The sequence below is a fragment of the Eucalyptus grandis genome, chromosome 8 (assembly GCF_016545825.1).
Source record: "Eucalyptus grandis isolate ANBG69807.140 chromosome 8, ASM1654582v1, whole genome shotgun sequence".
Lineage (NCBI taxonomy): Eukaryota > Viridiplantae > Streptophyta > Magnoliopsida > Myrtales > Myrtaceae > Eucalyptus > Eucalyptus grandis.
The window spans coordinates 17,686,141-17,758,229 of NC_052619.1; the positions used below are offsets into that span (position 1 = coordinate 17,686,141).

Here is a 72,089-nt window from a genome sequence, read left to right on the forward strand (position 1 = left end):
TTGGAAAGTCGGGACCGAACCTAAATAGTCTGTGTCGTTTTTGTGGAAGACAGCATGGTGTGGATCAATGCCCGTGAAGGACAAGTGTTTGTTATGAGTGTGGAGAGCAAGGTCACATGGCCAGAGATTGTCCTAGAAGATCGAGAGGACAATCACAGTTGCCACCGCCGCCGCCTATGGGTCAGATCAGGGGTTATGCCCCTCAGAATGTCCCACAGGGAGGACAACTAAGGCCTCCAGTTCAGAGCACAGTTTATGCTATTAGACAGGGTCAGGCAAAAAGCTACGCCTGATGTGATCACAGGTATGGTTTCGCTGAACAACCAACCTGCTTATGCTTTATTCGACTCAGAAGAAACTCATTCCTTTATTGCCGAACAATATGTTAAGTTGTTAGGATTAAGTCCTATATTGCTAGAGTCAGCAGTTTGCATATCTACACCATTGAAGGATAAAATGATTGCTGATTTGGGTTGCTTTGGTTGTAAGTTAGTGATTGGTGAGTAAGTGGGGAAAATAGACTTGTTAGTCCTAGCCATGTATGACTTTGATTTAATAATTGGGATGGACTGGCTCACCAAGCAACGAGCTATAATGACTCCTATTGCAAAGCAATTCAGTTTGACTTGTTAGAGGGTAAGAGCTTCGAGTTTGTCGAGAATCGAGGAGGACCCTCAATTGTCCTGATCTCATCACAAAAGATAACTCGTATGTTGGACAAGGGTTGCCAAAGTTACCTGGCAACTGTCATGGATAGGACAATTGTGGAGCTGAAGATGGAAGACAGCTGTGGTACAAGAATTTCCAGACGTCTTTCCAAAAGAATTGCCAGGTTTGCCACTAGAGAGAGAAATAGAATTTGTTATTGAGCTAGCACCCGGGACAGAACCAATCTCTAAAGCTCCTTACCAGATAGCATTATCTAAGGTGAAGGAACTGAAGGTGCAGATGCAAGAGTTACTGGATAAAGGATTTATTCGTCTCAGTGCATCGCCTTGTGGAGTACCAATTCTATTTGTAAAGAAGAAAGATGGTTCGTTGCGCCTATGCATCGACTATCGACAACTCAATCAGGTAACGATCAAGAACAAGTATCCATTGCCAAGGATTGATGACTTGTTTGATCAGCTTCAAGGAGCGTCAATTTTCTCGAAGATCAACTTGAGGACAGGATATCATCAGCTGAGGATTAAGAAGGAGGATATTCTTAAGTCAGCATTTCGTACTCGGTATGGTCACTATGAATTTACAGTGATGCCATTCGGGTTGACAAATGCTCCTTATGCCTTTATGGATTTGATGAATAGAATATTCAAGGAATACCTAGATCAGTTTGTGATCGTATTCATCGATGATATTTTGGTTTACTCTAGAAGTGACGAAGAGCATGAGAATCATCTAAGATTAGAGCTACAGAAGCTGAGAGTCTATCAGTTGTACGCTAAGTTTAGCAGGTGCGAGTTTTGGTTAACTCGTGTTGCTTTCTTAGGACATGTGATCTCAAGTGAAGGAATTTCAGTGGACCTGAGCAAGATTGAAGCCGTGATCAACTGGCCAAGACCGACTACAATGACAGAGATCATAAGTTTTTTGGGTTTAGCAGGATATTACAGACGGTTTGTAGAAGGGTTCTCATCGTTAGCGTCGCCTATGACAAAACTCCTGAAGAAGGAAGAGAAGTTCGTGTGGACAGACAAGTGTGAGGTTAATTTCCAAGAGTTTAAGGAAAAGCTGACTACCACACCTATGCTAACCATTCCATTTGGTTTTGGAGGATTCGAGATCTATAGTGATGCGTCACTCAGAGGATTGGGTTATGCGCTGATGCAACATGGCAGAGTTGTTGCATACGCCTCCCGTCAATTGAGACCTCATGAGTTAAACTATCCGACACATAACCTAGAACTTGCAGCCATCATATTTATGTTGAAGATTTGGAGGCACTATTTGTGCAGGGAAAAGTTTCAGATCTTCACAGACCATCAGAGTCTCAAATATCTATTCTCTCAGAAGGAGTTGAACATGAGACAGCGTCAATGGATGGAATTGCTAAAGGACTACGACTGTCATATTCTATATCACCCAGGAAAGGCGAACAAGGTCGCTGATCTTTAAGTCGAAAGTCTTCAGTTGCGCACATACTGATTAAGGAGTGAAACTTAATCGAGAGAGCTCGAGATTCGGTATTCAAGTTTGAGGTAGGCCACCTTTCAAGTCTTATGGCCACCCTTAGAATTGATTTAGATGTCCACGTCGAATCAAGCTACTCTAACCGACGATCCGGATGTACTAAAGATCCTTCAGAGGATAATGAGAAAAAAAAAAAAAAAAAGGCGGACTTTCGGGTTTCTAATGATGGAATACTAAGGTTCCGAGGACGTTTGGTTGTACCTGATGATGTAGAGCTTAGAGAGGACATTTTGTCTAAAGCACATCGTAGCAATTACAACATTCATCCTGGAAGTACCAAGATGTATCGGAATCTGCGTCAACACTATTGGTGGTCAGGTATGAAGGCGGACATTGCCAAGTATGTTGCCAAGTGTTTAACGTGTCAGCAAGTGAAAGCTCAGGATTGCAAGCCGGGAGGACTGCTGCAAGCTCTAAATCCTAGAATGGAAATGGGAACATATCACGATGGACTTCATGACTGGACTATCGAGGAGTCAAAGAGGAAATTATTCGATTTGGATAGTAGTCGACGGTGACAAAGTTGGCTCACTTCATTATAGTTCGAAAAGACCTGAGTTTGGATAGACATGCATATTTGTATGTGCGTCAGATGGTTCGTATGCATTGAGTGCTGGTTACGATAACCTCGGATAGAGACTCAAGGTTCACTGTAGCTTTTTGGAAGAGCTTGTAGAGTGCTTTAGGTACAACGCTTCAGTACAGTATGGCATATCATCCTCAGATGGATGGTCAATCTGAGAGGATGATTCGGATCCTCGAGGATATGCTAAGAGCTTGTGTGATAGACTTCAAAGAAAGTGGGAAAGATCAGCTACACCTGGTAGAGTTTGCCTACAACAACAGTTATCAACAAAGCATCAAGATGGCTCCATTTGAAGCATTGTATGGCAGAGTGTGCAAAACGCCAGTGTGTTGGGATGAAGTTGGGGAAAGAAAGATTACAAGCCTAGAGTTAGTCCAGCAGTCAGTGGAAGCTGTGGTAGTGATCAGAGGTAGATTAAAGACTGCTCAAAGCAGACAGAAGAGCTACGCAGATAAGTGTCAAACGTCTTTAGAATTCCAAGTTGGTGATCACGTTTTTCTAATGGTGTCACCAATGAGGGGAACTTCGCGTTTTGGAAAGAAAGGAAAACTGAGTCCGAGGTATGTAGATCCATTTGAGATTCTTGAGAGAATCGGAAACCTAGCCTATCGTCTTGCATTACCGCCGAGATTGGTACAAGTGCACAACGTCTTTCACGTGTCAATGTTGAGGAAGTATAAGCCTGACCCAGCCTACATGCTCAATTTCGAGGAATTGGACGTGGATGACCGTGTGTCATACGTCGAAAGTTCGGTTCAGATTGTGGACCAAAAAGAGCAAGTTCTACGTTCAAAGACCATTCCGTTGGTCAAAGTGGTCTGGCAACACCACGGTACTGAAGGAGCAACATGGGAGACTAAAGAGTTGATGAAAGAATTGTACTCCCACCTTTTTGATCAAGTTCTGTAATGGTTTAAATTTCGAGGACGAAATTTTTATAAGAGGGGAATCATTGTGACATCTCAGATTTTCGATTCTGTTTTTTACTGAATAAATTAGGCATTTCATTGATGCACCTATAAGGATGTTCTTAGAGCTGATCACTCTCGAGATAACTAGACTATTCAGGGAAGCTATTAAAAAGTTTTGAGGCAATATACTTGAGAATTCGACCAGGAATCGGCTTCTCGATCGTGCTTATCTTTAGAGGCCATTACATCATATTTAAAAATTGATTTGAGATCAGAGATAGGTCTATTCGACTGAGATGTGTGGCCGATCATGGGTAACTCCACTAAATTAAGAAATTTTCATCAACCGACACTAATCTGATTTTGTCATCATTTTGGTACCTGTGCCCGTAATTGAATCCTCGAAATTTTCACGATAATCGAGAGTCACCAATGTGTCAAGTGGGTTCATTGTGGCTCGAAGAAAATCGACTACGGGTCATTTGTTCTAAAAAGTTATGAAAATTACTTAGTAGTTTAGGTCACGCTAAAAACACACCAAATGGAAATTAACCGCCAATTCAAGTCCAATTTCAGAAATTGAAGATTCTTTCATGTCACAATAAATTCTAGGACCCACGACTCAGTCTCAGAAGATTTTGTTTACAACCGAGACATTTTGGGAAAAAAAGTCAGTTTAGGACCGTTTTGTGCGGAAAAGGCCGAGGAGGGTTTTTGATTTCAAATTTGAGATGCAAAATGGATATATGGGTGAGGAAAAGTGCCGAGGTGGTCGATGGATGACCAATTGAATTTATTGAAGCCAATTGAGATTTAATCAAGTGAGATTTTGTGTCCAATTTGAGGAGAACTCAAGCAATTTCGTAGCTCCTCCTCTCCCTAGCACTTTGGACCATTTCACATGTTGTAAAAGAGAGTTTTGGTGGCTTAATTGCAGCCAAGGGTTGCTGGCTTCTTGGACAAGGCTTGGAAGACAACTTGGTGGAAAAGCTTGGCCAAGGGGCCCTCCACCTTATCTCTCCCTCTCTCTTCTCCCTCATCCAGTTGTGTAGCTCCTTCCTCTCTCCCTCCATTCTGTGCAACGCCAGCAAACCAGAGAAGAAGACTAAAGACCAGCCAAGCAGCCTTGCTGTCACATCGGAGCCGGGATTGCCTCACGCATCCAGCCACCGTTCAGCAACTCTTCAGCTCGTGTTGGAGCTCTTCGGCCGTTTGAGACCGCTGTTTGGGCCACCGGACTTCCACCAATCCATTCACCGGTCCACCGTCGCCAAGCCTGCTCCAAACCAGCTCACTTCCTCCTGTTTTTGCAGCTTAGAAAGTGGGTTTTGCAGCACTTTTAATGCTCAATTTGAGGTGTTTCCAGGCCCTGAACCCGAGGCCCGCTTTGGAGAAAAACGTCCCCCGCGACATTCTCGACGTTTCAATCCAAGCGAATTGTTAAACGGGTGAGTTTAGCTCACTAATCCTTGCTTAGTTTGCTAATTATGCTTAAGGGTTGATTAGTGTTAATTAGGCATGATTAGGTGGTTAGATTAGTTTAGAGTAATTTAATTAGTGACTTGACGATGCATGTTAGGCGTTTGGTTCGTGTAATTAGCAAGTAGAGACATACTCATAATTATTGAATGCATCTCGGGATTTTTCTCAATCCGTTTTGGGGTCCAATTAGGCATTACAGGCCTAAATTGGATTTATTGTATTTATTTATTAATTTTTTAAATTATTTATTTATTTTTCAGAAATTAGGCAAGGATGGCCGACGACCGGAATTTTATCCTGAATGTCGTGGTGCAGATCGTTTATTAATTGAGCTTTATTTTGTGCTAAAATGAATTATTTGTGATTATAGGATTATTTTCCGGAATTAATTAATTTGAATAATTAATTGGAAAATAACCGGATGTCGGTTGACAGCACCAAAAATATTTTGGTGGACTACAAATAAGGGTGGGATTGTGGAAAGGAAATTATAATATTTTGGCTAAGGCCGACCGTGTGTCCACACACATGTTCTTTTGTCATAAATGAATAAAAGAACAAATTGGTTGTACGTTTGAAGTATCATGTTATACAATATTGGCTCGGTGACACTATATGTCATTTTGAAGAATGGACTATATGCAATACCGGCTCGGTGACCCTATAGGTCATTTTGTAGAATGGACAGTATTTAATGTCGGCTCGGTGACCCTATAGGTCATTTTGTAGAATGGACGACATGCCATAACGGCTCGATGACTCAATATGTCATTTTGCAGAATGTATGTTATGATGAATATACTCGGTGACTTATAATGCCATTTCAGAGATTGAATCGTTTAAAATACTGGCTTGGTAACCCGATGGGTTATTTTATAGAATGGACAATATTGATTGAAGTGACCAAGAATGGTTCATTTGATATGTAATCGACTAGATCGATTGATCAATGTTTCAATCTGTTGTGATTGTTTGAGTGTCTATTGAATTGTAATGACTTGTAGATGGAATTTGAGGCCAAGGTAAATCCTCTTACCTATGCGTGCATAGGCAACCCGTATGGCATATTGGTTTACTAATCGGGTCTTAGAGGGTAGAACTTACTAAGATGTTGTCTCACTGGTTATTGAATATGGCATTGGTGAGGGACTGGAGACCCGAAGTGTGGAAGGGGAAGCCTGAAGAATTGACGATCCTATTGGACTAGATAGTCATAGGGCAATTCTCTTTTGATATAAGTCGATTCCATTTTGCAAACTCTATTTTAGAAACTCGTGGTTTAAATATGCATTAACAATTCGACTTATATATATTTGCACTATGATTGGCAATGTATATAACTGTGGATGCTTTTAAAAATGGAAATTTGGAATCCTACTTTCCTATCCCATTGTTTTATTGTTTGGGGATTTTATACACTTCCGCATGCGTATATTAAGTGAAAGGGTCGGTGATACGTCCTGAGACATTGCTGTTAATTGACCGAGGTAAGGGATGGGCACGCGTTCGAGGATCGGGGCGTGACAAAGCCGATAGGAATAGCAGGTAGCTTGTCAGATTCAGCTCTACTCATCATCATCTTAAACCACAAACGCAAACACAGTTTGCATCACAACTCGAAGTTGAAACTACGTTGTTCAACTAGAATGCACACCACGATTATCATGTTGACATTGGCAGTGTGTTCTACCAATGGTAGCAATCGTGATCATCTAAACATACAATTACTATCAAAAGAATATTCATGTCCTCTGAAACAAGACTTGACGAGGCAAATAAAGTTTTGCCACGCCTCGTGCTGTAAGCCGACAAAGGTACCCGCGCTATCAAACGATGCATGTATTTAAAGTAGTGCAGATGACAGAATTCACCAAGTAAAATAGTGTGCACAAGCAGGTAATTTATATTAAGAATCTTATCAAGTTGGTAAGTAGCTTTCAGATTGAGATGAATAGTTAAGCTCATAGCCAGAGTAGGTAATATGTTCGACGCGATGGAGAAAAAGTAAACGATATGACACAGAAACATCTCAAGAATCGAGTTTCTTGATGAGAAACTAAAGGTTCCCGCAGTTCGTCACGCTCACTGGAGAATCATCCTGATGATAAAGACCATTCGTTGTGACAGGAGGCTGTGAAGCTGTCTCTTCCTGCTCCTTTGACATTTGTTGCTCGGCTGCACCATGAATGGAAGGCAAGAACAGTCGAAACCTCGCATAACGAAGTGTTCAAAGTACGACAACTAGACTCGTCTGATGGACGGCAAAATTCATAGGCTGAACATCAATGTCTCCATAAACCGACTTCCAGAAGCAAACAATAATAAACAGATGGCCTCACTTAGAAGAGCCCCCAGTAAGTGGCTCGAGGAGCAGGAAGAATTTCATGGAAAAACGTCCCCAAGTGAAAGGTAAGCAGAGGACAATTCGGGCGTAATTGTGTATCAATTCTGCTTGTGGAGGAACTGATTATTGACAGTCCCATGCACTTAAGTTGAGCTCATGTGGCACGGATTGCTCCCGGCCATCTTGGACCTCATGCAGGTACAAACTCTATGCAAGATCCCTTCGCTTTGCTCCACATTGAGCAAGCTTACAGTGCTGGATACGAAGAATCTCGGCTTATTCTTTAATTCTGCAACATTTTCACATCTGCTCCGAGGACAAAAACCAGCTCTCGGTGGATTTTTCACGGTCATGCCATGTCTAGAGCTTTGGGATTCTCTTATTGTTCCTTGTGTTTTCTTACACAGTCCTGTAGCAATTCGAGTAGAGAGAATGTTAAATTGATGTTGATTCGACATTTTCCACGGTTAGTGTACTAATAGGCGAAGAACTATGCGAGTGCTTTTTACTGTCGTTGCTCATCCTGACCGCTTACTCGTGACCATTACAATTTTTCATTTTGCCAGTGAGCCGAGATGAAAACTTTTCTCTACAAGGGCCACTTGAGAATTTATTGAAAGATGATGGAAGGACATGCTTGGCCAAATAAAAAATAAAGGTTACAAACCAACCTTCTCGGTGGTTTGTTTATGATATCATGTTTAGCATATAGAAAGACCAGCTGAAACATGTCTCCAAACAATCTACTGTAGCAATGCTACGTGACCGAATGCAAATCGTAGAGTGTGAAGTCCATACTAGATATTGAGTTTCATCCCTTTTGGAGATTAAGTTTTTTCAATAAGTTTCGGACTTTGCCCTATTCAAACTATCATTAGAATCAGGAAGGAAGAGAGATGCTAGTTATTTATAGGGAAAATTATCAAAAAGATCCTAAACTTATCACATTTTTATTAATTCAGTCATTAACTTTTCATTTATGCCAATTGAATCTTAAACTTTTTCACAATGCCAGTTGAGTCAATCTAGCCAATTTTGTTAAAAAAATTGCTAAAATGAACACCTCTTATTTTACATGGCATAGCCGGCACAAACGTGGAAAATTTTTAATAATATTTTAATGCTTTTTGAATTTCTTATTAACTTTTTTTTTCCTTTTCATTTTTCATTTTTTCATTTTTTCTCTTTTCCTCCTTTACCTTTTTTTTTTTTTTTTTTTTTTTAATGTGGCCGGCGAGGTCACTAGATCTTTGCTAGCAGCCACTAGGACCCGACGACTCTCACCAACTATGATAAAATAAAAAATAAAATTAAAAATCCATTTTTAAACAAATAATTAAAATTTATCAACATCAGCACCAACCATCGTACGTAAGATGATTAGCATTCATGTCCATAATTTTTTATTAAAATAGACTGAATAAACTCAGTTGACAAAATGTGAAAAGGTTTGGGATTTAATTGGTATAATTAAAAGATTTATGACGTAATTGGCAAAAGTGCTATAGATTTAGGACTTTTTGGAAAATTTTCCATTATTCATGATATCTACACGCAATACCTCTGATTTAACACAATTCCGGCAATTTAGAGACTAATTCTTTTTAAGTGTTCACTTAAGAAGGCATGATCGATGATGGTTACTCCTGGTCATTGCTGATTTTGAAGTCGATTTTCATCTTTGGTGGTCACGCATTGGCTCTGGAAAAGGACAAATACCATCCCGTTACAAAAGGACACTTATGAGTTATGAAATTGGTAACAAAGAGAGAGCCAATCTTGCACTCTAAAATACGATAATATATGTCTAGATCTTCGGCGTACGCACTCGAGATAATCCAAGATGCTTTTCATCAAGAGATTTTTCTATTTAATGATTTGACCAATCATCACTTAATATTTTATTCATGATATAGAAAGCAATTAAAGGTATCAGCACATGCTGAATAGAACAATTATTTGAACAAAAAAAAATTTTGTTTATGTTCCTGATTTCTAGAAGGGGAAATTCGCAACAAAAAGCGAAAAGATACAACATTTTAATAAGTGACCATATTAGTATAGGAAAAGAAGACGAAGAACATGTGCAGTTAAAACGTCATTAAATGCCCGTGTGACGACTAGCATAGCCCTTAAACAAACGGTAGAAGTATCAAATATTAATGATTATTTATCTTTCTGACTCATTAAAAAAATCATTTATTTTTGTTTTTCATGTCATATATTAGTGAGGCCCCAAGTGGCAAACCTGCAAGATCACTAGCACCAGGGATTCTTACCGAGTCAACAATATTGACGCTATGTCTTAACTGTTTTTTTTTTTATTGCTCTTCTTGTTATTTGTGCTTTAGATCCCATGATTTTATAAATTGATCCCAGGCAAAATCGAAATAAATAATTCTATCGATATAGATATACATATGTATATATATATATATATATATATGTATATAGAGATTACATCAAGGAGGATTGAAGAGTATACGCCAACTAAGAGATACTCATGTCCTCTACTATGCCGATGCAAGGTGTGCAATTTGACAACCATTATGAGGGAAAAGCAGCTTTTTATTCATAAGCTAATTAGCATTATCCATCAGTCAACAATTATAAATATATATACATTACATCAAGTAGGATTGAAGAGCATACACTAACCGAGAGATACTCGTGTCCTCTACTATGCTGATTAATATGACAACCATTATAAGGGACAAGCAGTTTTTTACTCATAAGCTAATTAGCATTATACATATGTCAACAGTATTTATTATATAGAAAATCTATTTCTTTCTCTTTTAATTACACTTTTACTTATAATGCTCATTAGGGCTCCATTGGTTTTGCTGAAAAAGAATTTCGATGAAAATATTTTTTTTAAACACTTTTTGTTGTTAAAAATGCTAAAGTCAATTGTTAAATATCTTCGGTAGAAAAGTGCTCACCACTCGAAATGAAAAAAAAAAAACGATTTCTCATTTTGAATAAGAAAAAAAAAACATTTTCATTAGCTGTATCGCTCTATTCCATGTCATCGGGATATCAATGGACTTCAACCAAGCTTAGAGCTTCAATAAATCTCTCTCTCTCTCTCTCTCTCTCTCTCTCTCTCTCTCTCTCTCTCTCTCTCTCTCTCTCTCTCTCTCTCTCTCTCTCTCTCTCTCTCTCTCATAATTGATTTTCTCTATTTATCATCACTAGATCAATCAGTAATCCTCTATTTTATTATAAAATAATTACTTCCTATACTTGATTTCCCCCTTAAAACTATATTTTTCCATTGGAGAGCACAGAAGGTATTTTTAAAGATATCGAAGTAGATTGTACTTACCACTTCACTTATTTCAATACTAATTTCGAAACTGGGGGAAAAAGAATGAAGACATTGAATTCTTTCACGAATGTTTAGAATTCATAATCACCGAACTTTACAGCTTCTTCTTTTTTCATATTTGCTTTGTAATGGTATTTCATTTGAAATCTTTGGGTCTTTTATCAATCGCTGGATGTCCAACTTAACAAAAATCATTTCAATTTTAAAAAATTGCAATTTTATTCCAAGGACTTTTAGTTAAATCTAAGATACAACATCGCATTCTCTAATCTTAATGTGACATCATGATTTTCAGGTTCTGCTTTCGATTGAATAAGTTGGGCCTTTCGTCGACGTGTCTATAGTGTTTTTCTCTGAGTTGGCCACTCATGAGATAAGTGGCCTATCCGATGAAGCCATTAAGGAGTTTTAATTCAATAGACTTGAGACCTCAACCAGGAATCGACTACTCAACTGTGCTCATCTTTAGAGGTCATTACTGCATAATTAAAAATTGATTAGAGATCGAGATAAGTCGGTTCGGTATAGATGTGTGGCTAATTGTGGGTGACTCCACTAAATTAGAAAATTCTCGTCGATCGGCACTAGATTCATTTTTCTATCGTTTTAGTACCATGTGTCCGTATTTGAATCCTCGAGATTTTCATGACAACCGAGAGTTACCAATGTGTCGAGTGGGTCATTGTGGCTCGAAGAAAATCGACCATAGGTCATTTGCACTAAAAATTTCTAAAAGCTACTCGGTAGGCTATGTCACACTAAAACCGCGTCTGATTGAAATTAACTGCGAATTTGAATTCGATTTCAGAAATTGAAAGTTTTGTTGTGTCATGAGTCATTTTAGGAACCTCGACTCATCCTCCGAAGAATTTTCGAAGATTTTGAGATTTTTAGGGAAAATCGGTTCGGAAGTCGTGGAGAGATAATAGAAATTCGGATGGGCCAAATTAAATAGAATTTTGACTTTCAAGCCGATCTATTTGGCAATGGGCACCTGCAAAAATGGTATGGGCTTTTTCTTCGATGAAATTGGACATCAAATTTGGGGAATTTGTAAAGAAATTGAAGCTCCAAACCTAGGAAATTTGTATGCTTTTTTGGGGGCTGCATTTTTTGCTCTAATTTGCATAAATTGGTGGATTTATTTGGCAAGAAAGTAATAGAGACCAAGTGGGATAAGTTTGAATGCTTTAACGGGACCAAACATTCAATGTTTGGGCTAAGCCTTATAGACTACCCCTCATTTTTCTTTGGCTTCCCACACACGCCCCTCCCCCACCGTCTGCTTTGCTTTTGTTTCATTTTCCTCGAAGCCGCCTCATCTCTCCCTCTGTTCAATTCCCTCGCCCCATGCCTCTGCCCCACGTTTCCTTCCATTTCTGTCTTTGCTTTCATCTTTCTTCTTCATTGAAGCCTTGCCGCGCCACCTCCACCTACCCAATTCCCCGCTGCTACCACACGTCCACGATTTGCCCACTCTCGATCAACAAATCAGCCTTGTTGCCATCGAGGTTGACTTCTCCACTTTCGGCCATGATTCCCTGCAGCTCAACCCACCGAATTGATTCATCCAGCTCGGTCAACCAATGAAGCTAGTGTTGACCGTGAAGACTCCACTCGCCCAGCATCGTCGATCGAGTGCCAGCTGCCGCGCCTCCCTCAGCTTCAACGACTTCGTCCGCTTCCTCTTCACGCTCAGGCATCACCGGCCAGCTCGTGGACTTTGCTGCTTCGCACGTTCAACCCAATTGAAGTCCACGAGCCCAAGCGAATTTAGCTCAGTCCAACCGCTCCATTCAGCCCACGATCAGCCCAGCAAAGCCGTAGCCCATCTCGAAGCCCTGCAGTAGTTCAGGCCAGCAGTCTTCAGTTTCAAGAGCCTAGCTTCTTCGTGGATCAGCCCAAGAAGCCAACAATTCGGCCCAGCTTGCAATTGTTCAGCCCAAGTTTAAAGCCCGTCTTCAATTGCATTTCAGCAACCCAGTCTTGAAGCCCAAGCCTGCGAAGCCAAGCCCAATTCAGCGACTCCAAAGCCAAGAAGCAGGCCCAAGCCCAGCACTTGTTATGGGCTTGCAAGGCCTTTGGGCCCGGTCCGAGTGTACGTCAACACAGCTGAAAATTCGGATTTCGATCACCATTGCGTGGTGATCTGGTCTTCGCAAAACAAGTGAGTTTAACTCATTAATCCTCGCTTAATAGGTTAATCACGCTTAAGGGTTGATTAGATTAATTTAAGCATGTTTAGGTGGATAGATTAGATTAGATTAGATTAGTTAATTTAATTAATTATCGATGCATGTTAGGTGGTTAGTTAGTGCAATTAGGGCCTAGACGAACTCTAGTATTTATCTAGAGTGACTCAGAAATTTTCCAAATCCGTTTCGGCGTTCAATTAGGCATCACAGGCCTAAGTTGGATTTAATGGCATTTACTTATTTATTTCCGTAATTATTTATTTATTTATTTTCCGGAAATTAGACCGAAATAGTTAGTGACCGGAATTTTATGTTGATCATTGTGGTGTGGTTCGTTTATTTATTTGGGGTCTAATATGTGCTGAATTGATTTAATTGTTATTTTAGGATTTTATTCCTAAATTAATCAATTTTGGTAATTGATTGGAAAATAACCAAACATCGGTTTACAACACCAAAAATATTTTGGTGGACCATAGAAGATGGTGGGATTTATTGAAAGGAAATTATTATATTTTGGCTAAGGCCAACCGTGTACCCACACACGGCTATTTTATCGGGTATGATAAAAAGTGAGAAATTGTTAGAGAACGAATGCCGGCTCGATGACTTGGTATATCATCTCGGAGAAAGGCATATATCATGTCGGCTCGATGACTTGGAATGTCATATTGAAGAAAGACATTATATTATGTCGACTCGATGACTTGATATGTCATCTCGGAGAAAGAAGTTATATATTATGTCAGCTCGGTGACTTAGTATGTCATCTCAAAGAAATACATTATATTATACCGGCTCGATGACTTAATATGTCATCTTGAAGAATGAATAGTATATAATGTCAACTCGATGACTAAGTATGTCATCTCGAAGAAAGACATTATATTATATTGGACGTTATATTATGTTGGCTCGATGACTTAGTATGTCATTTCGGAGAAAGACATTATATTATACTAGCTCGGTGACTTGATATGTCATCTTGGATAATAGATAATATTGACTGGAATGACCGGTGAATGGTCTGATTGACATGTAATCGACTAGGTCGATTGATCGATGAGTCGATCTGAGTGAACGATCTCAATGAGCTTATGAATTGTGTTGAATTGCAGGGAGGAACTAAGGCTAAGGTAAGTCCTCTGGCTTGTTATTGTGCATAGGCAGCCCGTAGGGCATATTTGCTTTCTAATCGAGTCTTAGGGGGTTGAACTTGCTGCGGCATTGTCTCACTGGTTATTGTATAACCATTTTCAGGTCCTTAGATGATGTTGATGGAGGACTAGAAGCCCTGGAGTTTGGAAATGAGGATAAACTAGAATCGGTGAACGGGTCTGACTAGTAGGTCATAGGACTGCTCCTTTTGGAATGAGCCGACCTTTTGTAAATAGTTTGGTCTTGTAAATAAACCTGGTTGTTATAAAAGGTTTGTTTTGGTTTGAAAAATTGGTCATACTTTTCTATCCCATTGAATTGTTGTCTAGGGATTATATTATCGCTTCCGCATGCGCATTAAATTGAATAGGTCGACAACGCGTCCTAGGACGTCGCTATTAATTGATCAAGAAGGGATGGGCACGCGCTCGAAGGATCAGGGCATGACATCCCCATTTAAGTGGTATCAGAGCAGGTCGATGTTTGGAGTGATAAGGTGCAATGAGTCATGGGATAGTTAGTAGGAATGACCTTTATTTCATGCCGGTGCATGTCTGTGATAGTTGATTAGTAGCTTGTTTGGTGAGGATCACTCGAATTCTAATATGGTATTAGAATTAGAGAACAGGTGTCTATGGGAGCCTGTAGTATGAGTGATCAGGAGCTGAGGACTCATAGTAAGAGGACAATATCCTCTATGACTCAGGGTAGAATGTTGAGAAAGGTCAGTAACCGAGGTAGTTGAGATAAGCATAAGTTCAGACCAGCACTAGTGTAAGAGTACCACCATAGGTCGGTACTAGTGTAGCAGCACCGAGTGATCCTAGGTTTGACGGGATCGTTCAGGCGCTAGTGTTCCTTGGGAACTAGTTGAGCTAGCAAGCTTAGTATCAAGTCACTATTGTTGCCACCTTTGCTGAGGTCCAACCTGGAATTTTGATCAGAGGACAGACCACAGTATCTGAGTCAAAATTCAGTTCGGGCAGAAATGGAAATCAGTCAGGGAAAAGACCGATGTCGAGAGAAAAGTATTATATTCCGCCCAATAGGAAGGGTGGGGATAGATAAGTTAGTACTGGATCAAAATAGAGTATGTCGTGCCTGTAGGAGACGACATGGTTACACCCCGTTCCATTTTAGGACGGATGGTTATTTTAAGCGTGGCTAACAGGGTCACTAAGTCATAAACTGTTTCAGAAGGTCGATAGGACCACGGCAGCAGTTGTCATCACCGCTGATGGGATAGACCAGAATGAATGCGCCACAGAAAGTGCATAGGGGTATTTGGGATACACCTTGTTGCAAGTAAAAGTGCATGTTGTCACCCGATGTGAGACAGAGGGCTCACCAGAAGTGTGTTGAAGTTGTGGAAGGAAGCATGGGTCAATCCAGTATCCTAATATGGCTAGAACGTGCTATGATTGTGACCAACACGGCCATCAGGCGAGGGACTGTCAATAAAAGTACAAGGGAGCATAGATGTCGTTACCACAGTTAGGACACCACTAGAATGACGAAAGGGAATAGGAATGGAACCAACCCTACACCAATCAGAGGAAGAATGTTCTTGGGGAGATTTTATCAGAGTAGTGCAGCATAATTTTGGTTAAGTTCGGGGAACTTCAATGTGTTGAAATAAAGCAAAAAAAAAAAAAAAAAAAAAAAAAAGGGAAACCACTAGCTACGGTCGTGCTCGACTAGTTGCTAAGATATAACTTTGACGTTACAGATGAATAGAGTTGACTTAAGGAGCCCCTCGTAATGGTGGATTGTTGACGTGAAATAATCCAGTCTAATCCGTTAGCATGTGAAAGTGTCGAGTTTATTGGGAGTCGAAAAGAATCTTCGATTTCATTAATCTCGTCTGTTGAAGGCAACCCGTTTGTTAGATGGAGGTTGCCAAGGTTACTTGGTGATTGTCATAGATAAGATAGATTGAGGACGTCTTAGTAGTCCAAGACTTTTTAGATGTGTGTCACAAGAATTGTCAGGCTGTCATCAGAGAAAGAGATAGAATTTGCGATCGAGCTAGCACCTAGGATAGAGCCACTCTCTAAGGCTTCTTACCAGTTGTCGTTATCTGAATTGATAGAACCGAAGGTGCAAAAGTAAGGATTGTTGAATACGGAATTCATACATATTAGTGCATTACTTTGGGGAAACATCAGTTTTGTTTGTGAGAAAAAGAAAGACGGTTCGTTGCAATCATGCATCAACTGTCATCAACTCAATTAGGTGACGATCAAGAACAAGTGTTCATTGTCAAAGATCAACGAATTGTGTGACTAGTTATAAAGAGTGTCGATGTTTTCAAGGATCGACTTGAGGACAGGTTATCATCAGTTGAGAACCAGGAAAGATGTTATACCGAAGACAGCGTTTCGTACTCGATATGGCCTTTGTGAGATTACTGTAATACCACTGGGTTTAACAAATGTTCCAACCGTTGTCAGGGATTTGACAAACCGAGTGCTCGAAGAATATCTAGATCAATTGTGATCGTGTCTTTCAATGATATTCTGGTGTACTCGAGGAATGCTAAGGAGCACGAGAGACATCTGAGAATGGTGAAAGAACTTCTGTGGACTCGATCAAGATCGAAATAGTTATCAGTGGACGGAGACTGACAATAGTATTAGAGATCAGAAGCCGTTTGGGTTGGATAGGGTACTATAGAAGGTTCGCAGCAGGGTTTTTAGCGTTGACATCGCCATTGACTCAACTCTTGAAGAAGGGAGAGAAGTTCATATGGACAGACAAGTACGAGGGTAGTTCCAAGAGCTTGAGCAGCAACTGGCTACCGCACTTGTGTTGATCATTCCATATGACTCTGGAAGATGCGAGATCTATAATGATGCGTCGTTTAGAAGATTGGGGTTTGAGTTGATGCAACATGGCAGGATTGTTGCATATGCCTCCCGTCCGTTGAGACCTCATGAGCTAAATTACCGACGCATGACTTGGAACTCGCAGCAATAAATTTTCACTCTGAAGATTTGAAGACACTATGTGTGTGGAGGAAGAATCCAATTCTTCACTAACCATCAAAAGTCTCATGTATGTATTCTCTTAAAAAGAGTTGAATATGAGACGGCGTTGTGAGTTAGAATTTTGGAAAAATTGTGATTGTGATATCTTGTGTCACCCTGGAAAGACAAATTAAGTCGCAGGTGCACTGAGTCGAAAATCTTCAATTGCACAGATGGTGATCAAGGAGTGGAATTTACTCGAGAGAGCTCGAGATTCATTTTTCAAGTTTAAGGTACTCCACCTTTTGAATCTTATAACCACCCTCAAAATTGAATTGAAGGTCTAGTTTAGGATCAAAACGTTTTAGTTGACGGACCCAAATGTTCAGGAAATCCTACAAGAGGATACCAATAAGGGAAAAGTTAACTTCCAAATTTCGGAAAATGGAACGCCGAAATATCGTGGGTGATGGTAGGTGTCAGACAATACGAAACTTGAGGAGGAGATCTTGTAAGAAATTTACTGTGGTAGTTGCAGTTTTCGACCAGACAGTACAAGTAGGTCAAAATTGGCGTCAGCTCGATTGATAGATCGATATAAAGATAGATATCGCCGGGCAGGTTGTAAGTGTTAGCTGTGTTAGTAAGTGGGAGTTCAGTAATGCAAACCGAGAGGACCTTTGTAATCACTCGAGAGTCCTGAGTGGGAATGGAAGTATGTCATTATGGAACGTTATGACGGGCTTACCAAGGAGTCATCGGAATAATGATTCCATTTGGGGTTGTGGTCGATAGATTGACAAAGTCAGCTCACTTCTTGGTAGTACGAAAGGATCTGGACTTAGATAGACATGCAAAGTTGTATGGGAGTCAGATAGTTCGTCTGCATGGAGTACCAGTGATGAAACTATATCGAATCTAGATCAGATGGTTCCTATTGAAGCTTGCATGGTAGAGCATACATAATTTCGGTGGTGAGAAAGAAGTGAGATGAAGAAAGATCGCAGGCCTAGAGTCAGTTCAGCAGTCTATGATTGTAGTTGCCATGATCAGTGCCAAAGTAAAGACCACTCAGAACCGCCAAAAAAGTTGAATCGTTGAGCATTGAAGGCCCTTAGAGTTCTAAATTGGTGATTGCATCTTTTTGAAGGTGTCACCAAAGAGGAATACCTTGCACTTCGGCAAGGAGGCAAAACTGAAACTGAGGTACGTAGGTCCCTTTGAGATTCTAGAGAGAGAATCATGATTCTAACGTATCGTCTTGCATTATCGCCAAGGTTGGCGTAAGTGCATGACGTCTTTCACGTGTCGATGTTGATGACATATGAGCCTGACACGACCCACATGCTAAATCTTGAAGAATTAGACTTGGACGACAGAGTGTTGTACGTAGGAAGCCTAGTTCAGACGATGGTTCAGAAAGAACAAATTCTATGTACCAAGAAGGTCCCCTTGGTCAAGGTGGTCTAACAACACCACGGGACTGGAGAAGCAATGTGGGAAAGTGAAAACTGACGAGACGATAATACCCTCACCTTTCGTTCAAGAGTGGTAAAGGTTTAAATTTCGAGAACGAAATTTTTATAAGAGGGGAAGAGTTGTGACATCCCAATTTTCAAGTTCTGATTTCGATTGAATAAGTTGGGCCTTTCGTCGACGCGCCTATAGTGTTTTTCTCTGAGTTGGTCACTCATGAGATAATTGGCCTATCCGGTGAAGCCATTAAGGGATTTTAATGCAATAGACTTGAGAACTTGACCAGGAATCGACTACTCGACCGTGCTCATCTTTAGAGATCATTATGACACAGTTAAAAATTGATTAGAGATCAGAGATAGGTCGGTTCGACAGAGATATGTGGCTAATTGTGGGTGACTCCACTAAATTGAAAAATTCTCGTCGATCAGCACTAGATTGATTTTTTCTATCATTTTGGTACAATGTGTCCGTATTTGAATCCTTGAGACTTTCACGACAACCGAGAGTCGCCAATGTGTCGAGTGGGTTCATTGTGGCTTGAAGAAAATCGACCACAGATCATGTGCACTAAAATTTCTAAAAGCTACTCGGTAGGTTAAGTCACGCTAAAATCACATCTGATTGAAATTAACCATGAATTTGAATTCGATTTCAAAAATTGAAAGTTCTGTCGTGTCATGAGTCATTTTAGGAACCTCGACTCATCCTCCGAAGAATTTTCGGAGATTCCGAGATTTTTACGGAAAATCGATTCGAACATTGCGAAAAAATAACGGAAATTCGGATGGGCCAAATTGAATGGAATTTTGACTTTCAAGCCGATCTATTTGGCGATGGGCACTTATGGAAATGGTATGGGCTTTTTCTTCGATGAAATTGGACATCAAATTTGGGGAATTTGTAAAGAAATTGAAGCTCCAAACCTAGGAAATTCGTATGCTATTTTGGGAGCTGCATTTTTTGCTCTAATTTAGATAAATTGGTGGATTTATTTGGCAAGAAAGTAATAGAGACCAAGTGGGATAAGTTTGAACGCTTCAAGGGGACCAAGCATTCAATGTTTCGTCTAAGCCTTGTTGACTACCCCTCCTTTTTCTTTGGCTTCCCACGCACCCCCCTCCCCCACGGTTTGCTTTGCTTTTGTTTCATTTTCCTCGAAGCCACCTCATCTCTCTCTCTCTATTCAATTCCCTCGCCACACACCTCTACCCCACGTTTCCTTCCATTTCTATCTTTGCTTTCATCTTTCTTCTTCATTGAAGCCTTGCCGCGCCACCTCCACCCACCCAATTCCCCTCTGCTGCCACACGTCCGCAATTTGCCCACTCTCGGTCAACAAATCAGCCTTGTTGCCACCGATGTTGACTTCTCCACTTTCGGCCACGATTCCTACAGCTCAACCCACCAAATTTGTCACGCCCCGACCCTCAGGCACGCACACATCCCTTACTCTTGGTCGATTTTAAAATTGCGATATCCCAGGACTATGTATCGCCGACCCTTTCATTCTTTATAGCACATGCGGAAGCAGTTATAAATCCCCAGACAATAAAGCAATGGGATAGAAAAGCAGGCCATACATTTTTCTCACTGAAAATTCACAACGACAACTTTTTACAAGCAAACAAGGTCTGACAAGACAGGATAGGATTTCGGTCCTCATCCGGGTCGTACTCGATGTCATATTCGGGGTCCTCCTCCACGTACTCCTCTTCGGGTTCCTCAACAAGGATCTCCTCGTCGATTCATGCTCCTTAGGCTCCTCATCCAGTCCCGAAATGGTTATTCAATAACCACTGAGACCACGTCTCGCAAGTTCTACTTCCTAAGACCCGATTAGTAAACTAATACACCTTAGGGCTGCCTATGCACAACATAAGTCGAGGACTTACCTTGGCCTCGATTCCACCCGCATGTTAGCACGGATCATATAGGCACCCAAGAAATCATATTATAGATCGAAGCATCGATCTAATCGACTTAATCGATTACACGCCAACAAGACCACTCACGGTCATTTCCATTCAAACAACCAATTCGCAACATCAAATCAAGGCAATGATCAATCACATTGAATCACACTCAGATCGAATCATCGAACAATCGACCTAGTCGATTACAAGTCAATCCGACCATTCCCTGGTCACCTCCCTTATTCAGTCTCAAAATCTTACTCACTGCTTCACGAGCACAGACTACCAAATCTTGGCAACAAATTACAGTCCTGAAGGACACGACCTACCTTTAGGCAGCAAATTACGGCCCAATGGGCACGACCTTTAATAGGTGGCGGAGTACGGCCTTATCAGGCACAACCCGTATCGGGTGGCAAATTACGGCCTTAACAGGCGCGACCCTTGTCGGGTGGCAAATTACGGCCTTAACAGGCGCGACCCATATCGGGTGGCAGATTACGGCCTTATCAGGCGCGACCCTTATCGGGTGGCAAATTACGGCCCAGCGGGCGCGACCGACTCCAAATTCGGTGGCAAAACTCGGCCCCACTGGCATAGCCATATCTTGACGGCTTTCGAGGATCTACTATCAATACCGACAACCAATGCCCAACGATTTCTCAATCAAGTAATTAAATCAACTCAACAAAGCATTATAAATGCTGAATAACATACTTGGCCATTTACCAATCTACAATTCAATCTCAATCAATTCCAATCAATTTAGGGTAAATCTCTAAAATATCACAATTTATTCAATTCCATACAACGTGGAGCTCAAATAAATAAACGGACTGCGCCACGACGATCAGCACGAGATTTCGGTCGTCGGCCCTCAAAATCTTAATTTCCGAAAAATAATTAATTAATTAATTTCGAAAATTAAATAAATAAATACAATAAATTCAATTTAGCACAATATAAAACTCAATTAAATAAACGGACTGCGCCATGATCATCAGCATAAAATCCCGGTCACTTTGGCCATCCTGTTGAATTTCCGGGAAATAAATAATTAAATAATTAATTTCGAAAATTAATATTTAATTCCTAAAAATACCACCTAGGCCCGAATCGCTTAATAAACACCCGATAAGGGACGGGAAAAATCCCAAGAATGATCCAATAAATACTACAAGCAATTCTCTATCTAATTACACTAACCAAACAACTAACATACAATGTAATTAACTAATAATCACTAATCAATTCTAATCTAACAACCTAATTACACTTAATTAACACTAATCAACATTTAAGCATAATTAGCAAACTAAGAAGGCATTAGTGAGTAAAACTCACTCAAAACGACGGGCTCGACGCGAGGATCGACTTTCCCCAAAGCGGGCCGAGCATCCGGGCTCGGGAAGATGGCCAAAACGGGCCAAAACCCTCTGCGATACCCATTTTCTAACTTCTCTGATCGCTGCTGGAAGGGGCGGATCTGGGGCTGATTCGAGCTAGACAAGGCCGGTGGAGGGCGAGAGGACTCCGGTGAGGCCGGATGATGGCGGAGGAGGTCGGGCGGCGGCCGAGGTGGCCGAACGAGACCAACCGGAGGCGAAACAGGTGGGACAGAGGTGGCAGCTCGACGGGGCGAGGCGAACGGCGGAGCGGCGGCGTGCGGTCGAGCAAGCGGCGGTCCGACAGCTCGGCGTGATCTGCAGCTCCTTCAACCGACGATGGTTGCCGCTTCATTTCGCTTCCGTTTCGTTCGAACCCGAGGGAGGAGAGGGGCGAGATGCGCGGACGGCAGCACGGCGACGGGCTCGGGTTCGCGAGCAACTCCGGTGCTTGCGGGCGTGCGACGATGACGGCGGAAGGCAGCGACTGCAGCTCAGTCTTCGCTGGTCTTCGGCTCCCATGGAGTTTTGAAGAAAAAGAAGAAGAAGAAGATGGGGGGTTTGGTCGACGGAGGAGAGAGGGGAGGAAGAAAAACCCAATTTCCCTTTCTTTTCTCTCACTCTCTCTCTCTCTTAGGTCATCCGCACGTGGGCACCACCAGCTGCCCTCCACTCACAATTCCAAGACAACTTTGCCCCTTCTAGAACCATTTAGGTAAGCTAAAATATGGGGGTAAGTGTGGCATACGAATTTGCTAGGTTTTCTTTCCAATTGAGCCTTAATTCCTCTTGATTCAATTTACATTGACTCCCATAATTTCATTCAACACCTCATCATTCCAATTGGTATTTTTCCTTACCAATGTAGCCTACTTGCATCCCAATTTCAAAATACCTCGCTTCAATTGAACGAAAACGGCCCTATTTATCCAGTCGAAATTAGAACCCGAAAATCTGGATGTCACAAAATTGATTAATCCAACTCGGTCAACCAGTGAAGCTGGTGTTGACCGTGAAGCCTCCACTCGCCCAGCGTCGTCGATCGAGTGCCAGCTGCCGCGCCTCCCTCAGCTTCAACGACTTCGTCCGCTTCCTCTTCATGCTCGGGCATCGCTAGCCAGCTCGTGGACTTTGCTGCTTCGCACGTTCGACCCAATTGAAGTCCACAAGCCCGAGTGAATTCAGCTCAGTCCAACCGCTCCATTCAGCCCACGATCAGCCCAGCAAAGCCGCAGCCCATCTCGAAGCCCTGGAGTAGTTTGGCCCAGCAGTCTTCAGTTTCACGGGCCCAGCTTCTTCATGCATTAGCCCAAGAAGCCAGCAATTCGGCCCAGCTCGTAATTGTTCAGCCCAATTTTCAAGCCCGCCTTCAATTGCATTTAACAGCCCAATCTTGAAGCTCAAGCCTGCGAAGCCAAGCCCAATTCAGCGACTCCAAAGCCAAGAAGCAGGCCCAAGCCCAGCACTTGCTATGGCCTTGCAAAGCCTTTAGGCCCGGTCCGAGTGTACGTCGACGCCGCCGAAAATTCAGATTTTGGCCGCCGTCACGCCGCTGTCGCGGTAATCCGGTCTTTGCAAAACAAGTGAGTTTAACTCACTAATCCTCACTTAGTAGGTTAATCACGCTTAGGATTGATTAAATTAAATTAAGCATGGTTTAGGTAGATAGATTAGATTGGATTACTTAATTTAATTAATTGCCGATGCATGTTAGGTGGTTAGTTAGTGCAATTAAGGCCTAAACAAACTCTAGTATTTATCTAGAGTGACTTAGAAATTTTCCGGATCCGTTTCGGCGTTCAATTAGGCATCACGGGCCTAAGTTGGATTTATTGTCATTTATTTATTAATTTTCATAATTATTTATTTATGTATTTTTTTTCGGAAATTAGACCGGAATATCTTTACCAAAAAAAAAAAAATTAGACCGGAATAGACGGTGACCGGAATTTTATGCTGATTGTTGTGGTGTGGTCTGTTTATTTATTTGGGCTCTAATTTGTGCTGAATTGATTTAATTGTGATTTTAGGATTTCATTCCTAAATTAAAAAATTTTGGTAATTGATTGGAAAATAACCAAGCATCGATTTACAATGCCAAAAATATTTTGGTGGACCACAGAAAATGGTGGGATTTATTGAAAGGAAATTATTATATTTTGGTTAAAGCCAATCGTGTACCCACACATGGCTATTTTATCGGGTATGATAAAAAGTTAGAAATTGTTGGAGAACGAACGCCGGCTCGATGACTTGGTATATCATCTCAAAGAAAGGCGTATATCATGTTAGCTCGATGACTTAGAATGTCATCTCGGAGAAAGACATTATACTACGTCGGCTCGATGACTCGATATGTCATCTCAAAGAAAGACGTTATATGGTATGTCGGCTTAGTGACTCAGTATGTCGTCTCGAAAAAAAGCTTTATATTATACTGGCTCGATGACTTAATATGTCATCTTGGAAAATGAATAGTATATAATGTCGATTCGATGACTAAGTATGTCATCTCGAGAAAAGATATGATATTATATTGGACGTTATATTATGTCGGCTCGATGACTTAGTATGTCATATTGGAGAAAGACATTATATTATACTGGCTCGGTGACTTGATATGTCATCTTGGAGAATAGATAGTATTGACTAGAATGACCGATGAATGGTCTAATTGACATGTAATCGACTAGGTCGATTGATAGATGAGTCGATCTGAGTGAACGATTTTATTCGTTGATGTGACTTGATGAGCTTATGAATTGTGTTGAATTGCAGGGAGGAACTGAGGTCAAGGTAAGTCCTCTGGCTCATGATTGTGCATAGGCAGCCCTTGGGGCGTATTTGCTTCCTAATCGAGTCTTAGGGGGTTGAACTTGCTGAGACATTGTCTCAGTAATTATTGTATAACCATTTTCAGATTCTTAGATGATGTTGGTGGAGGACCGGAAGTCCCGGAGTTTGGAAAGGTAGATAGACCAGAATCGGTGAACGAGTCTGACTAGTAGGTCATAGGACCGTTCCTTTTGGAATGAACCGACCTTTTGTAAATAGTCTGGTCTTGTAAATAAACTTGGTTGTTATAAAAGGTTTGTTTTGGTTTGAAAAATTGGTCCTACTTTTCTATCCCATTGAATTGTTGTCAAGGGATTATATTGTCGCTTCCACATGTGCATTAAATTGAATGGGTCGGCAACGCATCCTGGAACATCGCCATTAATTGACCAAGGAGGAATGGGCACGCGCTCAAAGAATTGGGGCGAGATCACTCAACAGCAACAATAGCAACAGCAGTAGCCAAGAAAAGAGCAGACAAAAAAGGAAGATATACATGTAACGTCATTCGAATTTTCTTAATGTATTCGTTGTCCAGATACCCTTTGAAGGTGGAGCAGTGCCTGTGATCTTTACGACCATCTGATGCTTGCACTATCGTCGCCTTTTCCTTGCACGCTTGAAATAGAATAAACAGTTTCGGATTACATATTCGGACAATAGTCTCTCGAATAATGACTTTGGACTTCAATTTTTGTTCCATGGATTTCACATCAAAGATTGATATTGACACAGTAATGGCAATAACAGGCATGTAATGTATATATTCAACACAAGCATCATGCTTCAAATGTTATGAATTTCCGTCCATTCAAGCCGATCATGCAATCATCGACCTAAAGGAGCATTGTGCTCGAAAGTCGCCTTAGATTAGCCATTTGACAAAGTGAAAAAGAAAAATTGAAAGATGGGAAAGCGAACGAGTGAGTTCTTACTTTGTCCTTTGGCAATGATGACCATGAACTCGCATTCTCCAGCAAAGTCCTTAGCATCTGTGTACTGCTTGCTCTTCAGAAACCTCATGAATTCAACCTTTGTAGTTGGTTTTCTTATCTCCTCATAGTATGTTAACAAAACGTGTCCGTGATTACACAAATGTCGTAGCTTAAGCTATCTGGTAATCGATTTTCGCATGCTAATGATAAAAAAAGGGCATGTGCATACCTTGAAGATGTCAGTCCACCGCTCTTGTGAGTAATCAATCTCGTCGAGAGAGTTGAGACCGCCGGCCAAGATGTAGGGGGACTCACTCGACTGGATGATGGCGTCGACCTGCTTCATCCGCCAATTCTCGTCGAGATGATCCAGGTGGGTGCACTGGAAGTTCACTTCCCCAACATGAGGCACTTCTATTGTTGCCTTCAGCACATTCCTATGTAACCAAACACATTAAGTTCACAGCCAATTCGATTCCAATCAATTTAATACGTTGATTGACCATATTACTATCAACTTTTTATATCTTTTTTTTTCTTTTGAATTTCCACGCAAAAAAAAAAAAAAATGTGTCATCCCTCCATTGTTTAAGACACGGCTTAATTAATCGAACGCAAAACTCTAAAAAATTGATCCATGACGAGCAATTGCTTACTGTCTCAAACAAGTTGATTCTATCTGGTCTGTGTCACGCCCCAATCGTCGGGCATGCACCCATCCCTTACCTGGTTGATATAATAGCGACGTCCCAGGACGCATCGCCGACCCATTCATTTTAATATGCATACGAAATCATATAGAAAATCCCTAGACAATAGAACAATTTGATAGAAAAGTAGGGCCATATTTTTCATTAACTAAAAAACCACAACCACACTTTTATACAAAGCAAACCTCATAGTATATAATACAATACTATTAACAGAAGTCAGATTTATCACACATAGGTTCACAACTTAGGGTTTGCAAAACAGTGTGGGGGTCTCAATCCTCATCCGGGTCATACTCCAAATCCTCCTCAGGATCATCCTTTGGTTCCTCTTCAGAGTCTTCTTTAGGTTCTTCCTCTTCAGGCTCCTCCTCAGGTTCCTCCTCCTCTTCCTCAATTACTCCTTCTTCGACACTCCAGCTGGAACTCACGTCAGAGTATACCAGAGATTCAGGATCGCCGAGCTTGGGATCCTTTGCATTCACCACCGATCCATCCTTAGGATCTGTCGTCCCCTTCCCAAATGCTTCCTCTAAAACGAACAGAGGTACCTCACCTTCCGGCATAGGACCTTCCCTTCGCTCATCGTGATATTCATGATACCACGCCCGATACACATGGGATACGTTATTAGGTCCACCCACGTCAACCCTGATCGTGGATTTCACCAGTACATATTCCAAGCCTTCAAGGTGGGGGTGTATCGGAAAGTGATATTCTATCTTGGTGATCTCTTCGGGTATACCATAATGCATGAGAGGACAATGAGGTGGAGGTACTGCCATATAGGGGCCTAAAATGTTGTCCCACAACGGGGTAAGACTACGTCTCAACAAGTTCTACCCTTTAAAACTCGATTAGAAAGCCAATATGCCATAAGGGCTGCCTAATCACAACATGGGTCAGAGAACTTACCTTGGCCTCAGTTCCACCCTGCAAATCAACGTCATCTACAGATGTTTCAAATCACAACAACCAATCGATTCATAGCACCAGATCAAATCATTGATCAATCGACCTAGTCAATTACATGTCACCATAACCTCCCTCCGATCGGTACATTCAATACTATCTATAAGTCCACCCATAATGGGACTGCTCGCTCTAAGCTGATAAATAAATAGTATAGCTCACGCTAAGCTGATAAATAATGTACTACTCTCAATCTAAACTAACATATCGAACCCTTGGGTTGATATAGTACACTAAAAAATTCTCCCTCTAAGCTGATAAAGTATACTGTTCGCAATCTAAACTGACATATCAGAGCCCGTAGGATGATATAGTATACTATTAGTGCTCTTTCTAAGTTGATAGGTATATTGCTCGCAAACTAAGCTGACATATCAAAGCTCGTAAGTTGATATAGTATACCGGTATACCACTTGCAATCTAAGCTGCCATATCGCCCGTAGGCTGATATAGTATACCATACCTAACCACTCAAATCAATTCTTCGATTTTTGTCATACCCGATAAAATACACGTGTGTAAGTACACGGCCGACCTTCACCAAAATACAAGGTTTTCACTTTTGAATCTCCCACAATTTTCAGTAGTCCCAAAATAGATTTTTGGTGCTGTAGACCAACGCCGATAATTTTTCAATTAATTACCAAAATTTATTAATTTAGGAAATAAATCCTAAAATCGCAATTAAATCAATTCATCACAAATTAGAGCTCAAATAAAAAAAAAATTGCACCACGATAATCAGCATAAAATTCTGGTCACCGGTTATCCCAATCTAATTTCCGGAAAATATATAATTAATTAAATAATTACGAAAAATATTAAATAAATGCCAATAAATCCAACTTCGCCTATAATGCCTAATTGGATGCAAAACGGACCCGAAAAATTTTCGAGACTCGTTCAATAAATACTAGAGTCTATTTACTTGCTAATTGTACTAACTAACCACCTAACATGTATCGGTAAAGTACTAAATTAATTATTCTAATCTAATCTATCAACCTAATCATACTTAATTAACTCTAATCAACCCCTAAGCATCATTAACCTACTAAGCAAGGATTAGTGAGTTACACTCACTTGTTTGACGAGCGGTTCAGTGCAAAACGACGAGAACATCGCGAGGCTCGACTTTCCTCAATGTGGGCCTAGCAACCGAGCCCCGAAACCACCTCAAAACGAGTCTTGAAGGTGTCTAAAAACCCACAAATTTCCTCTCTGTTTTGAGCTACAAAACAGAGAAAACCAAGCTGTTTGGTGAGGCAGAGTTGGTGGAGGTCCAGTGGATGGCTTGGCGAGGTAACCGGCGGCTGAACGAGCTCTGGCTTGGCCCAACTAATGGCTAGGATGCATGGACAAAAGACTAGGAGCAGCAAGAACGTCGGCTGGGCGGTGGCGCAGCAAGACATGCGTGCGGGGCGGCGCTTACGCGAATGGCATTCCGGCGGCCAACGGCGACTTCAGCGGGAGTGGCGATGGCAAAGCAGCTTCGATGGCTTCTCTGCTTGTGGCTGGAAGTTTTCAAAGCACAAATAAGGTAGCAATGGGGGTGGACGGCAGCTTGGATGGAGAGAGGGGCAAGAGGGGGTCACCATGGCCAAATTTTCCAATCCCTTGTCTTCATGGCTCATTCATGGTCAAGCATGGCTTCCTTGGCCCTCAATGAGCCACCAATGCTCCCCCTTGCAACCTTGAAATGGTCCAAAACCATAGGGAATTGGGGGGCATACGAATTTCATGGCCTTTGGCTTCAATTGGAAACTAAATCTTGCTTCAATCAATCCAATTTGGCCTAAAATTCAATCAACTCACCATCGATCATCTTGGCATTTTTCCTCATCAATGGATCCCACTTGCTTCTCAATTTCATGATTGAAAAACCATCCCGGCCTTTTTCTGGACAAAAACAACCCTAGGATGACTTTTTCCCAAAAAATCTTGGGTTTCAAAAAAATCTTCTAAGACTGAGTTGATGCTCCTAAAATTTATTGTGACATGACAGAACTTTCAATTCTTGAAATCGGACTCAAATTCGCAATTAATTTCGATTCGGCACGTTTTTAGTGCAACTGAGGCTACCTGGTAACTTTTAGAAATTTTTAGTGTAAATGACCCGTGGTCGATTTTCTTTGAGCCACAATGAACCCACTGGACACATTGGCGACTCTCGATTGTCGTGAAAATCTCGATGATTTAAATACGGACATAGGGTACCAAAATAATAAGAAAATCAGTCTAGTGTCGACAGACGAAAATTTTCTAATTTAGTGGTGTTACCCATGATTAGCCACACATCTCAGTCGAACCAATCTATCTTTGATCTCAAATCAATTTTTAATTGTGCCGTATTAGCCTCTAAAGATGAACAGGGTTGAGAAGCCAATTCTTGGTCGAATTCTCAAGTATATTGCCTTAAAATTCCTTAATGGCTTCCCCATATAATTTAGTTATCTCGAGAATGAGCAGCTCTGAGAACAATCCTATAGGTGCGTCAATGAAATGCCCAATTTATTTAGTAGAAAACAGGATCAATAATCTGGGATGTCACAACTCTTCTCCTCTTATAAATATTTCGTCCTCGAAATTTAAACCTTTACAAAACTTAAGAAAAAATGTGGGGGTACAACTGTCTTATCGATCCTTCAGTCTCCCATGTCGCTCCTTTAATACCGTGGTGTTGCCAAACAACTTACCATCGGGATGGTCCTTGTATGCAGAACTTGTTCTTTTCTGTACACGATCTGAATCGAGCTTTCAACGTATGACACTCGGTTATCCACGTCTAATTCTTCAAAAGTAAGCACGTGGGTCGGGTCAAGCTTATACTTCCTTAACATCGACACGTGAAAGACGTCGTGCACTTGCGCCAATCTCAGTGGCAACACAAGACAATACGCTAAGGTTCTGATTCACTCAAGAATCTCAAATGGACCTACGTACCTCAGACTCGGTTTGCCTTTCTTTCCAAAGCACGAAGTTCCCCTCATTGGTAATACCTTTAGAAAAATGTGATCACCAACTTGGAATTCTAATAATCTCCGACACTTATCTGCGTAACTTTTCTATCTGCTCTGTGCGGTCTTTAATCTGCCTCTGATTACGGCAACGTCATCCACTGATTGCTAAACCAACTCTAGGCTTATGATCTTCCTTTCCCTAACTTAATCCCAACACATTAGTGTTCTACACACTCTGCCATACAACGCTTCAAACGGAGCCATCTGGATGCTCTGTTGATAACTATTATTGTAGGCAAATTCCACCAGGTGAAGCTAATCTTCTGAACTTCCTTTGAAATCTAGTACACAAGCTCTCAGCATGTCCTTGAGAGTTTGAATTGTCCTCTCAGACTAGTCATCCGTCTGAGGATGATATGCCATATTGTACTACAGGTTGGTACCTAAAGCACTCTACAAGCTCTTCCAAAAAGCAGCAGTAAATCTTGGATCTCTATCTGACATTATCGTAACCAGCACTCCATGCATTCAAATTACCTGACGCACATATAGGTCTACTTGTCTATCCAAACTTAGGTCTTTTCGAACTGTAGTGAAGTGAGCTGACTTCGTCAATCTGTCAACTACCACCCAAATTGAATCATTTCCTCTTTGACTCCTTAGTAGTCCGGTCACGAAATCCATCATGATAAGCTCCCATTTCCATTTTGAGATCGCGAGAGGTTGCAGATGTCCTCTCGACTTGCAATGTTGAGCTTTAACCTGCTGACACGTCAAACACTTAGCGATATGCTTGGCGATATCCGCCTTCATACCTGACCACCAATAATGTTGACGCAGATTCTGATACATTTTAATACTTCCAGGATGAATGTTGTAACTACTACGATGCACTTTGGATCAAATATCCTCTCTAAGTTTCACATTGTCAGGTACAACCAAACATCCTCGGAATCTCAATGTTCTATCATCAGAAATCTGAAAGTCAGCTTTCCTTTTCTCAGTGTCTTCTTGTAGAATTTTGTGTACATATGGATCTATCGGTTGGAGTAGTTTAATTCTGATCTAGACATCCAGTTTAATTCTGATTTGTCACTGTAGTCGGTATTGGCCAATTGATCATGGCTTCGATCTTGCTTGGGTCCACAGAAATTCCTTCACTTGAGATAACATGTCCTAAGAAAGCAACACGAGTTAACCAAAACTCGCACTTGTTAAACTTAGCATACAACTGATGAACTCTCAGCATTTGCAGTACTAATCTCAAGTGACTCTCATGCTCTTCGTCACTTCTCGAATACACCAGGATATCATCGATGAACACGATTACAAACTGATCTAGATATTCCTTGAATACTCTGTTCATCAAATCCATGAAAGCAGCTGGAGCATTCGTCAACCCGAATGGCATTACTGTAAACTCGTAATGACCATACCGAGTACGAAATGCTGACTTAGGAATGTCCTCCTTCTTAATTATCAACTAATGATATCCTGTCCTCAAATCAATCTTTGAGAATATGGACGCTCCTTGCAACTGATCGAATAAATCATCGATTCTCGGGAGTGGATATTTATTCTTAATCGTTACCTGATTGATTTGCCGATAGTCGATGCACATACACAACGAATCATCTTTCTTCTTTACAAACGGAACTGGTGCTCCCCAAGGTGATGCACTGAGACGAATAAATCTCTTATCCAAAAGTTCTTGCATCTGTACATTCAGTTCTTTCAGCTCAGATAACGCCATATGGTAAGGAGCCTTAGAGATTGGCTCTGTCCCGGGTGCTAGCCCAATCACAAATTCAATTTCTCTCTCTAGCGGTAATCCTGGCAATTCCTTTGGAAAGACATTTTGAAATTCTTGCACCACAGCAATGTCTTTCATCTTTAGCTCCTCAACTGTCGTATCCACGAGAGTTGCCAGGTAATCTTGGCAACGTTCGTCTAACAAATGAGTTGCCTCTAGCGATGAGATCAAGGTAATCGAGGGTCCTCCTCGATTCCCGACAAACTCGAAGCTCTCACCCTCTAACGGATCAAACTAAATCGCTTTGCGATAACAATCCATTTTAGCTCATTGCTTGGTGAGCCAATCTATGCCAATAATTAAATCAAAGTCGTACATGGCTGTGACTAATAAATCTATTTTCCCAACTCGTTCACCAATCACTAACTTGCAACAAGAACAACCCAAAGCAGCTATTACTTTATCCTTCAATTGTGTAGATATGCAAATTGTTGATTCCAACAATATAAGACTCAATCCTAACAACTTAACATATTACACGGCAATGAAGGAATGGGTTGCTCCTGGATCAAACAAAGCGTAACTATGATGGTCGTTCAACAAAACCATACCTGTGATCACGTCAAGCGCAGCTTCTGCCTAACCCTGTGTAATGGCGTATACCGTGCCTTGTACTGGAGGTCTCAGCTGTCCTCCTTGTGGCATGTTCTGAGGGGCATATCCTCTGATATGTCCCATCTGCAGCGGCAGTGGCAACTTTGATTGTCCTCTTGGTTACCTAGGACAATCTCTAGCTAGGTGGCCCTACTGACCACACTCAAAACATGCGCCCGTCCTTCTAGGGCATTGATTCGCACCATGCCGTCTTCCACACAAATGACAAACGACGTTCTAGCTCGACCCTGGTTTTCCAATCCCACCCTTCCTGTTGGGCGGAACTTGGAATCTACCTCCAAGCATAGGTCTCTTTCCCTGGCGAATTCCTTCTCTATGACAGCTGAACCTTGATCCAGATGAGGCAGCCTGCTCATTCACACCTCTCTCTATCATTTGAGCTCGACGATAGACTTCTCGGTAACTTGTCAAATCCAAAGCTAACAGAGGTTGTTTCAGCTCAGAACGAAGACCATTTATGAAACTTCAAGCTTTTTCTTCTAGGTTCTCGACCAATCTTGGAGCATACTGTGAAAGTTCAGCGAACTTGACCCCATACTGATTGTCGCGACCAAAATTTTTCGGGTTCACCACCTAAAACTAGGTTAATGGACTACTGAGCTTTTTTAAACTTAGCTCAGGCTCTCCCAAGCCCATACCAAATCGCGACTTAATGTTCAATTATTTAACATGCAAATGATTAATATCTAGGAGTCGCCACTAATCGGTTTATGGTAGGTCGATTAGACACCTAAGTAAAATAAATGGAGATTTAGTTTACTCCTACGAACCGTAGACGAGGGTACGGAGACTTGGTTACACTAGATTTCTCTAATCCCTTCCGATATCATTTCTTTTTAATTTTTCAAAACGTCTTTTTTGCAAGCAGCTGATTTATTTTAACCTAAATTACTATCATGCAAATGTGGTGACCACACGGGTGTTCATCCATTATTAAAGCAATCAAATAAATAAATTACATCACACAAAGCAAGCAATCATTTTTTTTTTTTTTTTGGGTTTTCTTAAAAATTAGAATTATTTTATGAAAATGCATTTTTAAACCAAATGACTTAATCTTATTAATATGCAAATTTTAATTAAATGGGCCTATTACGCAAACTAATTATTATGCACCACATGACCTAACTTCACTAATTAACAAGTTCGACTAAATAATCCTATTATGCAAACTAGTTAACATGCACCTAGAATTTTTGGATTTTTTTTATTGAAATTCAGAATTTATAAAGATCCTATCCTATTATGCAAACTAGTTAACAAGTTCTCTTCTCTTTTTTAAATTTTTCTTTCTTCCTCCTGTCTCTCTCTCACGTCACTCTTTTGTTCTACTTTTTTCCTTATCCTGCGCACGTCCCTTCGTCTCTGCAAAAGCTTTTTGCTTTTTGACCTTTTCTCTTCTTTCCTTTCGACCTCCACGGACGGCTTCCCTCTCCTCTTTCACTTTTTACTTTTTGTGTTCTTTTTTCTCCTTTTTTCCTCTTTCCTTTCGACGAAGAGAAACCTAGAAAAGCCCCCCTTTTTAACTGTACATGGCCCTTTTATACGCAAGAAAAATTGTGATCTTCGTGGGATATTTCGAACATTTCTATAACCTCTTGATTACAAAATCTTTTATTCTCCTTATCTCCTAAATATTTTCTACTGATTTTTAAAGATAAGATCACAATCCGATTTTCTCAAATTCCAAAAAATCCTCATTTCAAATCTCAAATTTAGAAAACGGGCTTGGGCCAATTTGTATTCTTCATGGGCTTAGTCCGACCTGTTAATTTAAAATTCAAAACCACCAATTCGACCCATCCGCCACCACAATAAATAAAATGCCAATTAAAATAAAATGCACCTAAATCTATATGCTATGTAATTAATATTTTTTGATAAAATTAAACCCTAATTTTTAATGACTAAACGGGCCGTTAAAATTTAGGTGTCAACAGCCGCCCCTCTTTGAAGGTGAGCTCGAAGAGGTTGCCTTCAAAGACAAATTGAGACCTAAATTTTGACTATGCACATGCACTGAATGATTTTTTTTTTTTTGAGAAAATGAATCCCATTTTGAAATGCAATTTATATGACGCATGTAAATGTTAATGCAAAATGCATGATGTGAAAGGAAAGAGTGTACCTACAATTACTTACTAATCAGTGCGGTAAAGCATTTTAAGGTACATGATAAATCCCTATTTACTCCACAAGTACCCAACTCTCACTCAGGTTCCTTGAAAAGCGTAATAGGTATGAACATTCACATCCAAAGTGAAGTGTTCAACAGAAAAAATTAAGACATCCAGATCAAGACTGAGATGTCAAGAATTTTTGAAAACACTCAAAATACCTAGATCCAGACTAAGGTATAATGAGAAGGATTGACAAACATTCATATCCAGAGTGAAATGTTTGAATGAAAATAATCAAGACATCCAGATCCAGACTGGGATGTCAAGATTTTTGTACTCGAGATACCTAGATCTAGACTAAGTATAACGAGAAAGGTCGAAAAACATTCACATCCAGTGAAATGTTTAGATCGAAAATAATCAAGACATCCAGTCCGCAGAGATGTCATGATTTTAGAAGCTCGAAATACCTAGATCCAGACTAAGGTATAACGAGAAAAGTCAAAAAAAACATTCACATCCAGAGTGAAATGTTTAGACGAAAATAATCAAGACATCCAGGTCCAAACAGAGATGTCATGATTTTAGAAGCTCAAAATACCTAGATCCAGACTAAGGTATAACGAGAAAAGTCGAAGAATATTCACATCTAGAGTGAAACATTCAATGAATATAATTGAGACATCCAGATCCAGACTGAGATGTCAAAATTTTGGAATGCAATTTGTTTGCAAATGGTAAAGGAACCTACCTGGAATATCTTACCTTCAAGGAGGGTAGAGTGATTCAAGATAGTTGGTGTTACATGTTCAGGATCCGTACCTTTCTACGGTCGCCTAAAATAGTAACGAAGAGACTACTTTCCTAGGACCCGTACCTTTCTACGGTCGCCTAGTAGGGTAGCAAGGTTTTGTAAGGAAACTACTTTCCTAGGACCCATACCTTTCTACAGTCGCCTTGTAGGGCAGTGTTTGGTTGTGTCTAGGACCCGTACATTTCTACGGTCGCCTAAACGGGGGTTTACCTTCCAGGACCCGTACCATTCTACGGTCGCCTGAATAGGGAAATAGATATTGTCTAGGACCCGTACCATTCTACGATCGCCTAAACGGGGATTTACCTTCCAGGACCCGTACCATTCTACGATCGCCTAAACGGGGATTTACCTTCCAGGACCCGTACCATTCTACGGTCGCCTGAATAGGGAAATAGGTTTTGTCTAGGACCCGTACCATTCTACGGTCGCCTAAACGGGGTTTTGCTTGGCTAGGACTCGAACCATTCTTCAGTCGCCCAGCCTTGTAATAGAGATCAACTAACTAGGACCCGAACCGTTCTTCGATCGCCTTAATCAGATTGAATCTAGAGGAAAATCTTTGGGGGACAACTCAGTCGAGTGTCGACTAAAAGGGACTCTAGGCTACAAAAGCATGCCAGGTCGATGTAAAGGACACCGGGCTACGAAAGCACGCCGGGTCAATGAAAGAGACTCTGGGCTACGAAAGCACGCCAGGTCGATATAAAGGACACCGGGCTACGACAGCACGCCGGGTCAATAAAAGAGACTCTGGGCTACAAAAGCACGCCAGGTCAATATAAAGGGACATCGGGCTACAAAAGCACGCCAAGTCGATAAAAAGGGACTCTAGGCTACGAAAGCACGCTAGGTCAACATAAAAGGACATCGGGCTACAAAAGCACGCCGAGTCGATAAAGAGGGACTCTAGGCTACGAAAGCACACCAAGTCATGAAAAGGAACACCGGGCTACAAAAGCACGCCGAGTCAATGAAAAGGACTCTGGGCTATGAAAGCACGCTAGGTCAATATAAAGGACAGCTTGACCGAGTCAAGCGTCGATGCACTTGAGAGAGAATACCTGCACAATGACAAGTATTTTAGAGTATGGTAGAGATATACTTACCTGGTGATATCTCTAATTATTGGGGATATGTCTTTTGGAATTTAGATATCCTGCAGAGGTCTTTCACCTCGTGGTGGAGGTTTCTCATCTTCTAATTGTTGGAGAAATCCTCGTGAAGTGTTTTGAAGTTGACAAAACGTTTCCATCGCCTCTAGTCCGAAGGTCTCAGACTCTGTTATTTAAAGTCTGAAGACTTCCGGACAGCCGACTCAAGACTCAAAGTCTATCCTCATCGATGCCTCTAATCCGTTGAAGAAAGGTTATCCCGAACTAGATGTTCATTAAGGATTTAATCTTATCATCCGGAGAAGATCTCGTGGCTGGAGAAGACGTAATGAGAATCCTTTGATTGATCAAGATTGATTCAATGATTGAAGATTCGATGATTGTCTAAATATTATTGGAAGGTTCTACTTATGGAAACCAAGATCCTGATTGTATGGGCGAACAGGATTGATGGGCTATCAACACGTTCCTTTAATAGCTCGAACTATCTTCCTAATTGATTCCGTCCAACGGGTAGATTGGAGGAATTCCTTTGGTAAGTGCCAACGGGTATGATGGCATAAAGGAGTATATAAGGAAGATGTTCTTAGTTGTTCGAGGTGTGCGAAATAGATAAATTCCAAAGTCCAAGCTCCTTTTTGTTTAGACAATTCTTTGGAGCGAATACTTGTATACAAAAGAGAGTCTATATTTGTGAGAAACCTTGAGGAGGTGTGGTAGAACATCTACACTGTGGAATCAAGGCAAAGCTGTGCTGTAACTTCTCTCTTGATCATAGTGAAATCCAGCCGGTGGGTCATCGGTGCGGAAGAGTGGACGTAGGCTTGGAATAAGCCGAACCACTATAAATCCTGTGTTCAATTCTCTTTCTCTCTCTATCTACCTCGATCGTATTTAGATAAATTGTTTGTGCACCTATTCACCCCCCTCTATGTGTTTATACTAGCTATCTCAATTGGTATCAAAGCCTGTGTACTCACTTTGTTTGAAGTGTTTTACTTGAGTTAAAGATCCATGGCTAGTATGCTAGCACCGGGGCGATGGAAGGGCAAAGCAATACAGACCACCCTACTTTGATGGAAAGGATTACAACATCCGGAAAAACAAGATGAAAGCTTTCCTACGATCAAAGGATCCTCTGGAATGGGACGTTGTAGAAAAGGAATTACTCCTACAAATGCATCGGTCTGCGAAAGAGGGAAAGAAACTGTTGAGACCAGCGGAATGACTCGGAAGAGATAAACAAGAGACAGGCACTCGATGCAACAGCAATTTACTCTTTATATTGTGCTTTGTCACCAATGAATATAATAGAATATCTTCTTGTGTTACAGCAAAAGAAGTCTGGGACAAGATTACATATCACCTATGAAGGAACAGTCGAGTGAAGGAAACCAGAATTAACATTCTTCTCGGTCAATATGAAGCCTTCAAAATGAAACCAGAGAATCTATAACGACATGTTTAGCCGTTTTACAGATATTGTCAATGGTCTTGAGAATCAAGGACAAAAATTTCTGATCCTATGAAGGTAAACAAGCTCTTGCGTGGACTCTCCAAGGATTGGAATCACATAAAGACTTCGATAAGAGAGACACAGAGAATTATGCCTCTATCTGTCGATGAGCTGATTGGAACTCTTCAGTCTTATGAAGTGGAAAGGATCAATGAAGATGAAGATCCAAAAGGTAAGAAATCCATTGCATTAAAATCAAATGATGATTCTAATGATACAGATTCTGAAGATGATATGGACGATGAGGAGCTTGCTCTCATGATAAGGAGATTCAGAAAACTCAATAGAAAAGGAAGAAGGTTCAACTCAAAGAAACAAAGCTTTCAAAGACAACAGACCAAGTCATTGATGATGAGGAACCAAATAAAGATGTAGTCTGCTTTGAATGCAAGAAGAAGGGACACATCGGACCCAACTGTCCTCTCTTACGAAGAAGAAGAGAGAAAAGCTGAAAAATTCCAAAAAGCTCTCAAAGCTGAAACACAGAGTGATGCGAGTGTGAAGAAAGTGATAATGAATATGCCAATCTATGTCGATGGCACAATCGGACTCGGACTGGATCGGACTCGAATCGGACTCGAGACAAGAATTTGAGGCAAGTAATTTTAAAATTCCTATCAAAGTTTCTAAATACATTGATGAACTGTGTTTTAGTCTTAAGACTTCTCTTAAAAGAATTTCCGAACTGAAAAAGAAAACTCAGCTCTAAAACAAAAGGAAAATGTTTTAGTAGAAAGAGTTAAAAGTCTAGACTTGATCTGTTTCCACTCTTAAAGAAAATGAAGATAATCTTTTAAAAGAAAATGCTTTTTTAAAAACAGACTTATCAAATATTTCAAAGAAATTTTCAATAGGGTCTGAGAAACTTGAAAAAATTCTTTCAGCTCAAAGACCTTACTTCAATAAGTCTGGTCTAGGTATGTCAGTAGAATCAATTCCCTTGATTGATTTTCCTAAAGTAAAAGAAAGAATTAAGAAAAGACCCTCGAAGAGGCTTACAAAAATCATTTCAAAAGGTTTTTGTAAAACCTGTAGGTAGAAATGCTCTCGGATGTTCAAAGTGCAACGGATCACTTTGAAAAAGAGTGTCCTATGGTATGGAAACCATTAAGAAAGTATGGGCTAATACTGTTTATCTTACTAACACCAAAGGACCCAAGAAAATTTGGGTACCAAAGAAAGCTTGAGACTTTATTTTAAACGCAGGTCTCCGTCAAGAAACAAGGTAAAGTGGTATCTTGACAGCGGATGCTCAAGACACATGACAGGAGACTCAAATTGTTTTATAAAGCTTGCTCAAGTAAATGGTGGAAAAGTTTCATTTGGAGGAAACAGCAAAGGAAGTATTGTGGGATTTGGAACCGTGAAAATTGGAAGTCTCACAATAAGTAATGTTTCCTTAGTGGAAGGACTCAATTACAATCTTCTCAGCATTAGTCAATTGTGTGATACTTTTGTTTCAAGATCTTCTTTCAAGAAGGAACATGTTCGGAATCGCAAAAGACTCTACTCGCTTTCATGGGTCGAAGACATGGTAATATCTATCTTCCGGATGTGAAACCAAATGAATCGCAATGCCTTATCTCAATTCAAGACGAAGCAAGCTTATGGCACAAAAAGCTTGGTCATGTCAACATGAAGCAATTAGCCAAAATCTCATCAAAGCAGCTTGTTCGAGGTCTACCCAAATTGCCATACCAAAAGACGATACATGCACTCCATGTATTACAAAAAGAAGGTAAGAAATTCATTTAAGCCAATAAATCATGTCTCTACTAATCATGTACTACAGTTGCTGCACATGAATCTCTTCGGACCAACCAGAACACAGAGTATTGGGGGTAAGAAATTTTGCCTAGTAATTGTTGACGATTATTCACGTTTTACTTGGGTATATTTCCTAGCAAGTAAGTCCGAAACCTTTTCGTATTTTGAAAAATTTGCTAAAAAGGTTCAAAATGAAAAAGGTTGTGTTATCTCTAGTATAAGAACAGATCACGGAGGTGAATTTGAAAATCAAGATTTTACAAAATTCTGTGATGAATCGGCTTTAAGCATGTGTTCTCCTCTCCATATACTCCTCAGCAAAATGGAGTTGTGGAAAGAAAGAATAGATCTCTTCAAGAAATGGCTAGAACTCTTTAATTGAAAGTAAGATTTCCTCACGATTTTGGGCAAGTCAAAGCTGTTTCAACAGCATGCTATATCATCAATAGAGTCTTCTTAAGACCTATTCTACTGAAAACCCCTTATGAGTTATTCAAAGACAAGAAGCCTATTGTTTCATACTTTCATGTATTCGGTTGCAAATGTTTTATATTAAAAAATGCAAAAGATCGAGTTGGTAAGTTTGAAGAAAGATCGGATGAAGGTATCTTTCTTGGATATTCTACATCAAGCAAAGCCTACGAGTTTATAACAAGAAGAGCCGGTCGTGGAGGAGTCAATGAATGTCAAATTTCAAGACTCAACACAAGATGAATCAAGTCAGACTCATCAAGAAGAGTCTGAACCTGCTCCAGACTCTCCAAAGTCTACAACTCAAGAAGCATCTCAGACTCTGGAAAACCAGCATCAAGTTGTTTGTGAAGATCCAAATAAAGAAAGAGATCATCAACCAGACAAGTCAACAAGTAACTGGAAGCATAAGTCCAGTCATCCCAAAGATCTTATAATTGGCGAAATTAATGAAGGAATTCGCACCAGATCCAAAAGGCGAGAAGAGTCTAGTCTTTGTGGCACTCGTTTCGAAATTGAACCAAAGAGCATAGAAGAAGCTTTATCGATGAAAGCTGGATTGAAGCTATGCAAGAAGAGCTCGACAGTTCAGCATTAATGATGTCTGGAAATGACATCCAAACCAAAAGGTAAAGCTGTTATTGGAGCTAAATGGGTGTTCGAAACAAGATGAACGAGAAAGGAAAAGTCAGACGAAACAAAGCAAGACTTGTGGCCAAGAGATATACGCAAGAAGAAGGAATAGACTATGATGAGACTTACGCTCCAAAGGGCAAGGTTAGAAGCTATTTGACTATTACTTGTGTTTGCTTGTTATAAGAATTTCAGGTTATTCCAAATGGACGTCAAAAGCGCCTTCCTAAATGGATTTATCCATGAGGAAGTTTATGTGGAACAACCACCGGGGTTTGAAGACCCAAAGAAGCCGACTTAGTCTTGGATGAAAAGGCTTTGTATGGTTTAAAGCAAGCACCTCGGGCTTGGTACGACAGATTAATCTATGTAGGATGAGTTTGAAATGAGTATGATGGGAGAGTTAACATTCTTTCTTGGTCTTCAAGTAAAACAATTGAAGGAAGGAACTTTTATTTATCAAGAAAAATATGTTAATGATCTTGTCAAAAGATTTGGACTGGAAAAGTGCAAAAAGACCGACATACCAATGTCAAGTTCCTTGAAGATAGACAAAGATGAAGAAGGGAAGAAAGTCGATCAAAAGCTATACATGAGTATTATTGGATCTCTCATTTATCTTACTGCTTCTAGACCTGACATTTTGTTGAGTGTTTGCATCTGTGCTAGGTTTCAATCGATCCTAGAGAATCTCATCTCGGTGCTGCAAAACGCATCATTAAATATGTTGCTTCATCATCAAGCATCGGTCTTTGGTATCCTAAGAAGGAGACTTTAATCTTCCGGGATATTCGAGACGCGATCTGGCCGGTTGCGAGAGTTGATAGAAAGAGCACTTCAGGGAACTTGCCGGTTGCTTGGAAGCGAGATGTTGTCTTGGTTTTCAAGGAAACAAAGCACCGTGTCTCTTTCAACAACAAGCGAGTATGTAGCTCTTGGAAGTTGCTGTTCACAAATTTTATGGATAAAACAACAGCTAAGAGACTTTGAAATTGAAGACTCATGCACGGAGATTAATTGCGACAACACCAGCGCTATCAACCTCACCAAAAATCCAATTCTCCACTCAAGAGCAAAGCATATAGAGATTCGACATCACTTTATTAGAGATCATGTTCAAAATGGAGATATTTCAATTCAATTTGTTGACTCAAAGAATCAACTGGCGGATATATTCACAAAGTCTTTGGAGAAAAATCAATTTGAGTCTATCCGTTCCAGACTCAACATTTTGAGGTATGAGGATATCAAAGTCTAAAGACTTTCGACTCGAGGAGCTTACAAAACTTTATCTACAGTCTTGGCTCGACCGTCAGACTGTAAGTCTTTCTCTCTCTAATTTAATCTTGAAAAGGTACGATTGTCAAACTGTGTTTTAATTATTGCTATATTTAATCGACGCAAATATTGCATCGTTTCATTTTCAAAAAGGAAGTTATTTTTGAAATAGCTATTTTTGCGCAAGAAGACAGTTATTTTGAAAAGGCATTTTTATTTCCTTTGTGACGGTTCGTTTATTTCTCTTTTTAACCAATCGTGCTCTATCGATTCCTTTTCACTTCACTCTTGAAAACCCTAGGAAGCATCGATCCTCCATTTCCATTTGTCTTCTTTGATTAATCTTCAAAAAGTTGTCATCTTTCCTGGGAAAATCAAGCAAGGAAATCATCCAAAAACTGAGAAAGATGTCATCTTCGAGAAAGTCTTCGAGAATCGCAAGCAGGGGTCCACGGCAAATGAGTGAGGGGCCTACGCACTTCGATCTTACGAGGAGGAAGAGAATCCAGAACGAAGAAGCGAGCCCACAACATTCTCAGCAGGCGTCATTCTCCACCATCTAGTCCTCAAGGCGTTGTTCATCAGCAACAGGAAGAAATCATCGAGGATGCAGACCCCGTAAGAGTTCAAAAGCCCGCTTTTATTTACAAGCTATATCGTGCCTTAAAAGGAACTCGTACTCCTTTAAACTATGTTGATGACTTCCTTAAAGACAAAGGATATGGGAACGAATATATTTTTCTGCGGAAAATGGAAAGTTTGGGAATCGCTCGCAAAGGGGTGGCTGAGGAAACCCTTGCGAATATCCCAAGTGATCCTCGTGGATCGGGGCCGAATCACGTAGATGGGAATGACGATGACAATCTGTTCAGTCTATTTCAACCGAAAATGGGTATTGCGGCTGAAATTCAAGGAAAAAGGGAGATTTGTTCGATCAAAGGAACAAAAGGATATGTACTCGAAATTGCTGAAGCGTGGGGTAATAAACCCTAGGAGTGTGGACTTTGATTTTCTGGATGCTGTGAAAGTAAACTTGAGGGAAAAGTTCAGTTATCTTCAACTTGAAAAGTACTGTTCTGACTCAACTGAGGCTTATGCTGAATTGACTGCATATTTCTATTCAAATCTTAGCTTTTTGGATGCGAATAGATTCTCCTTCAGCGTTAAAGATCAAGACTATGTTGTGGATATGAATATGCTGGCAGATGTGTTAGAAGTTGAGAGAGGCAAATATCAACCAATCAAAGTTTCCATTGCTCGGGCCACACTTGAACTGGTGAAGGACAGAAGAACAGATGAGAAGATCACCTACTCAAGGATGAATGCATTCAACATCTTGCTTCACAAGATTGTGATTAATTGCCTTCGGCCGAAATCGACTTCCAAAACTGATGTTTCAAGCTCTGAGGCAAAGTTGATGTATGCCATCCTCTCGTGGAAAGAAGTTTTCTCCCTCATACCGTTATGTTTCACATGTATAGAGCAAGTAATGAAGGACAGAGGTCAACTCCCTTACCCAAGCCTTGTTACGAAGTTATTCAGACATTTGAATATTCAGCCTCCACAAATCTTTTGTGTTCGACCATGCGATCATATGGTGGTAGGACTGAAAATGGTGACCAAAATGCGTCTGAAAGAACTGAGCAAGGAGTTGGAGAAATTCAAGGAGAAGACTCCTGCCAAATCTCATCAAATCTCTTCTGCATCTAAGAGAAAAGGGAAGGAGCCCATGGTTGCTCCATCCAAGAGAAGAAGAGCTCTCCTCGTTGAGGATGAAGATGATGACGAAGACATCACCATCTCTCGCAATGGCTTTGAAGAATTTGAGTCGTCCCCTGCTCCACAGAAAGAATCGGAACAAATGACTAAAGAAGCGAGAGGAGAAGGAAGAAGAAGAAAGAGAAGCAGAGCAAGAAGTAGAGGAAGAAAGACCTGAAGAAGAAAGAAGAGAAGAAGGAGAACCTGAAGAAATCTCTTCTCCACCTGTAGGCATGGAAACAGGGGGAGATCAAGAGAAAGGAGATCAGGGGAAGTCTTCACATCCTGATGCAAGTGAAGGAGTCAGTCGCTCACCTGCAGACCCAGAGGGTGTTTATGCATCTCAATTTCCAGAAGAAGGTCATGAAGCTTCATCGCCAAACCTGCGAGATTATGCTGATCTACCGTCGTCTGCATTTACTCCATTAGATCGAGCCGAAGCAAGCACTCAGACTGATAATTGAGTAGATTTTCGCAGAATCATGGATATTCTCTTGGAAATGCGAGGTCAAATTTATGCCTTGGGATGCGACGTTCAAAGCTTGAAGAATGAAAGTCAAGCTTCTTCCTGTTCATTAAATGATAAGATGCAAGCCCTCTCTATTCAGAATCAGGCCAATGCCAAGAGTGAGGAGGTTGCACAGCTGAAGGAAGACTTCAAAAGGCCGGAAGGCATCGTTCGCCTATGGAAGATTTCCAGGCTTGTCCGCGTTCCCAAGCAATCTTGACTTCATCTCATTCTTTTTAATGATGACAAAAAGGGGGAGAGATGCAAGATTTGATCAAACTTTATCATTAAACTTTTAACTGTTTGTTGGATTGTTTGTTGTTTTAAACTCTGACTTTGTTTTGTGTCTGGATGAAAAACTGAACTAGACTTGGACTTGACTGCTTCTATTAAACTAGTATTGATATCTTATGGATGGCTTTATCACATACTAGACTAACCTATTTTCTGTGGTTGCAGATTCTAGTGTTATTCTTTTAGCCATTTATCTCTATAAGATATGCATATGTGTTTGAGAAATGTTTTGCGGAGTCAAAGTTATCCAAATCTGCAGGAAGGTTTTGTCACCATCAAAAAGGGAGAGATTGTTGGAGAAATCCTCGTGAAGTGTTTTGAAGTTGACAAAACGTTTCCATCGCCTAGTCTCGAAGGTCTGCGACTACGTTATTTAAAGTCTCGAAGACTTCCGGACAGCCGACTCAAGACTCAAAGTCTATCCTCATCGGCAGTCTCTAATCCGTTGAAGAAAGGTTATCCCGTAACTGGATGTTCTACATTAAGGATTTAATCTTATCATCTGAGAAGATCTCGTGGCTGGAGAAGACGTAATGAAATCCTTTGATTGATCAAGATTGATTCAATGATTGAAGATTCGATGATTGTCTAAATATTATTGGAAGGTTCTACTTATGGAAACCAAGATCCCGATTGTATGGGCGAACGGATTGATGGGCTATCAACACGTTCCTTTAATAGCTCGAACTATCTTCCTAATTGATTCCGTCCAACAGGTAGATTGGAGGAATTCCTTTGGTAAGTGCCAACGGGTATGATGGCATAAAGGAGTATATAAGGAAGACGTTCTTAGTTGTTCGAGGTGTGCGAAATAGATAAATTCCAAAGTCTGAAGCTCCTTTTTGTTTAGACAATTCTTTTGAGTGAATACTTGTATACAAAAGAAAGTCTATATTTGTGAGAAACCTTGAGGAGGTGTGGTAGAACATCTACACTGTGGAATCAAGGCAAAGTTGTGCTATAACTTCTCTCTTGATCATAGTGAAATCCAGCCGGTGGGCTGTCAGTGCGGAAGAGTGGACGTAGGCTTAGAATAAGCCGAACCACTATAAATCCTGTGTTCAATTCTCTTTCTCTCTCTATCTACCTCGATCGTATTTAGATAAATTGTTTGTGCACCTATTCACCCCCTCTAGGTGTTTATACTAGCTATCTCACTAATATCATGAAACATTCTGAAAGGAACTTGAATTACCTGTCAGACATGATTTAGAGCAAAAACTGATATGCATTCATCAAAGAGATAAACAATCTAAGCCACTCTAGAATGCACATTTCAAAATTCAGTGAGGTTTTCATCAACTCAATCAGGGTTTATGCATAATGACCTTTGCATCACCCAAATTTCCACTTGAGAGAATTATCATTTAAGACAATCTTCACTCATGACATGGATTTCTTAAAAATACTAAATGAGAGACTTTCGGTTAGAAAGGACTTTCACTCACTCTCATTTAGAATGGCTATTTTATGAGAATCACTCAATTTTATCATATCGACATGGGTCTGAGTATTCTCGCAAGCGGTACGATCTTACCAATCTGAGAGGTCTTTAACAAGGACCATAATGTGGGCTTGGTCAACGGCTTAACAAAAGGACTCTTTGAGTCAAAGCTATTGAATGAACAGTCTTGTAATCATCTCCGGGTTTATAAGTCAAGAACCCTGCAAAAATGAAAAAGAAATAATATTACTCGCACTTCTTCGAGCGATGCTTATAAACATATGAACTCCTACGTTAATTCAAATGCCCTAATCTGAAAAGACTTTGTTAAGGGACGTAACGTAGGTTGGGTTCATGGGTTGAGAAATGAAAGGATCATTAGGCTCAAAATGTGTGCAAAAGGTGAGAGTCGATGATCATCTTGGCATTGCCACCAGTTTTCTTTTTCACCATTGGGGATTGTCTTGATGAAGTGCCCCATTGATTGTAAAAACTCAGCATTTGAGTTCTTTGACTATTGCTCCATTGGGATTCGATTCTTGTAATTGACAGTCACCTATCTTGACTCTTTTTTTTTTTTCATCTATGGGCATTGGCCTTGCTTTTACCAAGCACACCGCTTTTTTATGTCCCCTAGTTTTCATTCACTTTTTTCACTTCTTTTCATGGGCATTGGCCTTGCTTTTACCAGGTACACTGCTTTTTCATGCCCTTTAGTTCTATTTTGAATTCAATTCTTGCGCATAATGCATGCGTCAAACAATTACACTTTGAATGACACTTGAATTTTTCAGAAGTCTTCATCTGCCTTTTGTCTTGCCCCAGCGTGGGGAATGATCATCAACTGGGTTTAAAAGAAATGAAATTGTAGGCTCAAGTGAGCTATGCAAATGATATAAGTGTATATGATAGAGAAAGAAATGCTCTTCGTCATCCTAAGGCACTTAAATTAACACATGAATTCAATGTAATAGCACGACTTGAAGATTGATGCAAGTGAGAGCAAGAAAATTTCAATTCATTTTCCTCACCTCATGATGCTATTTGATCTCTTAGTTGCCCCGATGTGGGGTGATTCTTGACAGGGGTGATTTGAAAATAATATCCATAAGTGTATGGGCTCAAAAGGGTTAAGCAATGGATCACTTGTAGTGTTTGGGATAGAGAAATGAATTGCCTCTCATCATTTTGGTTGCCGTACCTCTTGCGAGAGAACTCTTTACCTTATGGATATGAACCTTCCTACACTCATCTCACAAGTGTATGAATATGGGACTGTGTATAGGATAGGGTTTGCCTTTCATCATCCCGACTCGCCTCATTTAGTATGCTCAATCAATTCCACATCATTCATTAAATTAGTCCATCTTGATGTTCTTTAATGGAATTGGTGGATAAAACATGTAAGAGTCATCATGCAAAACCCTTTTTAAAAAGAACTCAACAGCTTTAAGCATGTCAACTTCAAACAGTTTTCTATACTGCAAAATGGTTTTAAGTATTCATTCAAGGATTCCTCTACAATGGGAATTGCCTCAGCAGTTGATGTCTTTGAATTGTCCCTATCATTCAAGACTGAAAATCCACTTTTGCCCCTGCATAAGAGAACGTGCATCAGTATGATACTATGCAACATCAAAGTAAATTGCACATCCATTTTGGCTTGGGTTGAGACTTTATCCCAGTCGGGTCACTACCAAAACCTGTCATGCCCCTAATTTGTCAATTCTTCCACCAGGGAATGATAGTCCTCTTTTACTTGCCCCGAATTAGTTTTTTTTTTTTTTGTTTTTTTTTTATTAGTGAAACGCTTTTGTTTTCAATAAAAAAAATTGGGAGGAAGCATGAGAAAGTCCAGCCCTCGGGATTTCTCCGTGGATGATATTTTTCTTTTTCATGGTTGGATATTGTCATTGGACTGGTTTGGTATACTCCATCATATCCTCAAAATTGAAAATAAAATTGTAATTTCATTGAATAGAATCAAATGAATTACATTATTGGAATGAAAAATGCAAACAAACCAAACCCTAAAAGCAAAAGCGATAATTGAAATTTCAAAAAGCAGAGAATCCTAAACAAAACTTAAAATCCTAAGAGATAAGAACTTCTTCACTCAGTGACAGCGTTTGCGCCTTCACCATGGTTGGGCAGAGGATTTTTCTGATTACTGCTGAAAGAGAACGCCTTTGTATCCAAGAGGTCTTGGACCTTATGCTTCAAAACATAGCAATCATCAGTAGAGTGACCAATCTCTCCCATGTGATAGTCACACTTCTCGGAGGGATTATATGCAGGATAACGCTCGGGATTTGGTCGCTTCGCTCGGTAGAGAGTAATCCCTTCTTTTGGAGAATAGGCAAAACTTTGGATAGGGGTCTAGGAAGAGGTGTAAGCTGCCTCCTAACATTACGTCGTTGACCCGAGAACTAATATCCTCCACCTTGTTGCTCAGTAGAAATCTTAATTACCGGAGCGCGATTGGATGTATCACGATTCAGTTGAGAGTAGGCCATATTAATCTCAGCTTCAGGGTCCCTCTCCTTCTTGGTAGAAAACCTCTTGTTAGATGGCTCCGTAAACCACCCTTCTCTTATCCCCATCTCGATTTGTTCTCCTATAGGAATAAGCTGATTGAAGCTTTCGGCGTATGTACTGGCCATTCTGTTACGAAACTCGGACGGGAGGGTTTTCACGAACAACTTCATCAGCTCTTTGTTGGTAGGCTCAGGAGTAATTTGAGCCGCCAGGTTTCTCCATCTCACAGCATATTCCTTAAATGATTTGCTCATTTTCTTTTCCATTTGCTCCAGGTCTTCTCGAGAAGGTGCGATGTCCATGTTGAACTTGTACTGTTTGAGGAACGTGTCGGCCACTTCGTTCCAGGTGTCAAGGAGGTTCACATTCTTCATCACATACCAATTAAGAGTGGGCCCAATCAAACTTGCATGAAATGATTGGATCATGAGAGGCTCATTCTTGACATACTGGCCATGCGTATGTGGTACATCTGCAAATGAGCTTTTGGGCAGGAAGTGCCATCGTATTTCTCAAAATCCGGCATTTTGAATTTCTTTGGCATCTTGACTTTCTCGTACACGGACAAGTCGAACGGGAGTGAACTCTGTGACTCCTGCAATTGTTTCAACTTCTCTTCCAGCTTCGCAACACGCTCATCCTGATCTGTCTTGGGAACGCGTCAAGCTTGGCCTTTCCAACAATGACTGGGTCATCTTCCAGCCCAGGCATGTCGTCATCAATCATTTGAATCTTGTTCGCTTGCTTCGGGATAACCACTTCAGGAAGAGTAGGTGCAGTTGTTAGATTTGCTTGGAGGAATTGGAGTTGATCCGTCACAAGCTGTATAGAGGCGAGTACTTGTTGGAGTTGAGTCTCCACAACGGACATATGATCACGCATTTCATTTTGGTCAGCCATTTTAGCCCTTGATCGTGTAATGATGGGTGAACGTGAAGGATCCGTTATCACCTAATTCAAATGAATGAAAATATATAAGTATAAGGTGCAAATAAAGAATCAACCCATGACAATGATCTATCAACTTTTTTTATCATTTTTTTCACAAAAAGCTCTTACAAGGAGGGAATTTCCTAAAGAGAACTAGAAAAATAGACATCCTAGTAAGATCAAATTTCCTAGACAGGAATTGAAAACAAATTGTCCAAAGTTTTTTTATTTTTCCAAATGATTTATGGCAATTTCCTCATTTCATTCTTGAAAGGAATTAGATCAAATGACTATCCTAGATTGTCATGGACAGACTAAAAGCATGACAAAATAAATTGCATGGTATAGGGATAGAAAACTTACTTTACCAAGAAAAATCAACGGCAATCACATAGACATGCACATGAGATGTGAGGCTTGATTTATGTCTAAATGGCTTAACAGGGTGGAGCTAAGAGGATAATCTGACAGTTGCAGTCTCACATTAACGTGTCAGGTCCCCCTAACTCCGGCTCAGTCGAATGGAATACCCAATAATCACGCAGTCTCGCGGATATGGACAAACACATTCGACACCATGAAAGAAATTTCGGGGAAGAGAAGGTCAACCTCTACATAGCAGTCTCGCTTTGGAGAAAGTATCCTTCTCAACACCATCCTAGAAATCCTATCGCAGCCTGGGTTCGACCGGAGTTGTGTGTGCAAATAGTGTGGTGCTAAAGCAATAAAGCATGCACAACAGTTTAAATGCAAACAACACTTATATAGTTTTAATTCAAACATTCATCCCTAACTCCAACCTGCAAGACAGGGGTTAGCAAAGACTACTCCACTTATACCTCCCATCTGCAAGAACATTTAACACCTTAGAAATGTTAGGGACATACCTGAGATCCTCGCTGCCAAACAAAAATATTTTTTAAAAAGAAAAATTGGCCTAAGTCCACTAAGTGTTTTAACACAAGTTCCCAGCGGAATCACCAAGCTGTCGCAACCAAAAATTTTCGGGTTCACCACTTAAAACTAGGTTAATGGACTACTGAGCTTTTTTAAACTTAGCTCAGGCTCTCCCAAGCCCATACCAAATCGCGACTTAATGTTCAATTATTTAACATGCAAATGATTATTATCTAGGAGTCGCCACTAATCGGTTTATGGTAGGTCGATTAGACACCTAAGTAAAATAAATGGAGATTTATTTTACTCCTACGAACCAGAGACTGAGGGTACGGAGACTTGGTTACACTAGATTTCTCTAATGCCCTTTCGGTACCATTTCTTTTTAATTTTTCAAAACGTCTTTTTTGCAAGCAGCTGATTTATTTTAACCTAAATTACTATCATGCAAATGTGGTGACCACACGGGTGCTCATCCATTATTAAAGCAATCAAATAAACAAATTACATCACACAAAGCAAGCAATCAATTTTTTTTTTTTTTTTTTTTTTTTTGGGTTTTCTTAAAAATTAGAATTATTTTATGAAAATGCATTTTTAAACCAAATGACTTAATCTTATTAATATGCAAATTTTAATTAAATGGGCCTATTACGCAAACTAATTATTATGCACCACATGACCTAACTTCACTAATTAACAAGTTCTGACTAAATAATCCTATTATGCAAACTAGTTAACATGCACCTAGAATTTTTGGATTTTTTTAATTGAAATTCAGAATTTATAAAGATCCTAATTAATCTATCTAAAAATGGATAATTTTCTAATCTATTCTAGGGATTAATTTGACTTAAACCGTATCCTATCTTAGAAAACTATTTTTTGGGAAAATGAGATAATTAGAACATGCGAACATTATCTAAAACCCTAAAAATATTTAGGTTCAACCCTAACTTATTCCTAAAAATGCAATCCTAAAAATGTAATCCTAAGAAAATTCTAATTTTTTAAACCTACATGCTTGATTTACTAAACCTATATGCTCATGCAAAATTTTGATTTTTTTATCTTATGATTTTTTTAGTTTTTTTTAAGAGATAAGTAATTATTAAATCTAAATTATCAACAAAATCAAGCAATAAAGGATTAAAATAATCGAAAAAATAACATGTTGTTTCACAAGTCAAATTAACGGTTATTCTAACTTTAATTATCACAGCAAAGAAATCAAAATAATTACAAATGTGATCTGAAATCTTACGGACCAAATTAAATAATTATTGTGATTTAACAATTAAAATCTCACTAAAAATCTCAACAATTAAAATAATTAAAAAAATGATCAAATGTCTCTCGGATCAAATTAATAATTATAATAATTCCGACAAAATCCCTACGGATAATGCATACTAAATTCACAAATATTAACATCAAATATTACAACTTAAATAGATAAACTAAAATAAGATAAAATAGAACAAAATAAATAAAAGAAAAAGCTAAACCACCTAAAGAAAGAGGGGCTTGTCAGCGTTGATGGGCGCCTGGACGGGCGGTGGCGGCGTCGGGTGCTGCCGGCAGGTCGGTGACGGCAAGGTAGCGCGGAGGTGCAAGCACGGGCATCGGGTCGAGCAGCGAGAGGGCTCGCGGGCGTTGTGGGTCGCAGTTGCTGCACAGCGATGCTCGCGGGTGCTTGGTGCGCGGAGCGGGGGCGGATGTCGAGGCGAGACCGGCGGAGGGCGATTTGTAGAGGTGGGTCGCGTACGGATTGGGACCTGCTGTCTTCGTGGGGGCCACGGCATCGAGCACAGCGAGAACAAAGAGATCGGCAAGCAGCAGGGTCGCGGGTCGCAGCAGGTGGTGGGGAGCAGTGGCGTCGGGGCGAGCTTGCGGGTGCAGAGGCGCGGCGGCGTCGGTTTGCTGCAGGGCGGAGTCGATCTGGGAATCGAGACGGAGACGGCGCCGGGTGGCACGGATCTAGATCTGGTGGTGGCTGAGCTCGGGCGGGAGCGGCGTCGGCGGGGAGTTGCGGACGACCGGGCCGGGCGTCGCGGATTGCCCGCGAAGGAGGCGCGGCGGGCAGGACGGCGGATCTCGGACCGGCGCGGGTTGCGGGCGGATCGCGAACGAACAGTGGGTTAGCGCGCGGGTGGCGAGATAGGTGTTCCGGTGCGGGCTGAGCGGCGATGTTGGAGACGCCGAGCGGGGGCTCGGATGCGTGGCAACGGCGGACGAAGTCGCGATCGCAGGGCAAGCTCCCGTGGATCGGGTAGGGGTGCGATCCGGCTCAAGTGACCACGGAGGCGCGGCCGATCTGGGTGGCGCGGCGAGGCACGGTGGCGGCGTCCGGGCAAAGCGGAGACGGAGCATGGGCGGACGGCAAAGCAAGTCGGCTGGAGAAGAAGAACACTTCTTTCTTCTTCTCTTTTTTAATTTTTTTTTTCCTCCTGTCTCTCTCTCACGTCACTCTTTTGTTCTCGCTTTTTCCTTATCCCGCGCACGTCCCTTCCTCTCTCGCAAAAGCTTTTTGCTTTTTGACCTTTTCTCTTCTTTCCTTTCGACCTCCACGGATGGCTTCCTTCTCCTCTCGCTTTTACTTTTGTGTTCTTTTTCTCCTTTTTCCTCTTTCCTTTCAACGAAGAGAAACCTAGAAAAAAGCCCCCCTTTTTTTAACTGTACACGGCCTTTTTATACGCAAGAAAAAATGTGATCTTCGTGGGATGTTAAGAAGATTTCTATAACCTCTTGATTACAAAATCTTTTTATTCTCCTTATCTCCTAAATATTTTATACTGATTTTTAAAGATAAGATCACAATCGGATTTTCTCAAATTCCAAAAAATCCTCATTTCAAATCTCAATTTCAGAAAACGGGCTTGGGCCAATTTGTATTCTTCATGGGCTTAGTCCGACCTGTTAATTTAAAATTCAAAACCACCAATTCGACCCATCCGCCACCGATCCAATAAATAAAATGCCAATTAAAATAAAATGCACCTAAATCTATATGCTATGTAATTAATATTTTTTTGATAAAATTAAACCCTAATTTTTAATGACTAAACAGGCTGTTAAAATTTAGGTGTCAACACTAGTCAATAGACATCAATCCTTGACGAAGGCGCTGAAACTCCTCCATTTTTTGTTCTCGAGCCATACCCAAAAGGTACTAAGCATTAAAAGTTCTGAGGAAGGCATCCCACACCGGGATTACACCTTCAGGAAATATTGTATCCTTGGTGGCTCTCTACTAGACATTGGCATTGCCTTGCAACTAGTAAACGGCCAGGGTTACCTTTTCAACTCTAGCTGGAACTCACGTCAGAGTATACCAGAGATTCAGGATCGCCGAGCTTGGGATCCTTCGCATTCACCACCGATCCATCCTTAGGATTTGCTGTCCCCTTCCCGAATGCTTCCTCTAAAACGAACAAAGGTACCTCACCTTTCGGCATGGGACCTTCCCTTCGCCCATTGTGATATTCACGATACCACACCTGGTACTCATGAGGTACGTTATTGGGTCCACCCACGTCAACCTCGATCGTGGATTTCACCAGTACATATTCTAAGCCTTCAAGGTGGGGGTGTATCGGAAAGTGATATTCTATCTCGGTGATCTCTTCGAGTATACCACAATGCATGGGAGGACAAGGAGGTGGAGGTACTGCCATCTAAGTGCCTGAAATGTTGTCCCACAACGGGGTGAGACTACGTCTCAGCAAGTTCTACCCCCAAAGACTCGATTAGGAAGCCAATATGTCATAAGAGCTGTCTAAGTACAACACGGGTCAAAGGACTTACATTGGCCTTAGTTCCACCCTGCAAATCAACGTCATTTACAGATGTTTCAAATCACAACAACCAATCAATTCATAGCACCAGATCAAATCATTGATCAATTGACCTAGTCGATTACATGTCACCACGACGTCCCTCCGGTCGGTACATTCAATACTATCTATAAGTCCACCCATAATGGGACTACTGGCTCTAAACTGATAAATAGATAGTATAGCTAACATATCAGAGCCCGTAGGTTGATATAGTACACTAATAATGCTCCCTCTAAACTGATAAAGTACACTGCTTGCAATCTAAGCTGACATATCAGAGCTCGTAGAATGATATAATATACTATTAGTTCTCTTTCTAAGCTGATAGGGTATACTGCTCATAAACTAAGCTGACATATCAAAGCCCGTAGGTTGATATAGTATACCAGTATACTACTTGCAATCTAAGCTGACATATCACTCGTAGGCTAATATAGTATACCACACCCAACATTCAAATCAATTCTTTGATTTTATCATACCCGATAGAATAAACGTGTGTGGGTACACGGCCGACCTTAGCCAAAATACAAGATTTTCACTTTTGAATCTCCCACAATTTTCAGTAGTCCCAAAATAGATTTTTGGTGCTGTAGACCGACGCCCGGTAATTTTCCAATTAATTACCAAAATTTATTCATTTAGTAAATAAATCCTAAAATCGTAATTAAATCAATTAATCACAAATTAGAGCTCAAATAAATAAACAAATTGCACCACGATAATCAGCATAAAGTTCCAGTCACCGACTATCTCGGTCTAATTTCCGAATAATAATTAATTAATTAATTAATTACGGAAAATATCAAATAAATGCCAATAAATCCAACTTAGGCCCATAATACATAATTGGACGTTGAAATGGACTCGGAAAATTTCGAGACTCGTTCAATAAAGACTAAAGTCTATTTACTCGCTAATTGTACTAACTAACCACCTAACATGCATCGGTAAGTACTAAATTAATTATTCTAATATAATATATCCATCTAATCACACTTAATTAACTCTAATCAACAACTAAGCATCATTAACCTACTAAGCGAGGATTAGTGAGTTAAACTCACTTGTTTGACGAGTGGTTCAGTGCAAAACGATAGGAACGTCGCGGGGCTTGACTTTCCTCAAGGCGAGCCTAGCAACTGAGGTCTGGAACCACCTCAAAACGGGCTTTGAAGGTGGTCGGAAACCCACAAATTTCCTCTCTGTTTTGAGCTACAAAACAGAGAAAACCAAGCTGTTTGGTGAGGTGGAGCTGGCGGAGGTCCGGCGGATGGCTTGGCAAGGTAACCGACAGCTGAACGGAGGTCTACGGCGGCCGAATAAGCTCTGGCTTGGCCCGACCAATGGCTGGGACGCACGGATAGAGGACTAGGAGTAGCAAGAACGTCGGCTGGGTGGCGGCACAGCAAGGCCTGCGTACGGGGCGGCGTGCGCATGGACGGCGTTTTGGTGGCCAACAGCGACTTCGACGGGGCTGGCGACGACAAGGCAGCTTCGGTGGCTTCTCTACTGGTGGCTGGAAGTTTTCAAAGCACAAAGAAGGCAACAATGGGGGTGGACGGCGGCTTAGAGGAAGAGACGAGCAAGAGGGGGCCACCATAGCAAAATTTTCCAATCCCTTGTCTCCTTGACTCATTCATGGCCAAGCATGGCTTCCTTGACCCTCAATGAGCCACCAATACTCCCCTTTGCAACCTTGAAATGGTCCAAAACCATAGGGAATGGGGGGCATACGAATTTCATGGGCTTTGGCTTCAATTGGACACTAAATCTTGCTTCAATCAATCCAATTTGGTCTAAACAATTCAATCAAATCACCATCGATCATCTTGGCATTTTTCCTCATCGATCACTTGCTTCCCAATTTCATGATAAAAACGATCCCGGCCTTTTTCTAGACAAAAATGGCCATAGAATGACTTTTCCCAAAAAATCTCGGGTTTCAGAAAAATCTTCTGAGATTGATTCGATGCTCCTAGAATTTATTGTGATGTGACAGAAATTTCAATTCCTGAAATCGGACTCAAATTCGCGGTTAATTTCGATTCGACGCGTTTTTAGCGTGACCTGGGCTACCGGGTAACTTTGAGAAATTTTTAGTGCAAATGACCCGTGGTCAACTTTCTTCGAGCCACAATAAACCCACTCGACACATTGGCGACTCTCATTTGTCGTGAAAATCTCGAGGATTCAAATACGGATACAAGGTACCAAAACAATAAGAAAATCGAGTCTAATGCCGGCCGACAAGAATTTTCTAATTTAGTGGTGTCACCCACAAGTTAGCCACACATTTCAGTCGAACAAATCTATCTCTGATCTCAAATCAATTTTTAATTGTACCGTACTGGCCTCTAAAGATGAACATGGTCGAGAAGCCAATTTCTGGTCAAATTCTCAAGTCTATTATCTTAAAATTCTGTAATGATTTCTCCAGATAGTCTAGTTATTTCGAGAGTGATCAGCTCTAAAAACAGCCCTATAGACACATCAATGAAATGCCCAATTTATTCAGTAGAAAACATGATCGAAAATCTGGGATGTCACAGTCTGTTTCGCTTAACAAAAATGTACCTTTCCTTGAAGATGAGTAGTCCCTGTACGGTCTTTAGGTCAAACATCTGATTTTCCAAATACATAAAATAAAGCAAAAGCCAAAATCCTCCCCACGTTACTGTCCTACCTACATACCCCTTACCCTGCCCTCATCTAATGTACGCACAGTTCTCATCCTTCATTTATCTTCCCAACTCCTTATTTAAATACTAAAGAGCAAATATATATATAATTTAGCAGCTTCCTAAGCATTCTCTTGACTATGTCAGCAATTAATGGAGAATGATCTTCAAAGCTGACTCTCTACCACCCACTAAATGCAACCGGAAATGATTAAAGAGGAATGGTAGATGACAATTGTATGGAGAACCCACAACCAAAATCATAGAAAGAAAATTGGGTTTTTTTCTTAATTTTTTTATTTTATTTTAATTTTTAATTCTGACTGGCAGCTGGTGCTGGGATCATTGGACAGGCCCACCATCGTTGTTGCAGAGAGCTCTCCGTAATCTGTCCGAAGGCAAAAGGCTGTAGAAGAGAAGCCTTGGGCAGTTCTTGAATTTGGTGGTGGGGTTCTCGTGAATAATATTCTAAATTCTTTCCAGATCAATTCTTGGACAACTCCATTCAGATAATTCCAAACAGAGAAGTTAGAAAAGGAGGATAAAAAAGACAAAATATAAACCAAATGACGGCAATTTCATCCACAAATTCTGATGGATAGCTAGGCAAAAGCTTACGTTTTTATTTTTATTTTTGGTCTTGCGAATTTTTATTATATCCAACTTACCTTAACTTCGACGAAAATTTTGATTGTCCGAAGTGGATTTGTACTGTTATAGATGAGTCTACCGAAATTAATCTTTTTCACTTAGAAAAATGTAAGAAAAAAATGATATAATCTGCCCAGAGGAAATATTAATTATGACATATAAATGAAAATATCTTTTAAAATTCGAAATCGCCCAGGAAGACCCACTTGCTCAACGAGAAAGAGAGCATATCATCGTCACCGTAATTACGAAAATGATAGCAAGAATAACAGGTAATAAATATATGGAAATAAATAAATAAATAAAACAAGACGGACCTGAAATCGGTGTCGTCGAATATCTTCTGGACCTTCTAGTGCTTGATCGGCCACCGGGAGAAGACGGCGTTGCCGTACTCCAGTGCCCAGCTCTCGGCGAACGCGTAGCTCATCCCCAGCGCCGCGGCCAGCTCCGACAGTGGCTTCATCTCCCTCTTCTCCTCCGCCTTCACGTCCTGCAGTGACACTATGTCCGCGTCCAGCTCCCGCAGCACCTCCACCACCGTCCTCGTGCTCCTGTACGCCTGCCGCCCGCCGCGGGGGTCGCCGCCGCCCCCACCGTTCTTGAGGCTCCCCCTCGCCGTCGCCGGAGCCTTCCCTTTGAAGATTCGACCGATCGACGCTGAGGCCGAGGACGAGGAGTGGGGAGATGGAGAAGGAGAACTCGGAGGTTCGGCGGCGGCGGACGATTCGCTGAAGCTCAGGTTCCGCCGACTGCGGAGGAGGGAGATTTCGTTGTCCGGCAGGTTGATGGAGACCCGAGCTTCGATCGCGAACTTCGCTGCTTCGTCGGGTGATCCTGGCCGTTGATCGGGTGCAGGGGAGACTGCTTGATTGTGCCCCGGCATCCATGTCTTCCGGCTTGATTTTCGGGGAAGGTTACAAGAGAACTAACCGCCATCTCCTAAAAGCTGCACAGCAGAAACTATAGAGTTATCCTCAGCTTGACCTCTGGCTCTCTCTTTCTTATCTGAATCAACCTCCACCATCCTTCTAGGCCTCTGTGATCTCGCAATGGGAAAACTCAAATGAATGATCAGCTGAATTCATCACATGAAGACCTTCAAAGATTCATACTGGCGAGAGAATAAAAAATTCGAAAGGAAATACAGACTCAGCCTTGCTTGATGTTTGTGAATTGGCAGATGGTGTGCTCTTCCAAATGACAAAGTATTGTAGGACGAGAATGGAAGCAAGCAAAAAGACAAGTGCTGGCCATAATTTCCAAATGACATTGCGATTTAGAAGTATGCAAGCAGCAAGAAGTGCAATAAATAGCATAGAAATGGCATCTAACAAAGCAAAGCAGGCAAGGAGCAAGGCCACCATGTTTATTTCGAGCCAAAGAGGTTAAGCATGTTCTCCATCCAAAAATTTATATAGACTATGAAGATTGTCTTCTGCGTTTCAAATCTTGCCCTCTCATGGTGACAATCCTTTTCTTGCTCCATTTGCAGCTTCTGTTGGTGCTTCCCCATCCCCAAATATATCCAAAGGAATATTTTCTAGCACCGCCACCCCCAGAGCCTCCAGCTTTGGGTACATTATTTGATGCTTGAGAAAACCAGAGGCTGAGGAAGACAAATTGTTTCTCACGCCTTCGCTTCACAAGGAATTGCAGGAGAATCTGCAGGTGGTTTGCTTTCCCGTTTGAATTAGAAAAATCCCTAAACACTTCTTCTGCTGATACAAACAGAGGGCAAGGTTCTTTGGTGTAATATTTGCTCAAAAAGTGAGTTGGTACATTTTGCAACCAACGGAAGACATTGTATTGAAGGGTACAAGCAGATATCACCAGCACTTTTCCCCCTTAGACCCAATTCTAGACCCCAAAAGCCTGACTGAAATAACTCAAAACCCAAGAACTTGGCTAAACTAAAGTCATTCTGTCCAGGAAACATCCCTTCCTGGGCACCCCACATCTGAAAGAGATATTCTGTCATCACCAGAATACCTGTATAAAGAAGGAATAACTTTGATGGGATTCGAGATGCCTTAGTTAAAAGGGAACAAATGACGAGACCAAGCAGATAAAGGAAACTAAGGAGACTAATTGGTGACAATGATGCATAAAACACTGCTATACACACTATCTTGTCACTGTGTCAAACGAGGAGACTCTTTATAAATCCAAGTACTCCAAATTCCATAAGTTTGGAGTCATCAGATTGGATATACTTGCTCTGTCTCCTCTCGTAGCTGTAAAGCTGTATCACAATCAATATTGCGATAGACTGTCAAAATATTCTGCAATAGCGAAGCTTCTGAGTTGTAGGCCAAGTAAAACTGAAGATCAATCAACCCTGACCACCACATCTCAAAGGTGGAGAAATTGCTCAAGCTGTGTATGGAGATAAACACATTGATTGCATATACTTTTAATGGAAATCAAAGGTGTCTTCTCGTCCTTTCAATGGGTTGTCTTCCTATGATCCAACATAGGAGGAGAAAAATGTAGCCAAACGATATGTGATTGGGTGTCACCAAGTAAACTGTTAGGAGGATTGTCAAAAAATCAATGCAAGTGCCACACAAGCAATACACAGATAGAAACTTCTGCCCAGTTGCACCAAGAAACAATGCGATCCTTCTCTCCCGAAATTGAAAGGAAATTACATTTTAGAAATGCAAATTATAAATACATTGTATAATTTAGAAAAACAAGAACAAAATCTTCCTCTAGAAACCTCTACAAATGAATCTGGCATTCGAATGAAGCATAACTAGTCAAAAGTCCGCCACCATATCTAAATAGATAAAGTCCAGTCATTACTCGCATGCTATTAAACCAGTGAATAATCAATTTTCATGCACAAACTCCAGGGGGAAATTTAAAGGGTGTGTTCCTGAAACGAAAGGGAGGAGTCTTGAGCATATTCAAGCAGCCATCAACAGAGAATGAAAATGTCAGCACTCCAAGTCATTTACTCGAAAGAAAGCAGCAAGTGACGACTCAAACTCGACAAAAGGGACGGCTCGTTCAAATCGAGCACGCTGGTGGACTAGGGAAAACGAGACCCAGCTTATCGTTTCGGTTCCGTCTTAAATAAAACCAAGCAACGGAGTTCCCAGAGAGAAGTATTTGACCACGAATATCCCTACCTGGCTCAGTGACGACGGCCAGAAGGTAAGCCTGAAGCAAAACGAGCTATGGTCAACCACCTCGACGTTGCACCGAGCCAGGATCATCGAGATAAAAGTGGATCAAACCCAAAGAAAACTCACCACGTGCTCGAGGGTGTTGGCTGGAGATCGCCGGTTTATGTTGGGGATGGCCGCGTAACGCTTGTCCGAGAACGAAGTTCGGCTCCCGGGTCTCGCTTTCTCTCGCCCATCCCTCCGCTCACTCTCGGTTCTCTCTCCGCTTCACCCTTTGCTCACTCTCTCGGATCTTACTCTCTCTGTTGCTCTCGCTGTCTCCGGCCTCCCCCGAAGAACTCAAGAACACAGTCGCCTCTCTCTCCTGCTCTCCCTCGCTATCCACCTTCTCGGTCTCCCCTCTCGAGCTCCCTCTCTTCTCTGGCTCGCTCCTTCTCTCTCTCTCGAGCTCACCTTCTCACTCTCACTAGCTCTCTCTCTCTCTCTCTCTCTCTCTCTCTCGGTTGCTCTACCTCGGCCGAACAAACCCAAAAAGACCGGAGAGACCCCCCTTCCCTTTGCCGCCTTTCTCTCCCATTTATCTCGTTTCTGTCCCTTTCTTCAAGGACGAGACCAGCTGGCTTCGTACCGCACGACATTCCTGGGCGAACGTCGGGCGCAGCCTCGCGTCCTTGCGTCCTTCGGCCAGCGACCCGCTCTCTGTTTTGTCATGGAGCTAACGTCCAAGCGAGGGAAGGAGGAGGAAGGAGGAAGTGAGGTCAAAGCAACAGTTCGTTGCTCAGAGAATATTCCATGTTGCCATAAAACAAATTGAATTGATTTATATACGCTGTGCTGAACCGCAAAAGTCTAGAGGGGGCAAGTAGTTGTTTTATGTACTCTATGTTGATATCTAGGGGAAAAAAATTAATTATAGGTGATTCACCCCTGCCCTTTTAAAATCTATATTACATAAAAAGTAATACTATCTTTGGTTTTGAGCCCAAACTCTTTTTTCTGTCCAAGAAAAAAAGAAAATTGTAATAATATGTTGTATTTACTAGCAAAGATGTTGATTAATAAGATAAGGACAAAAACCTCTTAAATTAAATAGAATGTGTTGTTTCATCCATACAGGCAAAATCGAAATCTCTAGATTTTCTTTCTCAAAATATATGCAAATCTTTTCTTTGTTTCTTTTGTTGGGCATAAAAAGTGTCTGTTCGTAGGTGATTTTTCTTTTTCTAGTTTCATATTAAAATAGTAATTGCCAGGACAATTTTTTTTTTTTTCATATCAAGGCTACATAGGAATTTATAAGTAACGAAAATATATTTGTATTTTTATTTGAAAGGTACAGGTCAAATAATGAACTCAAGTTGCATTTGTCATGTCTTAATAAGTCAATTCTTTAATATTATATTCTTTTGGATCTTCTCTAATTATACATCTTTATACGTATGGCAATCTGTCTTGTTTAGTAAAATATAAGAGCAGGATGAAAGAAGAGTACCGAATGTTCGTTTCCTTAGGCATCGTACTCTTGAAAATAGGGAATTACATGTCTTGGTGGATAAGATTGTCAACACAATCAGGATGTCTACCTAAAGAGAGGAAAACCAGGCCTTGTTTAGTTCTCTGGACTTGGTCGAAATCTGATTCTTATGCATCCGTGGATGTATCCTTATGGATGAAGCCATGTTCATCGAACAGGTTGGCGAAAACTTATAGTAATGCATAATTGTATAATTATAATCCACAGTCATCAAGAAAAGAAAATTTTCTTGTCCAAATAGAGATTTTTCATTTCATATCGTATAGCAAAAGAAATATCGAGAATTTAGACTAAGGTTATTTTACAATATGGTTCATATATAAATTTCTTTCCCAGCTCACCTCACCTAAGCTCTCAGTTTTTTGTCAATTTCATTTTGGTAATAATCTGTCACTTTTCACTTTTTATTATTTTTGTTTTGTTAGTGCGAGGCCGGCAGAATGATTTTTCAAGTTCCTCTTGCTGATAGGATCATATTTTTCTACACAAATTGGAAGATTGGAGGGGAAATAAGAAAGAAAGAAAGAACGGAGTCCAGATCTCTGAGATTAGATACAATCATGCAAAATGAAAGTGGCATATGCTCTTTTACAATTAATATATTATTTCTGCAATTAGGATATATCCTCAGGCAATCTAGACCTTCTCTATCAATCAAATTCATTCCATTCCAACAAGTGGATTGATCTTGAAGAGGGACCTACAAATGACTTATTTCAGTCCATGCCTTTGGGGTTATATATATATGAGGTGAGGCAAGTTGTATCGCGTCCACCTATTTTCCCTTTAAATTAGGGAAGGCTGCTTTGTCTTTGAACTGGGTGTTTTAATCACGCTTGCCCCGCTACCCTTCTTCAAGGTGATGATAAGAGTTCCTAAAACTTCTTATATTAAAAGGGTTGTGCTAAATAATCTTGCTGATTTTTATTGGATGCTTAAACGGAGCCACTAGCTTAAAACAATCACTCGTTGTACGTAGCTTTGTTTAGTAGGGGTTAAGCAAAATGACTGGCAACCTCTAAAACCTGAATCAGCCTGATTAATCTCTACTTAATTAGATGCTTACAATTACATAACATTAGCTAAAATATTTTTTTTCCGTGTGCTTTTTATTATATTTTATGGGATTTGGTGTCGTGAATGGAAGAATGATATTAAGATATTGAGATAAGGACATCACAAGTATCATAACTGCCGTGCAGTGCTCGCCTAAGTGTCATAACATTGTTTTTCGATTACTTGAGTGTCATGACTTAAAAAAAAAAAATCTTTACTTGAGTGCCATAACCTTTAGTTGATCATTTGAGTGTTGTAACTTTTAAAGAATGTTCACATTGGATTTCCTTGTTAATGAAAAATCACAGCACTTAAGTGATTGATTATGACATTTAAGTGATTGAATAAAAAGTTATGGTATTTAAGTGGTCCTTGTACAAAAGTTATGACATTTATAGTGTCTTTTTTTTTCTAATACATTTGAAATACAGATCTACTATGTGCTTATAAGATTAGCATATTTGTTTTGTCTAAGTTTTTTGAGAAAAATATAACGAAATACACCTTATTTCTCATCCCATGACCACCTACCTCTTATTTTGAAAATAACAAATATCTACACGAATTCTACCATTCAAAAATCACTTTTTCAGTCTGCTTAAACCGTAAGGAAGATGCTAAAATGAGTTTACATGGAGGAGCAAATTAATGTTCTCAATGGGGGTTTTTCTTGGAAGTTTGTGAATGATATATATCAAAACGAAAATATGTGAGTGGCTATTACATCAAGAGTAAGATATATTTTTTATATTTTCCCTTTCTCGAGCAGGCCACAGCTATATATTCTTGCCGCATTTTTGTTGGCCTATTCCGAATCGAGAAGTGAAAGAAGACGGAGATGCAGCAAATGTGGACCAATAAAGTAGTTGGAGAATAGTGGTTGGATATTTTTGGCTAATGTGCTCTGCAACTTTATGGTCCATTGCGTTGTGCCTGTGAATTCTTTCCCGTCGGCTGGCTTCATGGTGGCTGAATTCTTTAGATTCATGGGCCTCGGCAATACATGACGTCCTTAGTAGAAAGTAATTCTGTCCACCTCTTGCCTCTATAAATTGCCATTTTCCGCAAAATTGGCCACTATGGAAAGATTAAAAACATCCCTTTTTTAAATTCCTGTTATCTAGTCTTACCATTTGAGCAGACATCAAAAGTGTCACTGATCACAAAGGAGGCTATATGCGTGCTTTTTGTTCGCATATGTAGTGGTTCTTTTGAAAAATAGAAAAGGAAGATAATGTGTCCCCAGAAGAAGGTCCGGTCGAAATTATCTTGTGCTCATCGTCCAATTGGAAAAAAAAGAAAAAAAAAGATGGGTTTTGGTCAAGAAAATTCCCAAAAGAAAAGTAATGTTCTAGCAGAACAGTTCTTTTTCTTGATAGTTTCTTATTGCACCAAACAGATAAGAAACTATTAATTAAGATCTTATCTTTCTTACACGATAAACGTGGGTTAAAGTTGAAGATAACAATGCCTCCATGGAAAAATGGACAGAACTTAATTACTTTCCAGGTTAGAAAAACACTCTTGTTTTCCTAGCCGGTGGTTGGCTGAAATAGATAGAACTTTGTCCGTGGTTTTTACTTTGTCTTTATCCAGAGCCGTGTCATTGAGAAAGTCCAGTTCCATGTTTTTACTTACTCCTTGCCCATAAAGAGCGATGCAGCCCTTTACATCTGTGATCCTGCTGTATTCGGAGACTCTGTTCCATTAGTGATTCCAATACCATTAACGGGGGCGAGTCAGAAAAGCAAAGAGTTGCTTGCCAGTTTGCAAGACCGAGGTCTGCGAGGAATTCCTAGAAACGGCGAGTATAAACCGATCGGAGATGGGGTTTCCGTACGTAGTCAGATAGAGAACGAAGGAGCATTTTTGTAAGGCGAGCATGTTGGACGCAAATTGCGCAACCCCAAGATCTCCATAACCAGAACAAGAACATGCATAATTGAGTAGAAAGATTAACGCACCTGTTTTGAGATCCATCAAATATAAAGCGGAAGCAGAAAAATGATTACCCACATATATCAAGGGGATCCACGCATTAAGTCCTTCTCCTCTATTGCCCTCCGTATCACTGGCTTAATGAGGCAACCCCCTCACGTTTAGCGTTAGGTAAACGCCCCTTGGGTGATGATACATGTGAGAATTAGGGTTAGAGGAGAGACTTGAGCACTATTTATAGAGTTTCCAGCCAGTCCCCCTCATTACAGGCCAAGCTCAACTCGGCCCACACTAGCCAGCCCATATTAGACTAATTAAGAAACATTCTATCTCACCTTAGACCAAACCCCGTAAAACGGTAAACGTTAAACGGTAAATTACAATATCAATTAATATAGTCCACATCAGGAAAACTCTTACATTCTCCCACTTAGACTATATTAATTGAAATCGTACCTTATGTGCGCACATTTGGTCTAGAGATAATTCTTAATAGTCAATCATATCCCATAAAGTCTTAAACACCGAATCATAGCGGTAACTGCATGTATACACACAGAGCCTTCCATGGTCACGAATGTTCTCAACTTCATTGATATGGATTCAATATGGTAGTGTGGCAAATGGATAACATCTCTCATAGAGAGATCCATTTGTCAGTCACCATTCTCTTAACTTTAGGTGTCACAAAAACTTGTGCTACTAGAGAATGCTTTATGGTTCCAATGAACCCACATATGTCTTGTCATTATGGTTAACCTTTCTTTATGTATCACAAGACATATGCATAAGGCTAATAACCGGATGCCCGGATGCCCCTAGCCTTTACTCAAGGTTTATACAGTCCCTTGAGACTTTATCAATATGTATTCAACATAATAACACCACATTCAAAAATATTTTATTGAATGCAAAAGTTGATACATATCAAACCGTTACAAAGTGTAATGAACACAGATGAAACCTTTATCAGAGTAAAGCCAAAATAGCTCCCACTAAACAACAGCGTCTTATGATGCTCCTACGCCCATGCTAACAATATGTCACTCAAATACACACGGGCGTAGGCCTTTAGTTAGTGGATCTGCAATCACATCATCTGTGAAATATATATTATATTAAAACGTCACCTTTCTGTACCATTTTCTTTTGGTCAAAAATTTTGATCACCATATATTTAGACCCCTTAAGACCTCTGTAGTAAATAAATAATACTACAAATTTGTCATCTCAATACAACTGTATGGATCTATCCATAAAGTTAAAACGATCAACTCCTTTTATGAGGTTCTGGAGCCTAAAAGCCCAAGTAACAGCCTAAAAGAATGTTACTAACACTGCTTACATAGTAGAAGATGACATAAAACTTTATTTACTGCACTTACTGCTAACATAAATATGTATTCTGTTATTGATTGCATGTCATCAGAACAGCCAGCAAAGTTTACATCTAAATACACTACTAACTGCAAGAATTGAACATGTCTATAAATTAACATATAATCTCTTGTCTTATTTAAGTATCTTTAAATTTTCTTGGCAGCAACCCAGTGATCGTGTCTTAGATTTGATCAATATCTGCCTATAAGTCCCGTCACAAAGACAACATTTAGTCTAGTGCAAATTCGAGCATACATTATACTTTTAAGTGCACTAACACAAGATACACCATTTAATTAGATTTAGGTACACCATTTAATTAGATTTTCTCAATATCTAAATAAGGACAATGTGATAAATTTGGTCCATCACCCTTAACAACAGGAGCAATTTCTGGCTTGCAATGATGTATATTAAATATTTCCAATATACAATCAGCAAATGTCCTCCGAGAAAATCTAATATAATATGGCAAAAACAATCCTTACAGATCTCAGTACAAAGGATATATGATGTCTCAAGGTCACAACTTGTAAGCAAAACATCATGTACATAAAGTATGAGAAAAAATAAATTTCCTCCCACTGACCTTGCAGTATATTGAATTACTTTGTTCCTAATTGAACAAAATAACAACACTATGAAACTTTAATAATATTGTCTAGAAACTTGCTTAAGACCATGAATTAGAACTTTTCAGTCTACATACAAGTTTACTTGAATCTGCTGCAAAATCATCAAGTTGCACTATATAGATATTTGGCGTAACTCCATATCAAAATAAATTATTAATGCTATATTCACTCTGAAATAATCTTTAAAATACTAGAAAGAAATATTTATTTATTCACTATAAACAATCCAACCCTCTTTCAGAGTGAAAACTTTAGTGACCAATTTGGCTTTAAACTTCACAATCTTTCTTTGAAATTCTTTTAGTTTTTGTACGCCAATTTGCAACTAATGAACTTATGATCTTTAGGCAAGTCAGTTAGTTTCCAAATATTATCATGTTTCATAGATTGTATACCGCATTTCATGGTATCTAATCACATACTTAATTGAGAATAAGAAACGACATTTATAAATATGTCACTACATCAACCCATATAGTGGATATTGTAATTATGCTCTCACAAATAGATTATATAGTCTGATGATATAACTGATCGTCTTTCCTTAACAAATCTCCTTAATAAAGCTGTAACCACTTCATTCTGCACTTGAGAGGTTTAAGAAATTTCATTATAAACTATATCAAGAATAGTACCTTGAACTTCAACAAGTTTAGTCTATGGTACAGGAGATTCCACAATTGTTTGTACTACAATTGTTTATATAGGTAAAGACAGAGACACAGTAACATCCATCATACTATTATCTTTAATAGTCTGAGAGCAGCTATCCTCTATAATTACGTCAATCTTTATAAACTTTTGAGTATGTGATTCCATAATTCTTGCACCTTCTTTAGGGTCATAAAATCAATACCCCTTTAACAATCTAGATAAGATACAAAATAATTCCGAGTGGATCTAAATTGCAACATACTTAAAATTGGATTAGATAATCTCACTTTTGCATATGATTCAAATAATTTATGTCCAATTTATAACTTAAAAGAAGTTTATGAAACAACTTTGATAAGAGACACATTTTGTATGTGAAAAAATTGCTTTCATAATATCAGCCCACAAAAAACCAAATAAATTAGTCTTACTAATCATACTCATCATCATGTTCAATATGGTGCATTTATGCCTTTCGGCCAAATTTTTTTGTCAGGATTTTCGAGTATAGTAATTAAATTACCACCCCAGAATCTACCAAGTATTTGACAAATGATCCTTTAAGCTATTTCGCATTGTCATACTTGCCAAAATACTCACGGCCACTATTAACCCTGACAACCTTTTAAGACTAATTGTAATTACTTATTCTTTATCTCAATCAATTTCTTTAAATAGAAAACTTTCGAAAACAACATTTTAACCATATACGAGATGTATGTCATTAGGATTTAAACACAATTTTTGTAAATGTGTCCTAATTTCAATATCAGACAAGACATAATTTCAAGCAACTAAGGCTTCCATCATCTTATAGCAGTGCAGTCCGCAGGCAACCCTCTTTTCAAGTGTTCCAAAATAGAACGCTTCATGGACAGTAAACAAATTCAATTGCTCTTTTCTCAAGCAACAATTCATATGTCCACAACTTAAAATTTGAAGCAGTAAAAACCTCAATAATAGTGAAGTTATTAATTATAGAAAATGTGACTGAAAACCAAGCAATGTATATAATTAGCATCATGTGAGTACCGTGTAACTTGATGTACAAGTACACATCCAAAGAGTTACACGCATAATCATATAATCACCTTTGGGCAGAATACATGACATGCAGTTGTACACTCCCCACATAATAGCGGTTATGAGAATATATTCCAATTCTTCGTGAATTCATTACCTTTGGGCATATGAATCACTAGAATCAGTCACTTCTCCACCACACTATCATGTATCCCTCCATGAACTAATACACAATCACTTCCTTTGGGAGTATGACCACGCATTAGATCATGAGACATCTTAATCATCATACGAGATCGCAGTTTCTCAAACCCAATCAAGCGTGCCACTTTGGCGGTCACTACTCAATTGAATCATTGAAATGAATCATTGGAATTCTCTCATACTAGGGATATAAACTTTACTTCTCACATACACCATATACATGTGATTTTGACTTTAGTGATAGGGGCATTATATCACCAAAATCACACATCATGCTAATTATATTGCTTTATTCATTAATAAAATCTTTATTTATACATATATATATATATATATATATATATATAATGAACTGAAAGACAGATTCCAATGAGATCAATGATCACAGCAACACGAGAAACTTCTCATAACATAGAAGCAATCATCTTTTGTGCACCCCGATTACTGATTATTATAACAACATCAAAAGAATGCCGATCCAAAGGATCCGTCACAAGTTAATATCAATAGCAATACAGGGTACTCCAGATTGACAAGCTTGTTGCTCATGAGTTTCATATGGCAAAACATGACTATAAGGCCAACAATTGATTTATTAGCCAATTTTAAATAACAAATTATCATTGTAATCAACCAGTGGCCTATTAATTGAGTCAAATCAGAGAACCAAATATCTAAAAATTCAACAGTAGATACTATTTGCTCTGCATAAATATTGTCATACTCCCTTACCATAAAAAATATTTAACTCGATAGACATTAATAAGTAACCAGGTGAGTTTATGTACAATATGCAGTAACTTAATTGACATGCATTACCCAAATTCAGCAGATGTGTTAATCAGTACAATCAGTTTGATCATGAGTCCTTAAGTCGTCCATCATTCAAAGATTATCAGTGTGTAAAGGTGTATACTTGAGTAACAAAAATTTCATAATCTTTACTGTTTCTTATCAGCTCAATACATAGCTCAAATACAATCTCATACGAATTGTATCTCATTAAGCCAGCTTCAGTTCACAATAAAGTTTGATTTTTATTTATGAATCACACCTTTATAATGATTGTGTGATAACATACTAGTAACCCATCACCTGTATTTCCAAAATCACAGAAAATACAATAAAAATACGCAAAAATACACTAAAAATACAAGTATTTAGGATTCTGTATGTATTTTCACATCCATAAAATTATCAAACATGTAAAATAAATATACCACAAGATATGAAATCCCCATACGAGTCCAACGCTGCCAACCACACGCCGATCGGACGCTCCACACGCCTACACGCACCGCCCAAGTGCGCGGCGCGTGGAGCTCACGCGCGACGCGTGTTCGACGCCCAGGCGGCACGTGGCCGCGCGTGGGGGCGCGTGCGGCCTCCTCCAGCGACGCGCCGCCAACCGTCTTGCTCGTCTCGTCAAGCCCATTCCAAATTTGTGATTTAATTTTATTTTTTATTGAATAAAAAATCTCAAAAATCACAAATTATGGCAAAAACTTTATGCGTTCAAGTTCTAGGGTTACGGTTGCTCTGATACCACATGTTGGACGCAAATTGCGCAACCCCAAGATCTCCATAACCAGAACAAGAACATGCATAATTGAGTAGAAAGATTAACGCACCTGTTTTGAGATCCATCGAACATAAAGCGGAAGCAGAAAAAAGATTACCCACATATATCAAGGGGATCCACACATCAAGTTCTTCTCCTCTATTGCCCTCCGTATCACTGGCTCAATGAGGCGACCTCCTCACGTTTAGCGTTAGGTAAACGCCCCTTAGGTGATGATACATGTGAGAATTAGGGTTAGAGGAGAGACTTGAGCACTATTTATAGAGTTTCCAGCCAGTCCTCCTCATTACGGGCCAGGCTCAACTCGGCCCACACTAGCCAGCCCATATTAGACTAATTAAGAAACTTTTTATCTCACCTTAGACCAAACCCCGTAAAATGGTAAACGTTAAACGGTAAATTATATTATCAATTAATATAGTCCACATCAGGAAAACTCTTACAGAGCAAGCATGGCGATTAACGAGGACATTGAAAATCAAGAAACCGGGGACAGAGAAGGAGTAAGAGAGCGGCTCCTCGTGCCGCAAGAGAAGGACCGAGTTGGCAAAGATAAAGGAACCGATGAGGGTCGTCTGTGGATGGTCTATTTCACCACATTCGTTGCGGTTCCTATGAATTTGGGACCTGCGTAAGTAGGAAATGCAATTTTTTTTTGAAAAGTCGAGGTCCAATAGTAATGGTTAAAATGAAAAGGATGTGATTAATTGAACCTAATGAGAAATTGTTTCATTGGATTTTCAGGCAGGTTATTCATCACCAACTCAGGATGCTATAGTGGAGGAACTTAGTCTCTCTACGGCTGAGGTATGTCGAATTTACCTGCGAGTGTTGAGAAGCACATGTCGCGTTGTCTTTGTTTGTTGCTTCGATTCAATATCGGACTTGTCACTGAAGGCGCCCATA

At 40.2% G+C, this 72,089-nt stretch overlaps 1 long non-coding RNA gene and 1 pseudogene across 1 annotated transcript in view; one reads left to right on the forward strand and one right to left on the reverse strand.

Annotated features, from left to right (window-relative positions):
• Positions 1-25,211: 25,211 nt before the first annotated feature.
• Positions 25,212-58,979, reverse strand: LOC120287029 (annotated as a pseudogene).
• A 12,954-nt stretch (positions 58,980-71,933) lies between these two features.
• The window catches only part of LOC120286762, an 852-nt gene continuing 696 nt past the window's right edge, over positions 71,934-72,089 (forward strand). The window contains exon 1 of the long non-coding RNA XR_005545474.1: positions 71,934-72,089. This exon is cut by the window's right edge and continues 311 nt beyond it. This is a non-coding gene — a long non-coding RNA (uncharacterized LOC120286762).